The 65,991-nt window shown below is 44.5% G+C and overlaps 1 protein-coding gene across 1 annotated transcript; it reads left to right on the forward strand.

Annotated features, from left to right (window-relative positions):
• Window positions 1–22,845: 22,845 nt before the first annotated feature.
• On the forward strand, window positions 22,846–58,851 carry btbd17b (BTB (POZ) domain containing 17b). Its single transcript, XM_072242395.1, has 4 exons — window positions 22,846–22,896; window positions 27,268–27,331; window positions 52,171–52,453; window positions 57,771–58,851. Exons 1-4 carry the CDS (start codon window positions 22,846–22,848, stop codon window positions 58,849–58,851), a joined length of 1,479 nt encoding a protein of 492 aa, XP_072098496.1.
• Window positions 58,852–65,991: the final 7,140 nt, after the last annotated feature.

A 65,991-nucleotide genomic window follows, 5' to 3' on the forward strand; every position in this document is an offset into this window, starting at 1 on the left:
CTGTAAAAAACTTACCTTGCACGTTTTCTTTGAAGTTTCCCTTTCTCATCTTAAATGCATGTCCTCTGGTACTTTTTATACTCTTATTGTCTCCCCGTGATCAGAAAGACAGCAGGGACCAAGCGGGGTGCTAACCAGCTAGTCCTACAAACATCTGGCCTAGCACTATGTTTCTCAGTCGCTGAATATTGTCCACCCACCTGGGAGAGACGTGCTCACACTAACATCATCAGTACACAGCTCCATACTTCTATGAGAACAATCTCAGGAGTCCTAAAATCCAACCTGTCTAATGCCCCCCAACAATGAGTGGAATAGCAGCCCTGGAGATCTGTAGAAGAGCAGCTTCAGCAAAATTCTACATGCGTGTCCAAAAATGGCCAACGACGTTCCAGTTCGTAAACTCATCGAAAATAGTCTTCCAACTTCCCAACTCGAATCCCGAAAACCCTTCTACAACTTGAAAACCCTTGACTGCTATGACGAACACACTGTATAGTGCCGATACTGGCACACCGACGTGCCCCCCCCCAGCTGAGACCTGATCAACCCCACCTCACCGCTCCCGGGCTTTACGACGGCTACCAGAAAAAACGGGACAGCCACAAATAGACTCGGAAGTCGACAAGCCAAAACACCGCACACACTACACCAATGGGGCGCCTGAGAAACCCCAGCTTGCCCCCGTGGTGGTCCAACTCCGGAGGTCCTCCACCTGGTCTAAATATGCCCTCTCACCAAGATCCTAGACAGCTTTGCCACAGTTCATCGATGTGACCACAAGCTGGAGGAGTGGTTTGACAAGAAACATTTAGAAGTGTGAAGAGAAAAACACCTGCTATACGAAACGACAAAACAACTATTGTCTCCCCCGTCACCACTCCGGTTACCTTGAGCAGAATTATTACTTTGTAATCTATCCATTCTCATTGTAGCCTGTAGCTCAACACTCAATAACTGAACATGAATACTTACTGAATATTGAGGAGATTGGGAAATGCTTTGATTTAATTAATAAAGGCCACTAATTACTGAGTGAGCACGTAGCCAAGTGGTTAAGGTATTGGACTAGCTACCTGTGGTCGTGAGTTCGAGCCCCAGCCGAGGCAACGTGTTGTGTCCTTGAGCAAGGCACTTAGTCACACATTGCTCTGCGACGACACTGGTGCCAAGCTGTATGGGTCCTAATGCCCTTCCCTTGGACAACATCAGTGTCGTGGAGAGGGGAGACTCGCAGCATGGGCAACTGCTGGTCTTCCATACAACCTTGCCCAGGCCTGCGCCCTGGAGAGTGAAGACTTTCCAGGCACAGATCCATGGTCTCGCAAGACTAATGGATGCCTTAAATTACTGAATAGACTGTTCTAAAGCAAAAGGCAATTTCTTATATAATGAGGCTTTGAAATACCCTCAATAGAGCAGGGACACATATTTGGTAATCACAGAACTTTAACGACTTCCATGTATCTTCACTGTTCTGCAGCACCTTAGCAGATTAGAACCACAAGAAACGATAATAGCTTACAAAGCTCATCAGCCTATCAGATAAAAACAGATGCCTCTCCCTGCTGATTGGTTTAATGACACACACAGACATCTACAATGTTCTCTTGGAGATATTGGAGACTCCAGATGCTGGAATCTTGACCAAAAGACATGCTGCTGGGGGAGCTCAGCATGTCAGGCAGCATCTGTGGAGGTAAACTGGCAGTCAGGATTTTCTTTCGAGATCCTTCATCTGGACTGAGAAAAGTTGAATATGCACTTAATGCTCTGAGACCCATCAAGATTTTCTCCAATATTCCTGCATTTCCTCTACTTATAACACAGAATAAATCCTGACCTTGCTCTCAAGAAAATAACCTAACAGATCTCTCACAGGCCAAACAGGAAGTACACTCTCAACTCGTTTACAGGAACAGAAACTGGCAGTATGGAGATATGAGCCACTGTCGCCGATCTCGGTACATAAAGACCGAGAAAGGCACCACATTAATTGGGACACGGCGCAGGCAAACACAAAGCAGGCATGAGAGTTTTTAGAAGCATGGTTCTCTTCTAATAACTCTGTAAATAAACATATCAAAATGGACGCCATCTAACGGACCCCTAAGAGCCAAAGAAAAGCGAGCCAATAGAATTCAAAGGTCAGATGAAGGGGTAGCCAATCAAGACCAAGGCAAGTGAACTGGGGGAGGGGGGGTGTTATATAAATGCAAGCACTCGCAGAGAGAAACACAATGAACTGTGCACTGAGGATGTCGCCTCGACAGGTGATGAAACGTCTGCAAGCTAATTGCCGAGCTCAACGAACACCACAACATCAAGGGTCTCTCTCCTCCCTCAGTGCTTTGAGGTACCAGGAAAGATAAGCCTCGGTGTCAGCAGCAATATTGGTGGAAAGCTCTCCTGCAATTGAAACTGTGCCGATGTAACTCGGGAATAAATTAAAACATTGTTGAAGAACAAATTTAACTCTGTCACAAGAGGCGATCGGGTCAGTGCAAATGTAAAGGTTTGCATTTCATTCAAGTTTACTCATGACTTTGTCAGTAGCAACTGTTGCATGCATTTACTGAATAATTCAAAGATGCCTTTGCAATTGGAAGAAGTGAAGAGAAACCTCATTAATTCTGCATGCTCCCTTTGACTGATTGATACTGGCACTCCTTGTTACTTTCCTCAACATGATCCCTTGTTTGTGTTTTAGTTCGCTCTGCTCTTCGCCTCCTGCTCCTTCTCCTCTGGTCTGGAAAGAGATGCAGTGTCTTTGTTGAGGTGCAGCATAACACAGGACCCTGCACTTGACAGGCCGTGCCTGGGGGTGGGACGGGGGTACTAGTTTGAAGAGAGGACTCACTAAGACAAACTCTGAATGCTGCCACCTTGGAGAAGGATACACTTTGGTCTTCTGCTGGACTTCTAGCGCAAAGACTGAATGTGGTAGGCTGTAAGGGGTGCACTGAAACCTGTTGGAAAGACTATAATGAAAGGACACATTTAACATCCTGGAACCTGGGCATAGCCTGAGTATAAAGGGTGGGGTGGTCCCTTTAAAACTGAGATGAGGAGGAATCTCTTCCGTCAGGGGACACACACTTAGGGTTGTTAAACCATACACATATATACAGCTAAATGAAACAGCAAGATGCTAAACGGCACTTACAATCACACTCACCACATATGGTTATGATAGCACTTCACTACTTGTGGTTGTTATTTTCATTTGTTACTGTAAGCTACTCCAGTCTAACCTTGTAGATGAGATCCCACCATTCTAGTAAATCTTTTCACCCTCCTTGAGTCTTGGAAAGTGAGCATGAACTTTCAAGGACTCCACAATTTATGTTTTCAATATTATTTATTACCTATTTATTATAATTTGTTCTTTTTTTTGTGTTTGTGCAATTTTCCATATGTTGCACACTGGCTGTTTGTCCATTTTTGTGTTTAGTTTTTCATTGATTCCATTGTATCTACTTTGAATGCCTGCAAGAAAATGAATATCAGGGTGTACGTACATGGTGACATATACGGTACGTACCTTGATAATAAATTTGCTTTGAACTTTGAACTCTCTAGGACCTTCACATCCTTGTCAAAGTGAGAGGCCTAGATTTGAAATTAGATGTCATCTAATCAGTGTGTCGTAGCAGATTGGGATAACTTTCCTGTTTTAATGTAATTGGAGTGGAACTGCTAGAAATTCAAAATAGAGAATGGTGGAATTGCCCAGCAGGTTGGGCAGTGTCGGTGGGAGCAGGTGGTGGATGGTCGTATGAGTAGCTGACGCATATCGCAAGTCTCGGTTATGTGACCACAGGTGCTTGTCAGACAATCTCTGAAGAGTACTGATAATGGCTGGGGTCACCCGTGTTGTAAAGACACTGCCCAGAAGAAGGCAATGGCAAACCCCTTCTGTCGAGAATTTGCCAAGAACAATCATGGTCATGGGACCATGGTCATCTACGTCATACGACATGACACATAATGGATGAATGCATACAAAACTGAGGCATTGATCATGTGGATAGTCAGAGGCTTTTCCCCAGGGCTGAAATGGGTAACACGAGAGGGCACAGTTTTAAAGTGCTTGGATGTAGGTACAGAGGAGTTGTCAGGGGTAAATCTTTTACACAGAGAGTGGTGAGTGTGTGGAATGGGCTGCCGGCAACTGTGGTGGATGCGGATATGACAGGGTATTTTAAGAGACTCCCGGATAGGTACATGAAGCTTAGAAAAATAGAGGGCTATGGGTAACCCGAGGTAATTTCTAAAATAAGTACATGTTTGGCACAGCTTTGTGGGCTGAAGGTCCTGTATTGTGCTGTAGGCTTTCCATGTTTCTATGTTTCTAAAATTAAGAGAGGTGTAGATAGAGGAGATGCAAGCAGGCTTTTTCCACTGAGGTTGGATGAGAGCAGAATTAGGCTAAGGATGGATGGTGAAATGACTGAGGGGAACATGAGGGAGAACCTTTTCACTTAGAGGGCGGTGGGAGTGTGGAGCAAGCTGCAGTGAAAGTGGCGAATGCAAGTTCGATTTCAACTTTTAAGAAAAGTTTGGATAGTTACACGAATGGGCTACTGTTCGGGTGCAGGTGGATGGGACTAGGTGAAATAATAGTCTGCGGGGACTAGGTGGGAGTGTTGTGTTCTATGACTCTAAGTCTCCGTTTTAAGAAGGATGGGGCTGTGACCATGGTGCCTCTCGGAAGGCAAACAGAGGTCATGAATGTGCACAGACTGTAGCTGCCAGCTGATAGAAGCCAGGCTTCCTGTTATGCCTCTGTAAAGTAACCAGATTTGGTGTTACTGTTTGAATAAAGGATTTATCAGAGTAGTGCAACATTGTGATTGACACTGAGTACTGAGACCCTCCTTATCTTAAATCCCAAATTGACTTCAAGGTGACTGTGTAACCATAACGTTAATATAAACCATTAACATGATAAATTTACTTTGAAGTTTGAATAAAGATGGAGGCAGTTCAAATAAATCAGAGGAGAATGCACAAATTTTATCAAATCAATGAATTGTGAGGAGATTTTATGGGTTTTAAGCTTTGCTAAAAGTGGAGAATAAGACGTGGATGTTTAAGAGTCAAGCATGCTGGTGGGTCTGGAGTCAGGACATAGAACTTTGAACAGTACATAGAACATAGAACATTTGACCCACCATTTGCTGATCTTTTAACCCACTCCAACATCAATCTAATGCTTCCATCCAGCATAGCCCTCCATTTTCTAGCATCCATGTGCTTATCTTAAATGTCCCTAATGAATCTGCTTCTACCGCCACCCAACCACTGAGGTCAGACTAACTGGCCTATAGTTTCCTTTCTTCTGCCTCTCCCTTCTTGTAGAGTGGAGTGACTTTTGCAATTTTCTAGTCTTCCGGAACCATTCCAGAATCTAGTGATTCTTGAAAGATCATTATTAGTGTCTCCATAATCTCTTCAGCGACATCTTTCAGAACCCTGGGGTGTACACCATCTGGTCCAGGTGACCTATCTACCTTCAGGCCTTTCAGTTTCCCAAGAACCTTCTCTTTAGTTATGGTAACTTCACACACCTCATGCCCCATGACACCTGGAACTTCCACCATACTGCTAGTGGCTTCCACTGTGTGTGTAAGTATTGGAACCAGTGTGTGTAAGCAAATAGCAACTCCAGTGGTTTCTGTCCTTTGTGAAGACTTCAGGGTAACCTTTAACCCAGCTCTTACAGGTGAACAATACCCTCTGCCCTTCAGCGATGAGCTTTTTTGCAGGATTGGCTGGAGGACAGACGTTTATCAAGGTTGACTTGTGTCAAGCGTACTTATGTGTGGAACCAGGGTCACAGGAACTGTTGACCTTAGTGATTCACAAAAGAGTGTTCAGGTACCAAAGGCTTCTGTTTGTCATCACCTTGGCTCCTGTACTCTTTCAGCGAGCAATGGGCCAGACCCTGAGAGGGTTGACAGGGGTACAATGCTATTTGTATGACTTAACCATTTCTGGGAAAAATGAGAGTGAGCACGTACAAAACTTGGACGCTGCACTACTGATAGATCATCGTCCCTTGATGAGCTGTAGCACCTACTTAGCGCCAACCCCCGCACCCCCCTCCACCCGCGATCAGGGTCACGTGAAGCCACAGGGCAGGTGGTGGATGGTGGCATGAGCAGCTGGTGCAGGTCACAAATCCTGCCAGGCAGATAATCTCTGAAGAGTACTGACAATGGCTGGGGTCACTCGTCTTATAAAAAGGCACTGCCCAGAAGAAGGCAAAACACTTCTGTAGAAAAACTTTGCCAAGAGTAATCGTGGTCACGGAGACCACGATGGACTATGTCGTATGCCATGGCACATAATGATGATGATGATAATTTTAAAATTAAAGAAGTACTGTGATAAAGAGATCAAAAATAGTGAGGCGGTATTCATCCTTCATTGTCCATTCAGACAAAACATAGATATAGGCTCTTTGGCCCAGGATCTTGTTTTGAACTACAAACGTAATTAAACAGCTAACTAAAGTCGTCACTTTTACCTAGACAATGTCCTTGTCCCTCCATTCTCTTCATGATCCTCTTATGTGCCTCTATTATATGTGCCTCCAGCACACTCCTGGCATTCCAGATACCCACCACTCGTTCGTTATGTGCCACGTCGTATGACGTGGGCGATCATGGTCTTTCCAGGATCATTGTTCCGGCATTGGTTTGCCGTTGCCTCTTCTGGGTGGTGACTTTACAAGACGGATGACCCCAGCCATTATCAGTACTCTTCAGACGTTGTCTGCTTGGCGTCAGTGGTCGCATGTCCAGGACTTGTGATATACACCAGCTGCTTAAACGACCGTCCACCACCTGCTCCAATGGCTTCACGCGACCCTGATCAGGGGGCTAAGCAGGCGCTACACCTTGCCCAAGGGTGACCTGCCGGCTAGCGGAAGAAAAGTGTGCCTTACTCCTCCTTTGGTAGAGAAATAATCACTCCGCCACCTATGTTAAAAAAAACTTCCCTTGCTCATCTCCTTTGAACTAAACCCCTCTCACCTTTAATCTGTGATCTGTTAGGTACTTAGGCATTAAATATTATTATTAGTTATTAGGTACACCTGATAAACCGAAGTGTGATCTTCTGCTGCTGTAGCCCACCCACTTCAGGGTTCGACATGCTGAGCGTTCAGAGATGCTCTTCGGCACACCACTGTTGTAGCACATGGTTGTTTGAGTTGCTGTCACCTTCCTGTTAGCCTGAACCAGTCTGGCCTTTCCCCTCTGACCTCTCTCATTAACAAAGCACTTTTGCCCACAGAACAGCCACCCATTGGATGCTTTTTTTTTGTATTTCACACCATTCTCTGTAAACTCTAGAGACTGTTGTGCATGAAAATCCCAGGAGGTCAGTAGTTTCTGAGATACTCAAAGCACTCTGTCTGGCACCAACAATCATTCCATAGTCAAAGTCACGTGGATCACACTTCTTCCCCATTCTGATATTTGGTCTGAACAACAAACCTCTTGACGATGTCTGAATGCTTTTATGTACTGAGTTGCTGCCATATGATTGGCTGATTAGATATTTGCATTAACAATCTGGTGTACAAGTGTGCCCAATAAAAGGGTCACTGAGCATACTTCTTGCCTTTCTGAAGTGAAAGGCTCCTACTTTTAATAGTTCAGTGCAGAATTTTGAAGGTTAGGGCAGTGACCTTTAAGAGCGATTCCTCCATGGATTTGTGACGGCACGGTAGCATAGTGGTACGTGTAATACTTTACAGAGCCAGCGACCCAGGTTCAATTCCTGCCACTGTCTGTAAGGACTTTGTATGTTCTCCCTGTGACCGCGTGGGTTTCCTCCGGGTGCTCTGGTTTCCTCCCAAGTTCCAAAGACATATGGGTTAGTAAGTTAATTGGTCACATGGGTTTGTCGGGCTGGAAGGTCCTGTTACCATGCTCTTATCTCCCAAAAAAAGATAAAAACCAGGAAAATGTGATTCAGCAATCACATGGGATTGAAGAGAGGGAGATTAATGAGTCCGTACTTACCTCAGAAAGCAGCTCCGATTCCTTTCATTTGCCAGATCAAAACTTACCATCCCTGCTGCAGAGTCATAGATCATCAAAATTCGTTTCATTGACTAAACAGTTCCTAATTATTGGAGTATTGCTTTCATAATACAGTAATGCTTCACGTATTCTTAACTGACACAGAAGTGACTTTCAGATCTCATGATAAAAGCTTCCTCAAACCTGCTTTAGAGGATTCCATTTCCTAAGATTTGAATCGTCTACTGTGTAAAATATGAGACTTCTGTATTCACTTTGTCTATTTTATCTGTGAATTTCAAGTTTAGAGCTAACAGTGCTGGAAATAATTAGAGGTGGCTAAAATCTGCATGCAGCGCAAATATAAACTACACTGGTTTAAGACAGAGTGGTGCTTGCTCTTGCCCACAATTTCCATGTTGATGTATTAAACCAAACATCCCTCCCATCCCTTCATCTCCTCTCCTAGCGATAATAAAAGAGCCATAAATACAGAATTTAAAAACGCAAACACGAGGAATTCTGCAGATGCTGGAAATTCAAGCAACACACACAAAAAATGCTGGTGAACGCAGCAGGCAAGCAGCATAGGAAGAGTTACAGTCGACGTTTCAAGCCGAGACCCTTCATCAGGATACAGAATATTAGTTTAATTACTAGCTAAGTAGAGAGGTGACTGAAAGTACCCGGTATGTATAGTTCAAGATCAAGTTTATAGTCTCTATACATGCATACCACCAGATGAAACAACGTTCCTCCACACCAAGGTGCACAACAGAGTACATACAACTCACACTCAACACATAAAGTAATATTACCACAAATAAATTCACAAATAATAAAATATATTCCAGAAGATTGACGCTCAGCATCAGGTGCAGGTACAAAGAAAACAGGATAACTCTACTGGCACTTCATACGTGATGAGACCTGAGTGGTGGCAGGGAGCTCAGCAGTCATACGGCCTGGGGGAGGGAACTGTTTCCCATCCTAGCAGCCCTTGTCCTAATGCTACGGTACCTCCTACCTGATGGTTAGGGGACAAAGAGATAATTGGATGGCTGGCAGGGATCATTGATAATGCTAAGGTTCCTGCGTATGCAGTGCTCCTGATAAATATCTTGAAAGGGTGAAAGAGATTCCCTGATGATCTTCTCAGCAGTTCTCGCAATTCTTTGTTGCATCTTGCAGTCAGGTGCCTTGCAATTTCCATAGCAGATAGGGATGCAGCTGGTGAGGGGCTGTCAATGATTCTCTTGTAAAAATTGGTTAGAATGGGGGTGGGGGGTGGGGGGAGCCCCTTGCTTGCTTACTTACTGCTGGCATTTAGGGCAACAATGAAGGTCCTCCAACTCTGGTGGTGTTCCAATCTTCCTTCATCATGTCAGCAGCTTCCTCTCGGTTTTCACTACCGTCAGTCATGCAAGTCCTGAGTGGAGTCTCAGGAATACTGTCACACTCAGGTGTAGAATGATTCTTCATTGCTGTTTCCATAATAATTTTGGTTGACTAATCAGGGTTGTTATAGCCCTGAGCTGAACCCCTGAACCTGGAGGACCAGTGGACCATTTTTAGTCTAGCCTCTACCCTTTGACCTGTTTGGCTTGGTGACTCAACCAAGAGCCAAAGCATAAGGCCCTGACTCCGGCCAGCATAGCTCTCCAGGTCACTGAGGCACACAAGCCTCCGAACCCAGCAACAAGATTGTGGTCCTCTTGGGGGCAGTGGAGCCTCGCTTGCCTCAGCCTCCTCAGGAATTGGAGATGCTGTTGTGCTTTCCTGACTAAGGAAGTGGTGTTGAGGGACCAGGTGAGATCGAATTGTGAGGAGGGAGATCATGAAGCAGCAAGGCAGGGGCTAGGCATTGCATCCAGTTAAGGCTTAGATACCTGGAGCAACTTTGCAATGAGAGCGGAGAGAGGGAGCATGGATAACTGGGAAAATAAATGCTGTGGCAATTTTCTAATGAATATTAATCATTTAAGGAGTTCTTAAAATTCATATCCCTGTAGTATGCAATTTAATGTTTGCAGACTTTGCCAGTCAGATGCAGGGTGAAGATTTGTTATTATAGCAGATTTTTTTTGATTTCAAAATATACTTTATTCAAAAATAAATATATGCAATAAACCATTCAATAACTTTCCAAGCCTTACATACGTTTCCATTAAAGTCGGTACATATCCATATTTATGGCCACCCACGTGGCACTCCAGTTGTTCAGCTTACCACATCATTGTTGAGGGGTATGCTCCCTGCCACCCGACCCCTCCCACTCCCACGGGTGGAGAAACCTATACTGTGGTCCTTCCCCACCGGGCCCTTGCGGTGGCTGCACCGAGTTTCAGTGCGTCCCTCAGCACGTACTCCTGCAGCCGAGAATGTGCCAGTCGGCAGCATTCTCCCACAGACATCTCCATGTGCTGGTAGATCATCAAGTTTCGGGCTGACCAAAGAGCGTCTTTCACCGAGTTGATGATCTGCCAGCAGCACCGGATGTTGGTCTCCGTGTGTGTCCCCGGGAACAGCCCGTAGATCAGAGAGTCCTCTGTTACGCAGCTGCTAGGGATGAAACGTGACACTAGCCCGTCCATCCTCCTCCACACCCTTTTTGCGAACTGATAGTGTGCAAAGAGGTGGGTCACAGACTCCTCCTCACTGCAGTCCTCCCATGGGCAGTGGGGTGCGGAGGCGACGTTCCGGGCATACAGGAGGGCTCTGACTGGGAGGGCCCCTCTCACCGCCATTACACTGTTATTATAGCAGATTTTTTTTTAATTTCAAAATATACTTTATTCAAAAATAAATATATACAATAAACCATTCAATAACTTTTCCTCCTTTACATACGTTTCCATTATACTCAGTAAAATATCCGTATTAATAGCCACCCACGTGGCACTCCAGTAGTTCAGCTTACCACATCATTGTTGAGGGGTATACTCCCCGCCCACCGACCCCCCCCACTCCCACGGTTGGAGGAACCTATACTGTGGTCCTTCCCCACCGGGTCCTTGCGGTGGCTGCACCAAGTTTCAGTGCGTCCCTCAGCATGTACTCCTGCAGCCAAGAATGTGCCAGTCGGCAGCATTCTCCCATGGACATCTCCATGTGCTGGTAGATCATCAAGTTTCGGGCTGACCAAAGAGCGTCTTTCACCGAGTTGATGATCTGCCAGCAGCACCGGATGTTGGTCTCCGTGTGCGTCCCCGGGAACAGCCCGTAGATCAGAGAGTCCTCTGTTACGCAGCTGCTGGGGATAAAACGTGACACTAGCCCGTCCATCCTCCTCCACACCCTCTTTGCGAACTGGCAGTGTGCAAAGAGGTGGGTCACAGACTCCTCCTCACTGCGGTCCTCCCGTGGGCAGTGGGGTGCGGGGACGACATTCCGGGCGTACAGGAGGGCTCTGACTGGGAGGGCCCCTCTCACCGCCAGCCAGGCGAGGTCTTGGTGCCTGTTGGTGAGATCTGACGATGAGGCATTTTGCCAGATGCACTGGACAGTCTGCTCAGGGAACCACCCCACCGTGTCCATCATGTCCTTCTCCTGCAGTGCCTGCAGGACACTTCGTGCCGACCACTGCCTGATGGCCCTGTGGTCAAAGGCGTTCTCCTGGAAGAATTTTGCTACGTAGGACAGGTATGCTGGCAATGACCAGCTGACTGGGGCGTTGCGCAGGAGTGGGGCCAGACCCATCCTTCGTAGCCAGGGCGACAAGTAGAACCTGGGCACATAGTGGTACTTGGTGCCCACATACCTGGGCTCTACGCACAACCTGATGCAGCCACATACGAAGCTGGCCATCAGGGTGAGGGCGACATTGGGGACGTTCTTGCCCCCGTTGTCCAGGGACTTGTGCATGACGGTCCGTCTCACCGGCTCCATCTTGGATCCCCAGACGAATCTGAAGACAGCCCGGGTGATTTCCGAGCTGTAGGAGCGGGGGACGGGCCAGACCTGCGCCAAGTACAGCAGCCCTGAGAGCACCTCACACCTGATGACCAGGTTCTTGCCCGTTATCGACAGGGAGCGCCCTCCCCACAGTCCCAGTTTCTGTTTCACCTTGGCAGTCCGCTCCTGCCAGTTCTTGTTGCACGCCTCAGCCCCTCCGAACCAGATCCCCAACACCTTCACGTGGTCAGACCTGATGGTGAAGGGGACGCTGGATCGGTCGGGCCAGTTGCCGAAGAGCATGGCTTCGCTCTTCGTGCGGTTGACCCTGGCCCCCAACGCTAGCTCGAACTGTTCGGAGGTGCCAATCAACCTGCGAACTGACCTCGGATCAGAGCAGAAGACGGTGACGTCGTCCATGTACAGGGAGGTTTTCACTTGGGTCCCTCCACTGCCTGGCAGCGTCACCCCTCTTATGCCCTCATCCCTCCTGATGGCTTCCGCAAAGGGTTCTATGCAGCAGACAAACAAGACAGGGGAGAGGGGACAGCCCTGCCTGACTCCAGACCTGATGGGGAAGCTGTCTGTTTCCCACCCGTTGACCTGGACTGCACTACGGATGTCTGTGTAGAGCAGTCTGATCCAATTCCAGATTCCCTCCCCAAATCCCATTTTGGAGAGCACGTCCGCCATGTACGTGTGCGATATCCTGTCGAAGGCTTTCTCCTGGTCCAAGCTGACCAGGCAGGCGTCCACCCCCCTGTCCTGCACGTAGCCGATGGTGTCCCTCAGCAGCGCGAGGCTGTCTGAGATCTTCCTGCCCGGTACAGCACAGGTTTGGTCCGGGTGGATCACCTGTCCCAGAGCAGACTTGACCCTGTTGGCGATAGCCTTGGACAGGATCTTGTAGTCCACATTCAGGAGAGAGATGGATCTCCAATTTCTAATGTCCTCCCTTTCCCCCTTCTGCTTGTAGATGAGGATGATGATGCCCTTCCTCATGGACTCAGACATACTGCCGGCCAGAAGCAGCAGATATAACAGAAAGTGAGTAAACTGTGAAGGCTTTTGAGAGTAAACAGGGTGACATGGTAGTGTAGTGATTAGTGGAACACTATTACAGTACCAGCGACCCGGGTTCAATTCCACTGCCGTCTATAAGGAGTTTGTGCGCTCTCCTCATAACTGCATAGATTTCCTCCAGGTGTTCTGGTTTCCTCCCACAGTCCAAAGACATACAGGTTGGTATGTTAATTGGTCACTGTTACAAATGTGCTTCAAGAACGACAACTGAGTTGAATAATTAAATGTTTTATCAAGTCATGTTAGTAACCGTACATGCCGAGCAACTTATAGTGTGGGAGCAACAAACCGGGCCCACGAGACGAAAACACGCGCACTCGAAAGCCCGCGCCGAAAGAGAGAGCCCACTGCATGCAGGAGACCCAATCGATTCACCGCACTATCAAACAACCACAGGCGTACCTGCCCCATTCTCACAATTGATCCGATATGGTACAATCACGTGGGTGTAATTGGGTGGCGTGGGCTTGTTGGGTTGGAAAGGCTTTCTACCGTGCTGTGTCTCTAAATAAAATAAGTAATTATAAAAATGTTGAATAAGTTCTTAAACATTGCCACAGAATAAATGGACTGCCTGTGATTAAAAGGTCAAGTTTGCTTGTTCATGAACTTAGTTATTACATATTCTGGTTTAAGGGCAGTAGGCCACTATATTTTCTTCCTCTGCAAGCAGATAACATGTAATTGGCAAATACATTGTGTGTACACATTGTGAGCACATCTATACAAATCCTAGTGTGGCAGATCTGTGCACTTAAAGTATATTTGCTCTCTGCAATCTAAGTAGACCATCACTGATAAAGCCAGCCCATATGAAGCCTGTTCTCTACACAGAGGCTGTACTGTATCCAGTGAAGCACCATTAAAAATTGAAGCCTTGCTTCAAATCCAAGTTTAACTACTTGTGGTAAGTGCTGTTGTCAGCAGGTTCTGGAGTTGGTGTTCTGCAGGGGCAGGGAGAACGAGTTCCGATGGCTCCTGTGCTTGCAAGTCATTGAGTCTGGAGATCAAGGCCAACTGTTTGATGCCGAGGTTTGAGGCCCGAGGGTTAAGTCGGAAGTTCTGTCTGCAAACCTGTCCCTGGGTTAGAGGGGTGTGGGTGTGTGGGTGGGTGTGTGTGTGTGTGTGTGTGTGTGTGTGTGTGTGTGTGTGTGTGTGTGTGTGTCTGTGTGCTGTTTTTGTTTTGTTGCAAACAGCACATTTCACTGTTTTCTTTCTTTTCAAATCTTTTTATTATTATTATCCAAAATTTACAAGAGTACATCGAAGTAAACAACACTTACAATGTCTCAAGAAAAAAAAACATTATTATGAAGATCGAAAAAATTTTTGGTGATGAAAAAAAAGAGGGAAAAAAACCCCTACTGAGCAAGAAAAAGTGAGGGAAAAAACCCCATTAGGTGTTCAACCCCGGAGCCATGCGTCATACGAAAGCTTCTAAAGATAAACATCAAACCGCCAGTAAAAAAAATGTACCAAAAATTTACAATTAGATCGTGGAGGACATTTCACTGTCTTGACATATAAACTTGATGAATAAACTTCAGTTTTGAATCTTGCTTCTGTTTTGTAGAAGATCCGGTGGACACATAGGGCTTTACATCCTCGGGCAGTCCTTTACCAGCAGGAGTTTGAACAATCCAGGGTTTCTCTGTATGTGCAACACACATCGAAGTTGCTGGTGAACGCAGCAGGCCAGGCAGCATCTCTAGGAAGAGGTACAGTCGACGTTTCGGGCCGAGACCCTTCGTCAGGACTAACTGAAGGAAGAACTAGTAAGAGATTTGAAAGTGGGAGGGGGAGGGGGAGATCCAAAATGATAGGAGAAGACAGGAGGGGGAGGGATGGAGCCAAGAGCTGGACAGGTGATTGGCAAAGGGGATATGAGAGGATCATGGGACAGGAGGCCTAGAGAGAAAGACAAGGGGGGGGAACATAGGGGATGGGCAAGGGGTATAGTCAGAGGGACAGGGGGAGAAAAAGGAGAGTGAGAGAAAGAATGTGTGTGCCCTCCCCAGTTTACGATTCGCTTGTCTGACGTACAAGTGAGCGGGAGTTTGGGAGAGTGGGACTGTCGGCTGCTGCTGGGGCTGCAGACACCACCAGCTGTGGGGGTGGGGGGGGGGGGTTCAGCCAGCTTTCTGACAGAACTGTCCTGGTTACAAACAGCTCACGGGAACGGAATCCCGCCACAACCTGGGGACGGCTGGTACCGCAGGTCCTAACTCTCTCTGCAGATTGCCACCCATCTCCGCACTGCACTGCTCATTTATCCTGATTTCGGAGAGTCGCGCAACACTAAAACACGTCCTCTGACAACAACAAAGCACCCATTTACACCGTTCCGATTTCATTCTCCTCATATTCCCATCAAATCTCCCCAGATTCTACCACTCATCTACAGACTAGGGGGCAACTCACCGTGGCCAATTAACCCACCTATTGAATCATAGAGCAATACAGGATGGCACACACCTCAGACCAACCAGCTCATGCCTACCATGATGCCCACCCAGCTAGTCCCAATTCCTTGCAATCAACCCATACCCCTCTAAGCCTACTTCTTAAATTATACGAGTGAACCTGCCTCAGCCACTTCCTCTGGCAGCTCAGTCCATATATTCACCACCCCTTGTGAGAAAGTAAGACCATAAGACAAAGGAGCGGAATTAGGCCATTTGGCCCACTGGGGCTGCTCCACCATTTCATCATGGCTGATCCATTTCCATCGCAGTCCCAATCTCCTGCCTTCTCCCCGTATCCCTTCATGTCCTGACTAATCAAGGATCTGTCAACCTCTGCCTTAAATATACCCAATGACTTGGCCTCCACAGCCGTCTGTGGCAACGGATTCCACAGGTTCTCCACTCTCTGGCTGAAGAAATTCCTCTTCATCTCCGCTCTAAAATGACGCCTCTGTATTCTGAGGCTGTGTACTCTGGCCTTAGACTCCTCTTCAGGTCCCTTCTACTTCTTCTCCCGCTCACTCTGAACCTGTATCCTCCCCTACCCTGGGGAAAAGACTATTATCGTCAACGTTATCTCTGCCTCTCACAAAGCTATACATTTCTATTAGGTCACCTCTCCCCCCACCCTCATTCTCTTACCTTCCATGGAATAAAGACCCAATCTGGGAATGGATGACGTGACTTTGGGATGTGCGAGGGAACGTGGGGGAAACCCACCTTCAAGATTCAGGGTCGTTTCTGGTCATTCTTCAGCACACAAGTGTAAAGGAGAACAAAATGATGGTTACTCCAGATTTGATGCTGCACAAAAAACATAATAAACATTTAAAAAAACACAAAAATAAATATAAAAGCAATCCTATATAAACACAATGTACAAGTACCTGTTGAGGGGGGCCATACAGTGCATACATAAGATTAGCTTATATACATAGACTGATTGTATGTACATAAAGTGACACTAGATACAAGAGTATCTGTGCATAAGGTGACTGACAGGAAATGTTAAAGTGACAAAGCGACTCTTGGCAAGAGAAGCTTTTCTAGGTAGCAACGGGGCATCTGAAGGCACAGTGGGACAGTGACTGTGTCAGTATAGGTATGAGGTGTAAGCGTAAAGTGGCAGTGCATGAGGGATTGTGGAGAGGAGGGACTGATATGTATGTAGTGGTTTTGAGGGTGGTGGGATGGGTTAGTGGGCGGAGATGTTGATCAGCCTGATGGCTTGGGGTAAGTAAGTGTTTTCGAGTCTAGTGGTCCTGGCGTGGTTGCCTGGTAACCTCTTCCCTGACCTGCCACAGGAGGAATCTAAGTGGCAAACAGACAACACCAGAGAACAAGACTGAACCCAGATCACTGGAACTGCCCTGTCTATGCCTGTGTGACCAGCTGGAGGAAACCACAGCCCAAAAGCACTCACCTCTCTGCTATCACTCAAGGTTCAAAGAAATTTTATTATCAAAGTAAGTATATGCCACCATATACAATCCTAAGATCATGGGCATACTCAGTAAATCCATAATAGAATAATAACCATAACAGAATCATTGAAAGACTGCCCAACATGGGCATTCAACCAGAATGCAGAAGACAACAAACTGTGCAAATACAAAAAAAAGTAATAGTAATAATAATGAAATTAGCAATAAATGTTGAGAACATGAGATGAAGAGTGAGTCCATAGGTTGTGGGAACATTTCAATGACGGGGCAAAGCGTGGCCACTCAATGTAGCCAAACTGCCTTCCAAGCTCAGCAATCTTCTGAGTACCTATTATTGTTTTTTACCCATGGATAAAAAACAGGATGCGGTGGGAACACTCGACAGCTTAGGTAGCATCTGTGGAAAAAGTAAAAGAGTTAATGGACTTTGAAGCTTTGGACACTACCTCATTTTTTAATATACAGTATATCTATTTTTGCACATTTTTAATAATCTATTCAATATACGTAATTAATTTGTTTATTTATTATGTCTTATTTTATTTTTTTTTCTCTTTCTCTCTCTGCTAGGTTATGTATTGCATTGAACTGCTGCTGCTAAGTTAACAAATTTCACGTCCACATGCCGGTGATAATAAACCTGATTCTGATTTTGATCTCCAACCAAATGTTGCCAACACATTTCCACTTTTTGTCAGTTTTCCAGAAACTGTAACTTTCTAACTTTTATTTACCCTTGCACACACCAGTGTTTGAGCACATCCCCAGAAAATGCACATCTTAATCATCATAAATACTACAGCGCCAATGTCCTGGGTTCAATTCCCACTGCTGTCTGTAAGGAGTTTGTCTGCTCCCCCCGTGACCGTGTGGGTTTCCTCCGCCATCCCGAAGACGTACAGGTCAGTAGGTTAACTGGTCACATGGGTAACTGAGTGACGCAAGTCAGTTGGGCCGGAAGGGCCTGTTATCGTGAAATTAATAAAATAACATTTTCAAAGAAGTATGACCTATCTTTCTCTGACCCCAGCTAGAAACAAACTTTTTTTAAAATGTGCATAGTTAATCTTCTTTTACACATTGGTTGTTTGTCAGTTTTTTGTAACTTTTCATAAATTCTGTTGTATTTCTTTATTTTTCTCTATTTTTCTCGGCAGAGATGGTGCTCGGTGCTCGGTGTCGGAGGGCTGGTCGGAGGCTCGAAGTTTCGGACAGACTCAGAGTCGGACTGTGGTAGAGTGCTTCCAGGATGCCGCATCGGCAAGTTTGCGGTGCTGAAAGCTCATGGCAGGAAGAGTTTCTCCCTTCAACCATCTGCGTGAGATGATGGGACTTTCGAGAGACTTTGAGACTTTTTTTTACTGTGCCCATGGTCTGTTCTTCATCAAATTACGGTATTGCTTTGCACTGTTCTAACTATATGTTATAATTAAGTAGTTTTTTTCAGTTTTTTTAGTCTTGGTTTGTCTTGTGTTTCTGTGATATCATTCCGGAGGAATAAATTGTGTCATTTCTTAATGCATGCATTACTAAATGACAATGAAAGAGTCCTCATAATCTAATCTAAAAAATGCCTTCAACAAAATGAATTTCAAGGCCGTATCTGATGACATCTGCACAGTTTGATGATAATTTTACTTTGACTGACTCACACAGAGGAAGTCTTTTGTTGTACCGTGCACGTTAGTGAAAAAGCCTTTGCAGAATTACTTGTTTATTTTGCAGTAGTTGTAATCTGTTTATTGATGCAGGTTTGTCAGCAGTGTAATTGATTCCATGCGTGCTGGGTATCCAGGCGTCCAACCATGCCTCGACAGCAGGCTGGGACTTTGTTCTTGTAGCTTCTGAACAGGATTGTCAGTTTAATATCAGTCGCACTCTGTATTACGGACCATCTGTGCAGTGCATCATATCATTAAAGTCCAGGTTGAGATTATTCAGATGCTAAACAAACCCCAATGCTTCTGTATTAGATTAGAATCCAATTCTAGGAAATGAAGCTGTTCGGTCAATGCAGGAGTCTTCAATACCCCTCCTGCAGCCCAGCCACAAATAAACCAGAAATCCCCAACACAGGAAGGTCCAAAGTCTACTCCCTAATGATTCAATAATATAAATGTTCATTGTAAAACCTCCCTGGTGTTAGACCATAAGACCATAAGACAAAGGAGCAGAAGTTGGCCATTCGGCCCATCGAGTCTGCTCCGCCATTTTATCATGAGCTGATCCATTCTCCCATTTAGTCCCACTCCCCCGCCTTCTCACCATAACCCTTGATGCCCTGGCTGCTCAGATACCTATCAATCTCTGCCTTAGTTACACCCAATGACTTGGCCTCCACTGCCGCCTGTGGCAACAAATTCCATAGATTCACCACCCTCTGGCTAAAAAAATTTCTTCGCATCTCTGTTCTGAATGGGCGCCCTTCAATCCTTAAGTATTGCCCTCTCGTACTAGACTCCCCCACCATGGGAAACAATTTTCCTTAGAAAAGTTCTTAGAAACTATTATAAATTAAGTGCTTACTAGATCCTAAACATGAGAGATTCTACAGATGCTGGAAATCCAGAGTGACTGACACACACACACACACACACACACACACACACACACACAAAAAATGCTGGAGAAACTCAGCAGGTCAGGCAGCATCTATGGAGAGGAATAAAGAGTTGACGCTTCAGACTGAGATCCTTTATCTGATTACCATAGATTCCTACTGCAGGTCCCGATGAAGGGTCTTGGCCCGAAGCATCAACTCTTTATTCCTTTCCATAGATGCTGCCTGATCTGCTGAGCTCTTCCAGCATTTTGTTTGGCTCACTGGATCCTGGTGTTCTCTCATTCCCAGACACCTGCTCATCCCTAAATTGTATTGCCCCTTTATTGCAGGGGTTCCCAGCTTGGGGTCCACAAACTCCTCGGTCCATGGCATAAAAAAGGTTGAGAACCCCTGCTTCACTGGGAGTAGGCTATCACTTGCTGAGGACCCCAACCTTGCAATGCTCTTCAAAGCTCTTTCACTCCATCCAACTGAACAGATTTCTACATCGATACTTATATGGCTTCATCTGAAATGAAGTTTGATAATGTCCTCGCAAAGCATTTTGTGATGTACGTTCACTGTGGAGGAGCTGAAAGCTTCCTCCCGTGTTTTTTATAAATTGCTCTATACAGCAACCGCAAAACAACAAATTTCACGACCAGTGAGTAGTATTAAACCTGATTCTGATTCTGATTAAAAGTGATATTGAAGTGCAAATTGCTATTACTATTGGTCCATCACTTTAGCAGAGAGTTGGATCGAGTGTGTTCAGAAGCAAGCAGAAGGACTAAAACTTGTGCCCAGGTTCTCCCCAAGCGTAAACAAGAGAAAATCTGCAGATGCCGGAAATCCAAGCAACACACACAAAAATGCTGGGGGAACTCAGCAGGCCAGGCAGCATCTGTGGAAAAGGGTAAACAGTCGATGTTTCGGACCGAGACCCTCCTGTTTTTTCCAGTCCTGATGAAGGGTCTTGGCCCGAAACATCAGAACTGTGAACAAGGTAAAAACTGACTGAATATACTGTTCATGCTGAGCTTCCTCCCACACCTTGGCTATATATGCAATGTATATGTATAAGATGTTGGTGAGGCCAAATCTGCAGTGTTGTATACACTTCTGGTCATTTACCTATAGGAAAGACAATAATGAGCTTGGGGGAGTACAGAAAAAATTTACGAGGATGTGTAGGTTTTCGCAAATAAAACAATGTGAGGAGTTTTATGTTTAAGAACTCTCTGATTGTACTCCAATACTGAACACCAAAAGCGTGGTAACAGAAGCTCAGGTAACACGTCACCATGTCAGACCAGCCTCTGAAAGTGAACCCCAACTCAATGTCGGCAGCTGTGAATTTTGTAGGCTTCCACCACTCAGGCCCCCGCAGAATTCACTAAACCGGCATTGCAAGCCTGCCTGGAGCTCGGACGAGCTACCCGGCTCGGGTCCTATGTTCCAATGGTGGCAGAACAGCAGGTGCCTCTGGCTCGTCCAGAGGTTCATTGACACGCTCACGGTCATGTCGTGATGGCTGGGGCATGGTAGTGGAATCCTTCAAATCCTGGAGGGCCGATTTAAGGCGATCTACCGAAATACATTTGGGTTTACCCCTCTTATCTACGATAAAAGCCTTTCCTCTATGTCCCAAACTGTGGGACAGGCCATCATAAGGGGGCTAAAGGGGATGCTGGTGTGCGCCATGTTGGACAAAAACAAACGAGGCAGGATGTAGGTCAACAGGAACCCAAGAGTCTTGCACGCCATGATGGGAGTTTGGAATAGGTGCAAAGGAATTGAATTTATGGAGGAGGGTGGAACGCTGTTGAGCGACGAACCAGGCAGTAGAGGCATCAGGAATAAGATCACCGGTAACGGCTGCCCGTATAGCAACTCAGCCGCAGAGGGCCGCAAGTCCTCCTTCAGAGATGTTCTGTGTCCCAGCAGGACCCAAGGGAGAAGATCATGCCAACAGTCATCCTTCAGGGAAGACCTCGGAGCAGCCTTTAAGGAGTGGTGAAACTGCTTGGATCGGCCTTTGGACTGCAGGTGATATTTCGTGGCGTGATGTACCCCGACTCTGAGATTTTGGGCCATCGCAGTCCAGAGGCCTGAAATGAATTGGGGACCACGGTCAGAGGAAATGGCAGATGGGGCAGCAAGCCGGGCATCCCGGTCGCTGATGAACGACCGAACCACGTCTACGGCCATTGTCGGTGCTAGAGGGATGACCTCTAGCCTCCTGGCGGTACGGTCCACCATGGTACGAATGTGCATGAAGCCGTGGGAGGGGGGAAGACATCATTGACATCATCAGCCGTTGTTCAGGGACCTCAAAAGGTGCCAATGGCGCCCCGAACATGATGGTTAATTTTTGCCCACTGGCACTCCATATTGGCTGCAGTCCAATCACGCATGACCTTTCTAGAGCGTGCCGCTCAAACTTTAGTGCAACCAGTTTCTGTGAGGCCTTCCAGCCCGGATACGAAAGGCCACGTAGGGAGTCAGAAACAGTCTGCCTCCAGTTTGCGGGCACTGTGAGGTGAGGGCGACTGGCTGAGACATCGTGCAGGAGAGGAACACCAGCTTCCCCGAACTTAATGTCATCCTGGATGCTGTTCGGTTAGCCTGGACCCCCAGGTCAGTAACTTGGTCGCTGCCTTGCCGGCAGAGTCAACCCCTATGTGTACGGCCTCAATTCTGATATGTAGGCCAGCTGGCGTTGCTGCTGGACAAACCAAGGCTCTGATACTTCGGCCATTGCGTGCACAGAGGCCCTATGGTCAATGAACGCCATGAGATGGTGACCCTCTAGAAGGAAACACAAGCGGCAGACAGCCAGATAGAGGCTGAGAAGCTCACGGTCCTTTTGGGGGGGATGGAGCTGCCGGCTCCAAAAAGCGAGCAGCTGCCATGCGCCTCTGACCAACTGTTTGTGCACAGCACCCACCGCGGAGCATGAACCGTTAGTAGTAATGGCTATGGGTGCTTAGGGGAGCAGGTGTGCCAGGACGGTCATGCTGGAAAGAGCTTGTCTGGTGCCATCAAATGCCCTGGTCACGTCCACTGACCAGTCAAACACACAATTAGGGGTGTTGCCTTTAAGCTTACTACACAGGGGGGAAGCATAAGTTCAGCAGCTCAAGGAAAGAACTGGTGATAGAAATTCACCATGCCTAAAAACTCTTGTAGCTTTTTTGTAGTGCGGGGCGGTGGGAAATCCATAATATCGGCTACCTCCGATGGGAGGGGATTCGCACCTTCTGTGGAGATGTGGTGGCTGAGGAAGTCAGTGGTTGACAACACAAACTGGTACCATATCTAGCAGAGTTAATAATCAACCCGGGTCGGCTTAACTGCTCAAAAAGTGTGCGAAGATGAGATACGTGCTCGGATTTGGATGCATCGGCAACGAGTACCTCATCCAGGTAAACAAGAAGAAAATCGATGTCTTTTAACACAGAGTTCATTAGCTGCTGGAAAGTCTGTGCTGCATTTTTCAGCCCAAACGGCATACACCACAAACTCAACATTGCCAAATAGGATTTTCACAGCCCTGTTGGGAATGTCCTCCGAGCACACAGGTACCTGATAATAGCCTCTAACTAAGTCGACTTTTGAAAAAAATTAACTTTCCGGCCAAACGTGCGGACTAGTCTTGGCTGTGTGGGGCCGTGGGTGGTGGGCTCATTAAGGCATTGGTAATCACCACATGGGTGACAACTACCCATAGCGACCATACAGAGGGGTGAAGCCCAAGGGCTATTTGACCGGTGTACAATGCCGAGTCTTTCCATGTTGGCAAACTCAGCCTTCACGGCTGCCAATTCTTCTGGGTCCAGTCTATGCGCGCGGGCATGGAATGGCGGGCCAGTTGTGGGAATATGGTGCTCAACCCCATGTTTTCCGACTGTGGTGGAGAATGTGGGCTCGGTTTGGGAATTCACCCAGCAGTTGAGTAAATTCACATGTGGTGGCGCATGGGCTTGACAGAGTCGTTGTGGGGAACTCACTGGGGGAACAAGGTAATGACCCAAAGTCCTTGACATCCACAAGCCGGCAGTTCATAAAATCGACTAACAGTCCTTGGGCACACAGGAAATCTGCACCGAGCAGAGGTCTAGCACTTCAGCCAGGATGAAGTCCCAGGTGTAACATCACCCACTGAAGCAGAGCGTCAGCCATCGTGTCCCATAAGTCTGGGTCTTGCTGCCATTGATGGCCTCCAATGGGGTTTCATCGTACTTTGCCTTCTCATCAATAGACGATGTTGGTAGCACACTCACCTGGTCACACCGGACCCACAGTCTGTGTGAAAGCACACACCACATTCCGAACTTGACCCAAAACGTCAACTGAGTTCCTCCAGCATTTTGTGTGTGTTGCTTTGGATTTCCAGCATCTGCAGAATTTCTTGTGTTTATAGTATGTTTCAGCAAGATTCTTGAATTCCAACAACAATCCTAAACACCTTCTGTACTTGTCTCTTACACAACGACATCGAATGGTTTTCATTTTTATCTATTGTAAATCACACAAAATGCTGGAGGAACTGGGCAGGTCAGGCAGCATCTATGGAGCTGAATAAACAGTCGCTGTTTCAGGCCAAAATGCTTCATCAAGACTGGAAAGGAAGGGGACAGAAGAAGGTGAGAGGAGGGAGAGGAGTACAAGCTGGTAGGTGATAGGTGAGGGGGAAGGTGGGTGAACGGGGATAAAGTGAGAAGCTGAGAGGTGATAGGTGGGAAAAAAGCAAAGGGCTGAAGAAAGGAATCTGCTAGGATAGGGGAGTGAATCATGAGAGAAGGGAAGAAGGAGGTGCTCTAGAACGAGATGATGGGCAGATGAGGAAGAAAGAAGAGGTAAGGGGGAGCCAGAAAAGGAAATGAGAAAGTAGAGAAGCGGGGTGGAGAAGTTAGAGAAATTTACATTCATGCCGTCAGGTTGGGGGCTACCCAAATGGAATAAGTGCTGTCGCTCCCCTAATCTGAGGGTGGCTATGGACCAACATGTCGGAATGGAAATTGGGAATTCAATTAAAATGGTTGGGCACTGTTATTCACCATAATTCTGGACACTCTGTTTTTTTTTAATGATCAGTCTCTCTCGGCCTTGAAGGACAAGTGTAGTTGCTGCATTGGACCACCTCTCCAATTCATGAACCACCTGTTCCTCCATCACTCAGTCTCAACCCTGGAGCTCCCTACCCCACCAGCAGTACATTCTCAAGGGAAATTTGGGGATGCAGGCTTTAAATAATTCCTGATTTGTATGCAGGTGAAAATGCGTCAAGAAATAGATCAGATAAACTTTATTTCTCACATGTGCATCAAAACCAACAGTGGAGTGCACCGGGGATATTCTGGGGAAGACTGCAAGTGCCACCACGCTTCCAGTGCCAACACTGCATGCCCACAGCTTGCTAATCATAAATGTTCACAATTGGAAAGTGGCAGGAAAATGGAGCACCCATTGGAAACCCACACGGTCACAGGGAGAAGGTGCATTCTCCTTACTGACAGCAGCGGGAATTGAAACCAATCCTACAGGTCCGTTGTAAGGCATTGCTTTGATCGCTACGCTGCTGTGCTGAGGTGGATGTAAATCTAAACTTGGCCTGCAGGATAGAATCAGATCAGTAATTTGCATCAAGTGTGTATGCAACATTCCCATTGAAAGGACACCAGGGACTGAGGACTGATTTCAACAGCCAATAAGACCTAGAAGCTATATGTGGCATCTTTCATAATCTTTGGCTGTCTCTTAGTAGTTATTCTTTTTTTTGTGATCTAAGTCACTGACAAGCCAGCATTTATTGTTCCCCCTCAACTGTCCCTGAGAAGGTGATGTCGAGTTGCCTCCTAGAAAAGACTATGGTCCTTCTGGTGGTCCTCAGGAGGGAGTTCAGAGATTTTGACCTTGCAGCAATATATATTGTGTGTTTCTCGGACCATGTGCAGTTTGGCAGGGAACCACAGGGGGCAGTGTTTACCTGCATCTGAAGCCCTTGTCCTACTTACACTGGAAATGACAGGTTTGGAAGGAGCTACTAAGAGTAGTCTGAATGGGTAACGACAGTGTGTTTTGCAGGTGGAGGAGGGATTGAGTTTTTAGCGTAATGGGAGAGCATCAGTGAAGCAGGCTGAATGGTGCTGAGATTCTTTAGTGTAATTGGAGTTATCCAGGCATGCAATTGGAAAGATCAGAAGAGTCAGGCATAGGCTGAATTGAGGCAGTGGGCTCCAGGCCCCAGAATATATTGAAGTGACAGACCCAAAACTTGGACGACAATCTCCTAAACCTATTTCTCCAAATCTTAAGGCTAAGTCGTCAACTTGGCCTTGATTGTCTAGACTGAGTTATTTGCTCTTTTAGATATTACTTATGTAACTGTCCAGCTGAGTTTCTTTTTAATGAAGACTCCAGGATGTTTGCAGTGGGAATCTTAGTGATGGTATTGATTCTGAAACTCAAGTGTGGGTGGTTCAATTCTCTTTGAGTTTCAAGGCAATTCAGTAATTTTGGGAAGTAACCATTGTCGTAACATAAGAAAAAAAATCACTGCAATGTATAATATTATCATTTATTTCAACAACTATTGCTGAATGTGTCACAATATCAGATCAGACAGCCAATGAAAATAACACTGAATTTAAAATGTCCCCAGCAGCTTAAAACTGGTCAAAAGGATCTAAACAAAGAATTTTTAAAAATAGTTTTACTTCTGGAAGTAACTTGGAAAATGTGTAGCTATGGGTGCTCGATGGTAGGGTTGAGTTGCTCTCTGATCTTGGCAATCCACTTGCAAACATCTTAACACCATCCAAGGAGACATCATCAGCTGATCGTTCACTTGTGGTGTGTCTTCGGAATGCTTGGCCTATACAGCATTTTAATAGGCATCCGTTAGTCTCATGAGACCATGGATTTGCACCTTGGAAGGTTTCTAGGGCGCAGGCCTGGGCAAGGTTGTATGGAAGACTGGCCATTGCCCATGCCACAAGTCTCCCCTCTCCACACCACTGATGTTGTCCAAGGGAAGGGCACTGGGGCCGATACAGCTTGACACCGGTGTCGTTGCAGAGCAATGTGTGGTTAAGTGCCTTGCTCAAGGACACAACACGCTGCCTCAGCCAAGGCTCGAACTAGCGACCTTCAGATCACTAGACAACGCCTTAACCACTTGGCCACGCGCCAACACCCTATACAGTATACAGAATACTTATCAATCAACCGATAGGTCATCATTACGGAATCTCAGTTGTGATGTAGGGAGGGGTTCTCATCACTGACTGGTTGCGTATAAACAGACATGTCAACCTCGATCCGATTTATAAGCCAATGTGGGCAAAATTCCAGAAAACACACAGAGTTCGCCGTGTGACTCCTCGTAGGGAGATGAAACATTTGCAAGTGGATTGCCAAGATTGGAGAACAACTCAATCCAACCATAGTTTTGCTTTAGTTTGATACTTTCAATTATTTTAAGTGATTTTAATTTAAAATGAATTTAGACTATAAGACCAAAATACACAGGAGCAGAATTAAGGCATGTGGCTCATTGACTCTGCATCATCATTCTTTTTGTCTTCATTCTTCATTCCTCATCTGTTAGGGCATAATGGTGTGGTGAGAATGGTTCCGGGGCAGTGTTTTGTACTGTGTGTGAGATGTGGGAAGTCTGGGAGACCTCCAGTCTTCCGGATAAACACATCTGCACCAGGTGCATCGAGCTGCAACTCCTCGGAGAGCATATTGAGGAGCTGGAGCTGCAGCTTGATGACCTTCGACTCATACAGGAGAATGAGGAGCTGAAAGACAAGAGCTACAGGGAGGTAGTTACCCCTAGCTTGCAGGAGACAGGTGAGGTCTTTAAAAATACTTCTGTAGCATTTTCCAGCTTCATGCACCTCTACAATTCATGCTCTGAAAGTTATTTTGATCAAGGCATGGTGCACATAAACAGATCTTTCTTGAGAAGAGCAAGCTCCATCAGTAATCAGACTTCGTGTATCTGTTTTATATATAGAGCAAGGCATCTCTCTAACCCACACCTCCAATCTTATCTCATTGATTGGAATACCTGACTCCAAATAGCTTTTGTAGAAGGCATTACCCCAGTGGTTCACGTACTGTTTTGAACCTAGACTGTGATTGTTTAAGTGGTGTACTCAGTACTGATGAGAAGAAGTACAATTGTCTGTGTGTTATTAGTTTAGGCAGATTGTGTTTGTCTATTATTGTGACTTAGATGAAGATCAGACCACATTCTGTCAGTAATTAACACAGAAAACCAGGTAATTGCAAAAGGTTCACAAACTTCTTCTTGAAACTGTATATGCAAACCCCCACACAGTGGTAAGAAATGTGGTCTACAAATTACAATGGGAGATAAAAAAAATGCATGCCTAGAGGGCAATGTTACAATAGTCATGGGGGATTTCACTATGTAGGTACATTGGGAAAATCAGGTTGGTGCTGGATTCCAAGAGGGGGAACTTTAGAATGCCTATTTTTAGAGCAGCTCATAGTTGAGTCTACTAGGAGATCATCTATTCTGGATTAGGCGTTGTGCAATGAACTGGATTTAAGTAGAAAGCTTAAAGTAAAGGAACCCTTAGGGACAAGTCATCATTCTGTGATAAAATTCACCCCGTAATTTGAGAAGGAGAAGCTAAAGCAGCTGTATGAGTGTTACAGTGGAGTAAAGGGAATTACAGAGGCATAAAAGAGAAGCTGGCCAATATTGACTGGAAATAAACCCTGGCATAGATGATGGCAGAGCCGCAATGGCTGGAATTTCTGGAAGCAATTTGGAAGGTGCAGGATATATACGTCCCAAAGAGGAAGAAGTATCCTAAAAGCAAGATGACGCAATCATGGAAAAAAGAGAAGTCAAAGCTAATATAAAAGCCAAAAAGAGGACATACAATAAATCAAAAATTAGTGTGAAGTTAGAGGATTGGGAAGCTTTTAAAAATCGCCAGAAGACAACCAAAAATGTCATCAAGAAGGAAAAGATGGAATATGAAGGTAAGGTAGCTAATAATATTAAACAGGATACACAAGAATGACTATCAACCTATGGCTCTGACATCAATTGCTATGAAGTGCTTCAAGAGATTGGTTATGGCACACATCAACCACAGCCTACTGGTCAACCTCGATGCTTTGCAATTGGCCTACCGGAGCAACAGGTCAACGGCAGATGCCATCTCTCTGGCCCTACATTCCTCCTTAGAACACCTGGAGAATAAAGACACATACGTAAGGCTCCTTTTCATTGACTACAGCTCGCCTTTAATACCATCATTCCAAATAAACTGATACCTAAGCTCCGGAACCTGTGCCTTAGCACTCAGATCTGCAGCTGGATCTTCAACTTCCTCACAGACAGGACCCAGGCTGTAAAAATAGGGGACAAGCTCTCTTTTACAATCACTCTGAGCACCGGTGACCCACAAGGCTGTGTACTCAGCCCCTTGCTGTACTCACTGCACACCCATGATTGGGTAGCGAAGTTTCCATCAAACTCAATATATAAGTTTGCTGATGACACAACAATTGTAGGCCGTATCTCGGGTAATGATGAGTTTGAGTACAGAGAGGAAATGAAGAACCTGGTGGCATGGTGCGAAGACAATAACCTATCCCTCAATGTCAGCAAGATGAAGGAATTGGTTCTTGACTTCAGAAGGAGTAGCGGACTGCACGACCCAATTTACATCGGTGCTGCGCAAGTGGAACACGTCAAAAGCTTTAAGTTCCTCGGGGTCAATATCACAAATGACCTAACTTGGTCCAACCAAGCAGAGTCCACTGCCAAGAAGGCCCACCAGCGCCTTTACTTCCTGAGAAAGGTAAAGAAATTTGGCCTGTCCCCTAAAACCGGCACTAATTTTTATAGATGCACCGTAGAAAGCATCCTTCTAGGGTGCATCACAACCTGGTATGGAAGTTGTCCTGTTCAAGACTGGAAGAAGCTGCAGAAGATCATGAACACAGCACAGCACATCACACAAACCAATCTTCCGTCCTTGGACTCACTTTACACCGCACGCTGTTGGAGCAGTGCTGCCAGGATAATCAAGGACACGATCCACCCAGTCAACACACTTTTCGTCCCTCTTCCCTCCGGGAGAAGGCTCAGGAGATTGAAGACTCGTATGGCCAGATTTGGGAAGAACTTCTTTCCAACTGTGATAAGACTGCTGAACGGATCCTGACCTGGATCTGGGCCGTACCATCCAAATACCCGAATCTGCCTCTCGGTTTTTTTTTGCACTACCTTACTTTCTCTTTTCTATTTTCTATTTATGATTTATAATTTAAATTTTTAATATTTACTATCGATTTGTCATCTAGGGAGCGCGAAGCGCAGAATCAAATATGGCTGTGATGATTGTACGCTCTAGTATCAATTGTTTGGCGACAATAAAGTAAAGTTTCTTCAGAGACATAAAGTCTTAAAGAGAGGTAAGAGTGTATATCGGACCACTGAAAAATAATGCTGGAGAGGTAGTAACGGGGGACAAGGAAATGACAGACCAACTGAATAAGCATTTTGCATCAGTCTTCACTGTTGAAGACACTAGCAGTATACCAGAAATTCAAGAGTGTCAGGGGACAGAGGTGTCTGAAGTTACCATTACTAGGGAGAAGGTTCTTGGGAAACTGCAAGGTCTGATGGTAGATAAGTCACTAGGACCAGATGGTATACTCTCCGGGATTCTGAAAGAGGTGGCTGAAGAGATTGCGGAGCATTAGTAATTAATAAGGACTAGAATATAAAAGCAAGGATGTAATGCTGAAGCTTTATAAGGCACTGATGTGGCCTCACTTGGAGCATTGTGGGCAGTTTTGGGTCCCTTATCTAAATAAGGATATACTGACATTGGAGAGGGTAAAAGCAGTTTCATGTCAATGATTCGGGATTGAAAGCCTTGTCATATAGTATGAGGAGCATTTAATGGCTCTGGGCCTGTACTCACAGGAATTCAGAAGAACAAGGGGTGACGTTATTGAAACCTATCAAATATTGACAGGCCTCAATAGAGAGATGTGGAGAGGATATTTCCTGAGGTGTGGGGAATTTAACAACAGAGGACATAGCTCACAATAGAGGAGCTTCATTTCTGAATGGAGATGAGGAGGAATTTTTTTAGCCAGAGAGTGGTGAATCTGTGGAATTTGTTGCCACAGGCAGCAGTGGAGGCCAAGACATTATGTTTATCTAAAGCAGAGGTTGATAGATTCCTGATCAGTCAGGGCATGATGGATATGGGGAGAAGGCAGGAGATTGGGGCTGAGAGGGGAAATGGATCAGCCATGATGAAATGGCAGGGCACTTTGGATGGGCCAAGTGGCCTAATTGTGCTCTTATATCTTATAGTATTATAGCCTTATTCCATCATGGCTGATTTATTGTCCCTTTCAGCCCCATTTTTCTGCCTTCTCCCTGTAACCTTTGACACCATTACTAATCAAGAACCTATCAATCTCTGTTCTAAATATACCTAATGACTTGGCCTCCACAGGCAACTTTGGCAACAAATTCCACAGATCCACCACCCTGTGGCTAAAGAAATTCCTCCTCATCTCCGTTCTAAAGGAATTGTATTCTGAGTCTGTGCCCTCAGGTCCTAGACTCCCCCACCATAGGAAACTTCTTTTCCATATCCACTCTACATATGTCTTTCAATATTCATTAGGTTTCAATGAGATCACCCTTCATTGTTCTAAACTCTGGCGAGTACAGGCCCAGAGCCATCAAACACTCCTCATACAGTACATTAACCCTTTTATTCCCAGGATTACCTTCATGAACTTCCTTTGGACTCTTTTCAATGCCAGCACATCGTTTCTTAGGTAAGGGGCCCAAAGTTGTTCGCAATACTCCAATAATATAGCAACAGGGATGATTATAGTTGCAGAAAATTGAACTCAGACAAACTCTGGAAGTGACGGCATATCTGAGCTGGGACAAATGTGCCTTGAGAGGAGTGAAATCAATCTGCAAGTAACTTTTGGGTGTAACTTGTAATCTTCATTGTTCACTTACAGAAAACAAGAAGCACAACACGCTGGGATGGTGTAACCAAAAGGAATGACTCACTCTGTCGGGTTTTTTAGATTCAGTGCATCATCAGAAAGAGAACGCCACACTAAAAATAGTAGATGACCTCTACAATGTACTGAAGTGAAAACAGAACTAGCGAGCAACTTAACAAGATTGGATGTCTTAACCCACCTATCTGCTGGTCAAGGATTCCTGATTTCACTGTTGCTGGTGTGTCAAATCTGGAATCCCCAAACCAACAGACAGGTGATTTAAGATATCCTATCTTGATAATTTGCTAATTCATTTTGTTTTCACTTTAGTAAATAGTAGAAGCCTCATGCTCTCTCTTCCTGGCACCAATCAAAACCTAGTTCTCAGTTTAATCTGATTAAAGAATGTTTCTGCATTTCTTATAGACAATGTTTCAAAACTGAATACTTATTATTCATGCTCAGATGCCAGGAAGTGCTTGTGCAAAGTCCAGGTGGCTGTTCTACAGTTTAATTACTGTTTTCTTAACCACCCACATCTTATTAGTTAGTTAGTTACTGCCTGTTACACTGCTGGCATTTAGGCAGCAATGAAGTTCCTCCATCTTTATCTGTCCTTGGCCATCTTCTCCATTGTGCTCAGGCGTGGTTCACGGACCTCATTCCTGCCTCAGTGGTACGGTGCCAAGATGTCTTTGGTCTCCCACGTTTCCTCTGCCCTTCAGGGGTTCAATGAAGTCTTGATGTTGGAGCTAGCCTCTCTTCTCATCATGTGCCCAATCCATCTCCAACGCTTCTTCATGATGATTGTGGTCATGTCCTCTTGACACTAAAGGAGTGGAGTGTGGTTGGAGATCTACTTTGTCTGACACTTATAAAGTATCAGATGGGGGTTCAGGCAGTGTGACAAAACTCGCCTAGAATCATAAACAGAGAGCAGTGAAAGACACAATTCTGACCATATCTAGTAACATTATGAGAAGGAATCACAGACAGGGAGGAAACACATTGAACCCATAACCTATCCCCTTACTTTACAGATGGGCAGTCAGAAATAAAAAAAATGCTGCTGGGGAAGTATGTCGCCAGAGCAGCTTTAAAGATGGAAGTTTTGCAACCCCCATTGACACTTCAGCTGACTGGAAACGTTGCTGAAAACTGGAAAAGATTTAAAGTGTTTTGATATTTATTTATCGGCAATCAGAGTAGATAATAAAATGGAAAAAACCAAAGCTGCAATTCTACGTCACGTAATAGGGAATGATGCAATTGAGGTATATAACCACTTTACTTTTGAAAATGGAGATAATTTGAATCTAAAAGTGATAGCCGACAAGTTTGAAGCATTTTGCGTACCGAAGCACAATGTGACGTATCAAAGATGTAAATTCTTTACATACAAGCAGAAATCTGGTCAAATAATTGATCAATTTGTTACCTAATTAAGAAACCACAGTAAAACATGCGAGTTTGCAGAGCTGACTGACTCTCTCATTAAAGACAGAATCGTTTGCGGCATTTTGGATAATGCTCTGAAAGAAAGAATCTTAAGAGAACCAGACATAAATTTGGAAAAAGCTTTGATTCTTTGCAAAGTTTCAGAGACCGTGATGTCACAGGCTAAAGAGCTTTTTATTGAGAGCTGCGTAGGCGCTGTGGAAAAGCATGGACATGTTAGAAAAAATAATAAAACAGCAACGAAACCAACAGAGAGCAAGACGTCATCTGAAAGAAAAAAACTTTGTGATCGCTGTGGGCGGGAGCACCAACCTAAAAAGTGTCCAGCTTATGGGAAAATATGTACCGCCTGCGGTAAGAGTAATCATTTTTCATGCTGTTGCAGAAGTAGAAAGGAAATAAAACACGTAAATGCAGTGCTTGAAAATGAACGTGAGGAATTTTATATAGATATGCTTTGTGAAAACAAACAAAGTGAGAATGACTGGACTATGCCATTGCAAGTGAACCAAAACATTATTCTGTTTAAATTGGATACTGGGGCACAAGTAAATGTTCTTGCAGAACCTGAGTTTAATGCAATAAAGCCAAGACCAAAGTTACACCAGACAAATATAAAAGTGACTGGGTATTCAGGTGCAGACATTCCAGTTAAAGGAACATGTGTGTCGAAAGTATCACACAAAAATAGTGTGCACACACTTTCATTTGTGGTCGTGCCAAAAAATGTACAGTCAATACTTGGTTTATCTGCCTGTGAGAGACTGAATTTGGTGAAAAGAGTCTTGGTCCTGGACAGTGACCCGGAGTCAGAATACAGCGACTTGATGAAAGAGCGAGAGAGAAGAGAATTTGTTCTAACGCGGCAAAGGTAAAAGAAGTCATAAAGAAAGATCCCAGACCCATTCCTTTATTATCAAATTTGCCGGTACAGTACAATACGGATCTGAAGCCAAAGAGTGGCAAGAATCGGGATCCAATTGAAGAAGTGAAAGCACAAGTGAAGAAATTGAGAAGTTTTAATGAAGTGATGAAAAGAGATTACGCAGCTAATGAATGAATTGTGATTTCTTCTCAAAGACCTCAAGAAAGAGTCAACTTCAGAGTTTCCATTAACTGATGCAGACCAGACAAACATGAAAATAACAATGAAACACAGGAACGGTGTGAACCTCATGTTAGATTATGCACTTGTTTTGATTAATGTTGCTAATTGTTGTTCTTTTTAAGGAAAGGAAGATGTGGTGATGTCACGTGTAAGAACGTCATTGGACAGAGTTCGAAGCATGCGCAGAACTGACAGAATGATCTAGAAACTTGTATGGTTTAAACGTGGTTGCTGTTTGCTGTTAAATAAAAGTTCTAGTTATATTCTTCCAGAATACGGTTTATTCTTAGTAACCCACGGTACGTATAAAGAACACAACACTCTGTGAGTGACTAGTATTGTGTACAGTGCTGCTCACCCACTTGTAGAAAAGATATTAATAAGACTGAAAGAACTTACGAAGATATTGCCGGGATTTGAGGACCTGAGTTATAGGGAAAGGTTAGGAAGTTATTCCCTGGAGCATAGGAGAATGAGGAAAGATTAGACAGAGGGATACAAAATTATGAGGAGTATAGACTGGGTAAATGCTAGAGGATTTTCCCACTAAGGTTGGGTGAGACTACAACAAGAGGTTATGGGTTATGGTGAAATATTTAAGGGGAACCTGAGGGGAACTTATTCACTCAGAGGGTGGCAAGAGAATGGAACAAGCTGCCAGTGCAAGTGGTGGGTGTGGGTTTGATTGCAACATTTAAGAGAGATTTGGATAGGTGCATGAATGGGAGGGGTATGCTCCAGGTGTACGTTGACAGGACTTGGCAGAATAATAGTTTGGCATGGAGTAGATAGGACAAAGGGCCTGTTTCTGTGTTGTAGTGTCCTGTGACTCTATGTAAAACAAATGGGATCAATGCTGTTTAGGTGTGTGCGTGGGTGATAGTTGGCATGGATTCAGTGTTTCCACACTGTATCCCCATAACTCTGGAGCTCTAAGGAAAGGTTTGTGTTAATCACAGCTCATCAAAGGGACTCTGCAGCCCAGTGGCCTCAACTGTCACAGGTACGATTCTTGTGGTGCCACCAAGCTTGGCGACTTGTAAGAAAACTACAGACAGCCACAAACATCCTGTTTTACTATATTCTGAGCGGAAGGAGGTATAGAAGCCTGAAGGCGCACACTCAGCGATTCAGGAACAGCTTCTTTCCCTCTGCCATCTGATTTCTAAATGGACATTGAACCCATGAACACTACCTCACAAAATTTTTTATTCCTATTTTTTGCTCTACTTATTTAACTATTTTATATATATGTATACGCATACAGTTGCCTCTCTATTATCATGTATTGCATTGTACTGCTGCGGCAAAGTTAGTGAATTTCCTGACTCATGTCAGTGATATTAAACCTGATTCTGACTCAAACTAAACAGTAATAGTTGATGTGAGGATACAACACTCAACAATTATAAAGAGTAAAATATTATTTAAAAATACTTTAGAGGTTAAAGTATGGATACAGAATAAAATGTGTATAAATGCATCGATACGAGCTTGCTGAGTGTTGTGGATGTGCTTTCTTGGTGCCAGAACACGCGGGCTGCACCCAACACACCCTTGGGAGTGTTGGTTGTAAATGTAAATATCCCATTTCAGTGTATGTTTCAAAGTACACATGATAAACAAACTTGAATCTTGACCTACAGTTTCAAGGAAGACTGCTTGCAGCTGTGAAAATATTCTGACCTCAGAAACTTCCCCAGAATTTTTTTCAAATTCATAGCTGGAGGCAGCATAATAATTTAGACAAGTAATTATAACTTATGACCTATCAAATACAATTTCTTTAGAAGTACCCTAGTGTAACGATCCAGTGAGTTTTTTTAATGTTCTATGTCAGCTGACTGCACCAGCCAATATAATCACCTTAAGCCCTGCAACAATGTGCTCGCAGTCTCTATAAGATCCTTTTCTACATTTCTGACTTTGTGATCATTTCTGAATGTAGCTCAGCTACCAGCTGCAGTTCCTCCCTTACCACCATTCAGGGCCCCAAACAGTCCTTCCAGGTGAGGCAACACTTCACCTGTGAGTCGACTGGGGTGATATACTGCGTCCGGTGCTCCCGATGTGGCCTTTTATATATTGGCGAGACCCGACGCAGACTGGAAGACCGCTTTGCTGAACATCTACGCTCTGTCCGCCAGAGAAAGCAGGATCTCCCAGTGGCCACACATTTTAATTCCACATCCCATTCCCATTCTGACATGTCTATCCACGGCCTCCTCTACTGTAAAGATGAAGCCACACTCAGGTTGGAGGAACAACACCTTATATTCCGTCTGGGTAGCCTCCAACCTGATGGCATGAACATCGACTTCTCTAACTTCCGCTAAGGCCCCACCTCCCCTTCGTACCCCATCTGTTACTTATTTTTATGCACACATTCTTTCTCTCACTCTCCTTTTTCTCCCTCTGTCCCTCTGAATATACCTCTTGCCCATCCTCTGGGTCCCCCCCCCCCACCTCCTTGTCTTTCTTCCTGGACCTCCTGTCCCATGATCCTCTCGTATCCCCTTTTGCCTATCACCTGTCCAGCTCTTGGCTCTATCCCTCCCCCTCCTGTCTTCTCCTATCATTTTGGATCTCCCCCTCCCCCTCCAACTTTCAAATCCCTTACTAACTCTTCCTTCAGTTAGTCCTGACGAAGGGTCTTGGCCTGAAACGTCGACTGCACCTCTTCCTAGAGATGCTGCCTGGCCTGCTGCGTTCACCAGCAACTTTGATGTGTGTTGCTTGAATTTCCAGCATCTGCAGAATTCCTGTTGTTTGACCATAGCCAATGTCAATTTTCTCCAACAATATTCCTGTGGAGCACTTTACAATGGTTAATTTCACCAAATGTTCTTTACAAATGAACATTGTTATTTTAGTTATTTTCTTTTTAACTATAATAAAATAATGTTAACACTTCTTTCCTTTATATTGATTTACACCTGCCTTTTTCTTTTGATCTGCCTTCACTTATCTAATCATTACCAAAGTTACAAGAAAGAAAACAACACACGTTCTTGATTTTTTAAAAATGTAGCCACCTCTTTTTAACTCTCATTCTCATTGCTTTGTACAGATTCATCCAACACAGTGGAGCGATGAACAAAAATCCGAATTGAACTGGTTACTATGGCAGCGAAGGCCAGAATCCACCAATAAAAGGCGACTTTTCAGTGAGGAGCAGCTGAAAAGGAGCTGTGTCCTACATAAGTGTCCAGTAATCCAGATGTATTCTGAGTGAGGTTTAACACTATATGGGCTCCGTTGAGACAATGCTGTACGGAAATCGTCTGAGTGGTGCAAGATGTCTTCTTCCCTTTGCAACTTTGGTTTTATGGAGTGCCATCGCCAGAGGAGGTAGGGGAAGAGACTGTGGGGTCACTTTGCTTTCATTTGAATCTTTCATGCTTTGTGAAATTCTTTGAAGAGACTACACGTCAATCCTTGCTGTCGAGGCAGCATTCAATACATGTTACAATGAAAGACGAGACAAAATCAATATTTCATTACTTTGTGGGAGCACAGAATCATTGGCTTGTTTGAAATGTAAAAATGTCATGAGCGTAATGTCTGCAAAGTGGATTGCTTAAATCTAAATCCATTTTTTTCTCTATTTTCAAAAGTGTTAATGGATTAAATATCAATACAATAGTCATAGTCATAGTCATACTTTATTAATCCCGGGGGAAATTGGTTTTCCTTACAGTTGCTCCATAAATAATAATAGTAATAGAACCATAAATAGAAGAGTCTAGAAGATTACTCATAATCATTGTTTTCAATAACAATTATTAACTGAGAATGTTGTCTAAATTCAATAGGCCTAAAGTTTTAAAATATTATTTCAATCCCAACAAGCTGTTTCAATTTAAGTGTTACAAGATCAGAATCTACAGCTATAAAATAGTGACAGTGTACATAATGTTTTGAGAAAAGTAATGATCAATTTTCCACTGAGGTTGGGTGAGACTAGAACTAGAGATTAAAAGTTAAGAGTAAGAGGTGAAATATTTAAGGGGAATTTCTTTGCTCAGATGGTGCTGAGAGTGTGCAATGAGCTGCCAGCAGAAGTGGTGGATGCAGTTTTGATCTCAACATTTAAGAGCATTTTTAGATAAGTATATGGATGAGAGGGGTATGGAGGGCTATGGTCCAGGTGCGGATCAATTGGACGAAGCAGAAGAACAGTTCGGCACGGACTAGATGGGCCAAAGGGCCTGTTGCTGAGCTGTAGCGCTCTATGACCAAGGCGAAATGATAATAAGCAAAATTGAGGCTCAGGGAATTACAGAGTAATGACCAGCATGGATAGGAAGCCCATAACAAGACCACAAGACATAGGAGCAGAATTAGGCCATTCAGCCCATCGATGTTGGCCTAAAGTAGAAATTACGTAGCTGAGCAGTGAATATACAGTAGACAGTAGCGATCACCATGGTCATTCTGGAACCATTGTCTTTCCAATATGCCGATGATAGACCTGGACGTGCAAGGCAAAATTCCCCGAAACCAGAAACTGGCCATGCACCCAAAGAACATTGAATACTTGTCATCATGCAGCACTGATGGGAATTAATCAGTCATTAACCAGTCATTTCCTCAGGGTTTTTGAATTGTCACAACCTTTTCCTTTATTCATTCCGCGATGCGATGTGATCTCTATTTTGAACACAGTTCGATTTGAATCTGGAGACACCTAGACCATACTGGTTAGAGTGTCAGGGCTTTCTATCCAATAGGACATTAATGAACCTACTGAATTTTTAAAACATTCCTGTTGTCATAAGACCAGCTTCTTTTGTTAAAATCAGATTTTTAAGAATTTAATTCCTTGAAATCAAATTTGGTTTGAACATTGGGGTGTTATGAATGAATCACAAACATGAGAAAACCTGCAGAAGCTGGAAATCTAAAGCAACACACACAAAGTGCCGGAGGAACTCAGCGAGTCAGGCAGCATCTATGGAAAAAAGTAAACAGTCGACGTTTCAGGCCAAGACCCTTCATCAAGACGAGAAAGGAAGGGGGAAAGGAGTCAGACGAAGAAGTTGGGGGGGAAGGGGGAAGAAGTACAAGGTGGATACATGGTTGCGGTAGTGGGCTTTTGTGTGATTGACTACTCCACTACAAAGTCTCTTCCAGGGAGGCCTACTCAGATGAAGTTTAAATCTTCCCTTCAACAGGAACTTAGTGAAACTCTCTTTTACTTCTCCCCCTCTGGCATCTCTGCTACCCTCCGACTCTTCAACCATGTGCTCACCCAGACCCAGCACCACAGCCACGTATCCACCTTGTACCTCTTCCTTTCTACCCCCCAACCTCTGAGTCTGACTCCTTCCCCCTTTCTTTCCAGTCCTGATGAAGGGTCTCGGCCCACAACGTCAACTGCTTATTCTTTTCTATAGCTATTGCTTGACAATAGACAATAGGCAATAGGTGCAGGAGCAGGCCATTCGGCCCTTTGAGCCAGCACCACCATTCACTGTGATCATGGCTGATCATCCACAATCAGTACCCCATTCCTGCCTTCTCCCCATATCCCTTGACTCCGCTATCTTTAAGAGCTCTATCTAACTCTTTCTTGAAAGAATCCAGAGAATTGGCCTCCATTGCCTTCTGAGGCAGAACATTCCACAGATCCACAACCCTCTGTGTGAAAAAGTTTTTCCTCAACTCCATTCTAAATTGTCTACCACTTTTTATTAAACTGTGGCCTCTGGTTCTGGACTCCCCCAACATCGGGAACATGTTTCCTGCCTCTAGTGTGTCCAATCCCTTAATAATTTTATATGTTTCAATCAGATCCCCTCTTATCCTTCTAAATTCCAGTGTATACAAGCCCAGTCGCTCCAGTCTTTCAACATACGACATTCCCGCCATCCCTGGAGTTAACCCAGTGAACCTACGCTGCACTCCCTCCATAGCAAGAATGTCCTTCCTCAAATTTGGAGACCAAAACTGCACACAGTACTCCAGGTGAGGTCTCACCATGGCCTTGTACAACTGCAGAAGGACCTCCTTGCTCTATCTTCCACCTCTTGCACATGCTCTTTGACCTGCTAAGTTCTTCCAGCATTCTGTGTGTGTTGCGGGTGGTGTTGTGAATAGTGTAAACGGTTATCTCAGGTTACAAGAGGACACTGATAGGATGCAGAGCTAGGCTGAGAAGTGACAGACAGATCTCCATCCAGAAAAGGTCAAATTTGAAGGCGGAGTATAGGGTTAATGCAGAATTCTTAGCAGTGTGGAGGAAGAGGGGGATCTTGGGGTCCATGTCCACAGATCCCTCAAAGTTGATGGGATGTTTAAGAAGGCGTATGGTGTGTTAGCCTTCATTTTTTGGAATGTGGAAGCTTTACAGAGGGTGCAGAGGAGATTCTCCAGGATGCTTCCTGGAACAGGCAGAACGTCTTACGAGGAAAGGGTGATGAGCCAGAGCTAGAGCTTTTCTCTTTGGAGTGAAGGAGGATGAGGGGTGACTTGATAGAGTGTATGAGATGATAAGAAGGGTAGATAGAGTGGACAGCCAACGACTTTTTCCCAGGGCGAAAATGACGAATACAACAGGGCATAATTTTATGGTGACTGGAGGAATGTATAGGGGAGGGGTGGTCAGAAGTATTTTTTTCACAAAGAGAGTGGTGAGTGTATGGGATGTGCTGCCAGAGGTAGTGGGAAAGGCAGTTACATTAGGAAATTCTAAGAGACTCTTAGACAGGCACATGGATGAAATAAAAATGGAAGGTTATAAGATCATAAGATCTAGGAGCAGAATTAGGCCATTTCATTTAGAAATTTGCATTGCCATTTCATCATGGCCAATACTTTTTTACCCCTCTCGGCCCCAGTCTCCTGCCTTCTCCCTGTATCTCTTCATGCCCTGACTAATCAATAATCTATCAACCTCTGCCTTAAATATACCTAATGATTTGGTCTCCACAGCCGCCTGCGGCAACAAATTCCACGGATTCACCACTCTCTGGCTAAAGAAATTCCTCCTTATCTCTGTTCTAAAAGGATGCCCCTCTATTCTGAGGCTGTGCCCTCTGGTCTTAGACTTCCCCAGCATGGAAATGCAAGATGGAAGGGCTAGGTTGATCTTGGAGTAGTTAAAAGGTCAGCATTTCATCATGGGCCAAAGACCCTGTACCGCACTATCAACAGGAATTCTGCAGATGCTGGAAATTCAAGCAACACACATCAAAGTTGCTGGTGAACGCAGCAGGCCAGGCAGCATCTCTAGGAAGAGGTACAGTCGACGTTTAAGACTGAGACACTTCATCAGGACTAACTGAAGGAAGAGTCAAATCTCTTACTAACTCTTCCTTCAGTTAGTCCTGACGAAGGGTCTCGGCCCGAAACGTCGACTGTACCTCTTCCTAGAGATGCTGCCTGGCCTGCTGCGTTCACCAGCAACTTTGGTGTGTACTGCACTATACTGTTCAATGTTTTATGTAAGTCCCAGGGAAATACAGGGGAGCTATATGTTTCAGTAACAGTCTTTGCACATCTCAAGGCACAGCATAACCACACAGCAAAATGCTGTGAATGCTGGAAATTTAAGATATAGATTTGAGAGGGATGTAGGGTTAATGGGGATGGGAGATTCAGAAACGGTAAAATGTTAAGTATTAAGTACCTCACATGCAATGCCAACACATTTATCTTGTACTATATTTGCCTCATGATTGTAAAAACAGAGGAAGTGGCAGAGAAGACCTCCCCAGCACTGAGCAGCATCCACCATCAAGGAGCCCCATCATTCAGACTATGTTCTCTTCTCACTACTGTCATCGGACCGGAAACTCAGGAGCCTTGGGTCCCACAGCACCAGGTTCAGGAGCATTTACTACCTGTCAACCATCAAGCTCCTGAACCAGCGTGGGTAACTTCATTTCTCTTAACTCTGAATTGATTCTATCATCTACAGACTAACTTTCGAGGACTGTACAACTCATGTTCTCAGTATTTATGTATTATCATTATTTTTGCACAGTTTGTTTTCTTTTGCACTTTGGTTGCTTGACAGTCTTTGCGTGTAGGTTCTTTAATTCTATTGTATTTCTACATTCTACTGTGAATGTCTACTAGAAAATGAACCTCAAGGTAGTATATGGTGACAATTATGTACTCGGATAATGAATTTACTTCAAACTTTGAATTTATTCAAGTTTATTGCATCTGCACAAATACACGTAGGCACTGGCACAATGGAAACCTTACTTGCAGCAGCATCACAGGAACATATCATATAAGCAGTATTTACAAAAAAAAAGATAAACAAAAATTATGTACAATCTTTACAAGAAAGAACGCAATTCATTCAGCCTTTCAGTTCCATGCTAGCTCCCAGGGGAACAATACTGATTGTCTAAGATCATAAGACATAAGAACAGAATTAGACCATTTGACCCATTAAATGTGCTCCACCATTCCATCATGGCTGACTTACGATCCTGCTCAACCCCACTCATCCAGAACGAGGGGTCACAGTTTGAGGATAAGGGGGAAGCCTTTTAGGACTGAGATTAGGAAAAACTTCTTCACACAGAGAGTGGTGAATCTGTGGAATTCTCTGCCACAGAAAACAGTTGAGGCCAGTTCATTGGCTATATTTAAGAGGGAGTTAGATATGGCCCTTGTGGCTACGGGGATCAGGGGGTAAGGAGGGAAGGCTGGTGCAGGGTTCTGAGTTGGATGATCAGCCATGATCATAATAAATGGCGGTGCAGGCTCGAAGGGCCGAATGGCCTACTCCTGCACCTATTTTCTATGTTTCTATGTTTCTGCCTTCTCCACATAACCTTTGGTGCTTTTACTAATCAAGAACCTACCAACTCCCATTTTAAATGTGTGCAATGACTTGGCTTCCACAGCCATTTGTGGCAATGAATTCCACATTCTCTCCTACATGTTCCCATGAACTCCATTTTTCTTTGCAATTGACCTACATGGGATGGTCATTTACAGCAGATTGTTAGAATTCCGAGTGTGGAGAGAGTACTACCAGGTCTCAGGATTGCTCTTTGGCCTGTCCACTACAGGTGTCTTAACCCAGGTCAAATCCACAAAAGCTAAACGAGAATGGATATAATTACTGCCGCTGAATAAAATTATCATCCTTCCTTACTTTTCACAAAAAACACCAATGTTAATAAAGATTATTCAAGAAAATCATGAATCAGTTTGGAGTTTCCGCTCAAAACAAAGGTTTTTAAAAAAATGTTTTAGGACATGAGTGCCACAGGAAGACAAACTTTTCTTATCCATTGCCAACTGCCCATCTAAAGGCAATTAATTCTTGAACCTCTTAATGAAAGTATTCACAAGGTACTATTGGGCAGAGTGTACCTGGAATTAGGCTCAGCAATGACAAAGGAATGGGATATATTTCCATACCAGAATGGTTAAAGAGGTTGTAGCACCATTGAGTATGAAACAACTAACCTTATCCACGTCAACCATCAACACCCATCTACACTTGTCCCATTTTATCCTTTGCACCCCTATCGACTCCTGCCCTACCCTACTGATCATCTTGCCACTTACATGGGGGAGTGTGTCAATTTATAGCAGATAGTTAATTTACCAACCATCGTATCTTTGGCATTTGGGAAGAATTCAGGTCACCTGTGAAAGATCCAGAGGAAGGACGTGTAAAACTCCACACAGGTGTGTGACTTGACAGGAGAACCTGCAGTTGCTGGTGTTCCCATATATTGGAAGCTTTCCTTTTTCCTGCTGGTAGAGATCAAGAGTTTGAGAACTAATTTTTCAAAGTTCAAATTAAATTTATCATCAAAGTACATATACGTCACCATATACAAACCTGAGATTCATTTTCTTGCAGACATACACAGCAAATCCAGGAAACACAGTGAAAGACCAGACCTAATGGGACTGACAAACAAACAACCAATGAGCAAAAGACAACAAATTATGCCAATACAAAAGAGAAAAAATAATATAAGAAATAAATAAACAATTCATATTGAGAACATGAGATGAAGAGTCCTTGAAGGCGAGTTCATAGGTTGTGGGAACAGTTCAGTGATTGGGTGAATGAAGTTGGGTGTAGTTATCATCTTTGGTTCAGGAGCCTGATGGTTGAAGGGTAATAACTGTTCCTGAACCTGGTGGTGTGAGTCCTGAGCTCCTGTTCTTTTGGAGTAGCCTAGGCAACTGCATTTGTAGATTTCATCAGGACAACTGGTAATGGGGCTGGATGGGGTCTCAATCAAATAGATTTCTTTCTACTTAGTGAGAGAAAACATAAAGTAGCAGTGGAAAGGTGCTTTTCTGATTGGAAGCCTGTTACAATTAGCGTATCCTAGAGAGTATTGGCTGTGTCTCTTGTTCTTTTGGATATGCATTAACAACTTGAGTTTGAATGCTGGAGGTATGATTAGTAAGTTAGCGAGGACACTAAAATTGGTGGTGTCCTGGATAGCAAGGAACGTTGTTTAAGGCTACGAGACACAGATCAGATGGAAAGTTGGGCAAAGCATTCACAAATGGAAATTAGACCAGATGACCATAAGACATAGGAGCAGAATTATGTCATTTAGCCCATTGAGTCTTCGCTGTCATTCGATCATGGGACACCTGGAGTATTGTGTGCAGTTTCAGTCCCCTAATCTGAGGAAAGACATTCTTGCCATAGAGGGAGTACAAAGAAGGTTCACCAGATTGGTTCCTGGGATGGCAGGACTTTCATATGATGAAAGACTGGATGAACTAAGCTTATACTCGCTGGAATTTAGAAGATTGAGGGGGGATCTGATTGAAACGTATAAAATCCCAAAGGGATTGGACAGGCTAGATGCAGGAAGATTCTTCCCGGTGTTGGGCAAGTCCAGAACGAGGGGTCACAGTTTGAGGATAAAGTGGAAGCCTTTTAGGACCGAGATGAGGAAAAACTTCTTCACACAGAGAGTGGTGAATCTGTGGAATTCTCTGCCACAGGAAACTGTTGAGGCCAGTTCATTGGCTATATTTAAGAGGGAGTTAGATATGGCCCTTGTGGCTAAAGGAATCAGGGAGTATGGAGAGAAGGCAGGTACAGGGTTCTGAGTTGGATTATCAGCCATGATCATACTGAATGGCGATGCAGGCTCGAAGGGCTGAATGGTCTACTCCTGCACCTATTTTCTATGTTTCTATGTTTCTATGATTTATTATCCCTCTCAACCCCATTCTCCTGCCTTTTCCCAAAACCTTTAATGCTGTTACTAAACAAGAAGCAATCAATCTCCGCTTTAAATATACCCAATAACCTGGCTTCCACAGCACGTCAGTGAAGGATGAGGGATTGTGAATGGAAATGAATAACGTTCAATCATCAGTGACATCCCCACTTTTGACCTTACCATGGAACGTTGCTACTGAAGCAACGGAAAATGGTTACGCCTTGGGCAAGAGTTACAGGAGCCTTAGGCCTCACACCATCATGTTCAGGAACAGTTATTACCCTACACGGTCCTGAAGCAGTATGGGTAACTTCACTCTGAACTGATTCTAGAACCTATGGAGTCGCTTTTAGAGACTTCTTACAACTCACGTTCTCAGTATTTTGTTTATTTGCACCGTTTGTCACCTTTTGCACATTGGTTGTTTGTGAAGTTTTGCCTGTTTCTGTATAGTGTGTTTTTTTTTTGCTGGTTCTGATCCAAGAGCTTAGCTCTGCCTGTTGTACGGTGTTTTGGCTGTGTAGTGTGAATATGGTTCTGCGCTGCGGCTTTTGCAAGCTGGAATCTGTTTCCAAAGGACCTTGTGAAAACCGATGCTGTTTTACTGAAGTTCCCATGGCTGTGACTTTGGATTTCAGCTGGAGTAGCCCTAAACGGGAATATCGATGGTTCCTGTCGGAGCTAAACACAAAGAATCACCACTTTCCAGCGCCATCTTGGGAGTACAGTAGTTATACCTGGTGTTGCAAGCTTTTCTCCACTCCTCATTAGAGCAGGAGTGAACCCCTGACATGGATGTAGACTGCTCCAGTTGTCCGGTTGTGTGCATTTCCATTGTTGCTGATGGTCCCCAGTGCCTCAGGTATAGCCAGCTTTTAGCTGTCAGATGCAGAAGTATTTATTGCATGAACCTTGAAACGTGCAGTGAGGTGTGTCATTTGCCTTGACAACCAACACACCTGAGGGTGAGCTAGGGGCAGCCCGCAAGTGTCACCCTACATTCTGGCACCAGCATAGCAAGCCCACCACGTTCGGCAGACCAACACGGAACACAACAAGTAACAAGTCCACAGCAAAACAAACCCCATTCCAACTCTCCCATCCACCCACGTACACGGAGAGTCCTCCAACCCCAGCATCGGGTTTCGACCTTTGGACTTCCAATCAATCTGAGAGATCCAATTTTTGTTGTCAAGCCCTGGAATAGCCGCTGACACGACCAGAACTCCCAGCTCGAACTCCAGACACACTGACTGGCCACCCCTTACGCTTCCTCCTGCCTCCTGCTCGCATGGACATCCGATCCCAGGGACCTAGGACAGCCTCACATTCACACACACTGGCCTCTGAACACAAAGCCAGGTCCTAACTTCTAACACCCCCACATCACCGTCCCTAAACACTAACCTGACCCCAAACTTCTCTCTCTAATCCCGAAACAACTAAGACTGGATCATGACCTCGATGGAGACCGCAGCTCAGGTTCAGTTAAAGTTTCTGATTCAGGATTCAGTTTCAGATGTATTTATCACATGTACTTGCAGTGAAATCTGTCATTTGCACTAACAATCAACATGTCCAAGGATTGCTTGGGGCAGCCCGCAAGTGTCAACACACATTTCCAGCGCCAGCGTAGCCCACTCACAATATTCAGCAGAACAACACAAGCAACAACAATGATAGAACAAAAGAAGACAACAGCAAATCAAGCCTCTTTCCCACCCTCCCCCATCTGCCCCCCCCCTCTCTCTCTCTCTCTCTCTCTCACACACACACACACACACGCCTTTCTGGCCCTTTTGTTCTTGGCCACGGACTTTCAGACATCAGGTCTCCAACATGGACTTGCAGACTTGACCTTCAGATCTCTACCTCTGAACTTGCTGACTTTGGTTTTCAACTTTTATGTATTGTACTGTACTGCTGCTGCAAAATAACAAATTTCATGGCAAGTGTCAGTGATATTAAACCCGATTCTGATTCTGAACCACTAAGCGGTGATTGGCAAAGATGTGAGAAGCAGATCACTTGAAAGTCAGTTCTGCAAGCCCGTCTAAAGTTGAATAGATTTGTTGTTTCTTCTCTTGCAGTTGAAGTATTTATTTTGAAAAGTGTACAAAAGAAATCTCAAGAGGCATGTTGTTTTATGTAAATGAAACCTCTCCGCTAAATGTGGGCTGATGTATAATCAGTTTCCAATGCAAATGAGTTTGAACCCATTCAAGTCTATAGTGCGTGTCTTTTAGATATTCAAATGAGTTCACATTTCTGCTACAACTTCACTGTGACAGAGCCAGTACAAATGATGGTCAGGCTCACTAAAGTAATCCAAAAGCTACTGGTAGAGCCAAAATAATAACTATTCAAATTTCAATGTGCTCAGACATGTATGCTTTAAACAATTTCCTCAATCTATATATTAATGGAACTTAATGTAGTGACTTCTGAATCTATTTTATTCAACTACTGTCTGAACATTCCATTGTTAATTTCCCCTCTAGTGAGTGCCAACTAAAAAGTAGTGGTAATGACCCAGTCAAACACAGTTAAAGCCCTCTTAACCATTGAGCACATCTACATGAAACGCTCCTGCAGGAAAGCTGCATCCACCATCAGGGACCCCATCACCCAGGACATGCTGTCTTCTCACTGCTACCATCAGCAAAGGTTGTGCAGACATCAGAATGGGAAAGAAATATAATCTAAGTGATTTTGACCCTGGGTACTAGATGAGGTAGTACGACCATCTCAGAAACTGCTGATCTCCTGGGATTTTCATGCACAACAGTCTCTAGAGTTTACAGAGAAAACAAAAAGAAACATTCAGTGAGTGGCAGTTCTGTGGACAAAAGTGCCTTGTTAATGAGAGAGGTCAGAGGAGAATGGCCAGACTGGTTCAAGCTGACAGTAACTCAAGTAATCATTCCGGTGTGCAGAAGAGCATCTCTGAGCGCACGGCACGTTCAACCTTGAGATGGATGGACTACTGCAGCAAACGACCATGAACATGCAGGAGGTACTTAATAAAGTGGCCACTGAGGGCATTTTATGACACCGTGTCTGTTGAAACCTGCAGATTTGCATTTGATCTCATACTTTATACTTCATTCTTTATTGTCGCCAAACAATTGATACTAGAACGTACAATCATCACAGTGATATTTGATTCTGCACTTCCCTCTCCCTGGATTACAAATGTTAAATATTAAAAATAGTAAAAATTAGTAAATATTAAACATTTAAATTATAAATCATAAATAGAAAATAGAAAAATGGAAAGTAAGGTAGCGCAAAAAAACCTAGAGGTAGGTCCAGATATTTGGAGGGTACGGCCCAGATCCGGGTCAGGATCTGTTCAGCAGTCTTATCACAAATGGAAAGAAGCTGTTCCCAAATCTGGCCGTGCGGGTCTTCAAGCTCCTGAGCCTTCTCCCGGAGGGAAGAGGGACGAAAAGTGTGTTGGCTGGGTGGGTCGTGTCCTTGATTATCCTGGCAGCACTGCTTCGACAGTGTGCGGCGTAAAGTGAGTCCACGGACAGAAGATTGGTTTGTGTGATGTGCTGCGCTGTGTTCATGATCTTCTGCAGCTTCTTCCGGTCTTGGACAGGACAACTTCCATACCAGGTTGTGATGCACCCCAGAAGGATGCTTTCTACGGTGCATCTATAAAAATTAGTGAGGGTTTTAGGGGACAGGCCAAATTTCTGTAGTTTTCTCAGGAAGTAAAGGCGCTGGTGGGCCTTCTTGGCAGTGAACTCTGCTTGGTTGGACCAAGTCAGGCCATTTGTGATATTGACCCCGAGGAACTTAAAGCTTTTGACCTGTTCCACTTGCGCACCACCGATGTAAACTGGGTCATGCAGTCCGCTACTCCTTCTGAAGTCAACAACCAATTCCTTCGTCTTGCTGACATTGAGGGATAGGTTATTGTCTTCGCACCATGCCACCAGGTTCTTAATTTCCTCTCTGTACTCAAACTCATCATTATCATGCAGAATGTTATATTACACGTCAACATTGTTGTCAGTCTTGTTCACAAGGGATAGGAGCACAGAATTCTTATGGAAAACAAACAAACCATGAAACCTCAAAAGCCATTGGCAATGACTCTTCCACTAAAATAACAACATGTAAGTCATTAGTATTGTGTGCAGTTCTGGTCACCTACCTATAGGGAAGGTAACAATAAGATTGAAAGGGTGCAGAGAAAATTTACAAGCATATTGCCGGGATTTGAGTTGTAGGGAAAGATTGTATAGGTTAGGACCTTATTCCCTGGATTGTGGGAGAATGAGAGGAGATTTGACAGAGGTATACAAAATTAGGAGGGGTATAGCCAGGGTAAATGCAAGCAGGCTTTTGCCACTGATCTTGGGTAAGACTACATCTAGAGGTCATGGATTAAGGGTGAAAGGTGAAATGCTTAAGGGGAACATGAGAGGGAGCTTCTTCACTCAGAGAGCAGTGTGAGTGTGAAACGAGTTGCGGTTGGGAGTGGTGGATGCAGGTTCTGTAGTGGTAGTTAATAATGGTAATCCTATGCCACTCAGTTACCCGCTTCCACATGGGAGGAGTTCACATACTGTACAGGTAGAGTTATCAGTGAAGTTGTGTGGAAGATCCTGCATGCTACCATGCTGGTGTGCCTTGCACCTGCCCCCCTCCCCCCATATCGAACACAACAGATTTGATTTCAACACACAAGAAAAGCTTGGATAAGTACATGGATGGAAGAGGTATGGAGAGCAGTGGGCCAGGTGAAGGTCAATGGGAATGGGCAGAGTAGTTTGGCTTGGAATAGATGGGCAAGCGGCCTGTTTCTGTGCTGTAGTGTTCTACTTCTTGTAGTGTGTTAGCTTGTGATATGCCTCCTCCCGCCCCTCCCTGGACCTCATGTCCAGCCACACTCACTGACTAACCTTGCACACAAGTTCCTGCCCTTTTGATACATTGGAACAAATCCAAAGAGTTGCTCGGGGCTAAATTTGCGGATGCGCAGATAATAAGCCAGTGAATAATGAGGGCAGTGTGTACAAGATCTTTGACTATAGGCAATTGATTTTTTGGGAGAACTTGCTACGTAGTAGATATGTTGAGTGGAAAATAAATGATTGATTGGGTGATGGAGGTCAGGTCAATATAAAAGGACAAGTAGCGGAGAAAATGAGTTATCGAGTCCAACAGCACGGAAATGAGCCACTCAGCCCATCGAGTCCATGCTTGCATTCTTGCCCTGTTTATACTAATCCCATCTACCTACATTAGGTCTGAAATACTCAGCAGGTCAGGCAGCACTGATAGAGAGTGAAACTGAGTTGCCTTAGGTTAATGATCTTTTATCAGACCATTTGCTGTTACTTTCTCCATACATCATACCTGATCTAGTAAGTATTTGCAGCACACTCTGTTTTATAAAAAGACTATCATACATTTTTTTTTGTTCCATGACAGCAGTGCCTTTATTTTGAAGGAATATCTTTGCTCTGAAATGTCCTGAAAAGGCTGCAGGAGACACTTGGCAAGAGCGCCACGGCAGCATAGCGGTTTAACACTATTCCAGCTCGGAGCTTTCTGGAATTCGGAATTCACTTCCGACGCTGTTCTGTTGGGAATCTCTATGCATCCTCCCTGTGGAATGCTTGGGTTTTCTCTGAGTCCGCCAGTTTCCTCCCACAATCCAAAGGCGCACCGGATAGGTTAATTGGTCATTCTAAATTGTCCCCTGATAAGGTTAGGGTTAATTGGGGGTTGCTGGGCACTATGACTCTAAGGGCTGGAAGGGCCCACGCCACACTGTATCATTATATAATATAAAATAAAAATAAAGTCTTCCCCCTATGTTTTCCTTTGTAGTGTTCTGTTCTCCCAATTCATATGTTTATTCTGCTTCAGACCTCATGATGGGCAGTTCAAACATACCTTCAATGCCAAGTGTGAAGAACGATATAAATAATCTAATGACGTCTTCATTAATTGTGTGATGCTCCAAATAAATCTAAACACAAAGCAACACACACAAAATGCTGGAGGAACTCAGCAGGTCAGGCAGCATCTGTGGAAATGAATAAACAGTTAATGTTTCAGGCCAAGACCCTTCTTCAGGACTGAGAAGGAAGGGGGAAGAATAAAAAGGTTGGGGGGGGGTGGAGAGGAAAGAGGCCAGCTGGAACATGATAGGTGAAGTTAGGTGAGTGGGAAAGGTCAAGGGCTGGAGAAGAAGGAATTTGATAGGAGATGAGACAGGACAAGAAGAAAAAGGGAAGGAGGAAGGGACCCAGGGTGAAGTAATAAGCAGGTGAGAAGAAGTAAAAGGACAGAGTAGGGAATAATGGAAGTGGGTGGGGGGGGGGTAATGATTTGTTTGTCAGAAGGAGGAATCAATTCTCATGCCATTACATTGGAGGGTTCCCAGACAGAATATAAAGTGTTGCTCCTCCACCCTGAGGGTGGCCTCATCATGGCACAACAGGAAGCCACAGACCAACATGTCAGAACAGAAATGGAAACTCAGAATTAAAATGTTTGGCCACCGGGAAGTCCTGCTTGTGGCAGATGGTGCAGAGGTGCTCATTAAAGCAGTCCTCCCAACATAGAGGAGGCTGTATCGGGAGCACCAGACACAATGGATGACCCCAGCGGATTCACAGGTGCAGTGTTGCCTCACCTGGAAGGGCTGTTTGGGGCCCTGGATGGAGGTGAGGGAGGAGGTGAATGGGCAGGTGTGGTACTCAGGCCACTATCTAAACACAGAATAAATGTTCAGCATGAGCCTGTTCGTGGTTTGGTTCTCTCTTTATTCAAGAATAGTATGTCATAACATTTGAGATCAAATCGATTATGAAGAACCTGTTAAATTTTTTTTTAAATGATTTATTTTTCTTTTGTTGTCTTTTTCTGTACAGCCCAGAAAATAGATCTAAACAATGAAAATGCCATTGCAACAATCAACCATTCTTCAATTCTTATTGATCACCTTCATGGTCTCCTGCACAATTCCAACTCGAGTGATATCACGCTGAAGGTCTACACAGGGAATTCGGATGAAGTCAAAGTGTTTCGCACTCACCACCTTCTCCTTGTCCTTCAGAGTGATGTCTTTGAGGACCTCTTGCTGAATCGAAGTGTTACCACACTCATTCTACATGAAACATCTGAATGTGCTGTCCTTTTTGAGAAATTACTCAGGTAAATGCAGTCAATATAGATAATAACTTTGTATAAGATTAGGTACAACCTCCTGTATTTGATGACGTGGCCACTGAGTGTATGTTCATGGTCTTCTGCTACTGCAGCCCATCCACTTCAAGGTTTGACGTATTGTATGTTCAAAGATGCTTTTCTGCACACCACTGTTGTAACTCTTGGTTATTTGAGTTACAGTCACCTTCTTGCTAGTCTGGCCATTCTCCTCTGACCTCTCTCATTAGCAAGACATTTTTGCCCACAGAATTGCTGCTCACTGTTTTTTTTTTGCACCATTCTCTGCAAACTCTAGAGATTGTTGTGCATGAAAATCCCAGGAGATCAGCATTTTCTGAGATACTCAAACCACCCGGTCTGGCACCAACAATCATTCCACGGTCAAAGTCACTGAGATCACATTTCTTCCCCATTCTGATGTTTGGCCTGAACAATAACTGGACATCTTGACTGTGTTTGCATGCTCTTACGCATCGCGCTGCTGCCATGATTGGCTAATTAGTTATTTGCATTAGCGAGCAGATGTACCTAATAAAGTGGCCACTGAGTGCATAACTATAATGAACAATACTTTTGAGGTACCTGATGGATGTAGAGCATAAAACAGTACAGGCCCTTCAGCCCGTGATGTTGTGCCAACCCTTTAACAAACTCCAAGATCACTCCAGCCCTACTGTCCCACGTAGCCCTCCACTTTTCCTTTCATCCATGTGCCCATCTAGAAGCCCCTTGAACATCCCTAATGTATCTGCCTCTCCCACCACCCCTGGCAGCGCATTCCATGCAGCTGTGTAAAAATGTTTTTGAAAAATGAACCTCTGACATCCCTCCTATACCTCAAATTTCTTAAAGTTATTCCTCGTTGTATTAACCATCTCTGCCCTGGGAAAAAGTCTCTGGCTGTCCACTCTACATATACCGCTGATGATCTTGTATGTCTCTAACACATCACTTCTCATCCTCCTTCTCTCCCTAGCTCTCTCAACCTATCCTGAGAAGACATGCTTTCTAACCCAGGCACATTCTGATCAAATCTCCTCTGCAGCCCCTCTAAAGCTTCCACATCCTTCCTATATGGAGGTGACCAGAACTCTGAGTGTGGAGTTAAACTGAGAAACATGTTAAAAAGCAGAGGCTTAAAAATTCAGCGGTGCGTCTTCAACATTCAGTTGCTTGCTAGCCAGCACGCTCATCCCTAAATCTACACTTGCCACTATGTTACAGAAGGAAAAGGAAGAAGGACGCAGATAGTGGAATTTTGAAATAAAAACAGAAATATGCTTTAAATTCTCTGCAGGTCAGTCAGGCAGCATCGGTGGAGAAACAAACAATCCAAAGCCTGATGGATTTTCATTAAGATGTCTCATAGAAACATGGAAAACCTACAGCACAATACAGGCCCTTCGGCCCACAAAGTTGTGCCGAACATGTCCCAACCTTAGAAATTACTGGGCTTGCCCATAGCCCTCTATTTTTCTAAGCTCCGTGTACCTATCCAAAAGTCTCTTAAAAGACCCTATCGTATATGCCTCCACCACCATTGCCGGCAGGCCATTCCACACACTCACCATTCTCTGAGTAAAAAACTTACCCCTGACATCTCCTCTGTGCCTATTCCCCAGCACCATAAACCTGTATCCTCTTGTGGCAACCATTTCAGCCCTGGGAAAAAGCCTCTGACTATCCACACGATCATCAGAAATTTATCAACCTGATTTTTTTGCCCATCTGTTTCTCACCAATGCTCTCTGACTTGCTCCATGTTTCCAGAAATTTCTGTTTTATGTTTGGAAGGGACCTTATTGGAATTTATTGTTATTGGTTCAGAGACTTAAGATGTTTTGATGAGAGAGGCCCACATAGATTTGTAAGGGTGTCTGTGTTTAGATCATAGTTGATGAACCAAACCGAATGTATTTTAAATATACGGTATAGATGCAAGAATAGGACACTAGCTGTGGTTCTACTTCCAGTTGATTAAGTGTACCCTGTAAAAGACTGCCAGCTAGTATTGAATCCTATTCTTTACCACAGACGGTGAAAGGCGCTCCCTCCCTCCACAAGCCTACAGGTCACCCTTGGGCAAGGTGTAGCACCTACTTAGCCACCACCCCCCCCCAACACATCAGGGTCACATGAAGCCATGGGAGCAGGTGGTCGACGGTCGTATGAGCAGCTGGTGCATATCACAAGTCCTGGTTATGCAACCACTGACGTCAGGCAGGCAATCTCTGAACAGTATTGATAATGGCTGGGGTCACCCATCTTGTAAAGACACTGCCCAGAAGAAGGCAACGGCAAACCCCTTCTGTAGAAAAATTTGCTTAGAACAATCATGGTCAATACCATGATCACCCATGTCATATGACACGGCACATAATGATGATGATGGTGATGGAATTTAAGGCAAATTATGGGCCTTGTTAAGAAACTGAAAGGAAGAGGAGAACACCAGTGGGCAGCATGGCGGTGCAGTGGGTAGTACTACTACCTCACTGTTGTAGCAGCCTAGGTTCAATCCCGACCTCCACTGTTGGCTGTGTGGAGTTGCAACCTGCTCCCCATAGTAGGTGGGTTTCCTTCTGCCGCTCCCGTTTTCTCCCGTTTCCTCCCATTTCCCAGGGACATGTTGGTTGGTTGGCTGATTAGACATCATTAGTTCTTCCCAGGGAAGGAGGGTGGTAGCAGACTTTGGGTGACATTAAAAGGTGCATATAGAAAAGATTATAGTCACAGTCATAGTCATAGTCATAGTCATACTTTATTGATCCCGGGGGAAATTGGTTTTCGTTACAGTTGCACCATAAATAATAAATAGTAATAGTAATATTACTATTAGTAAATAGTAAATAGTAATAGTCATAGAGATAATAAATAGTAATAGAATAGTAATAGAAAATAGTAATAAATAGTTAAATAGTAATATGTAAATTATGCCAGTAAATTATGAAATAAGTCCAGGACCAGCCTATTGGCTCAAGGTGTCTGACCCTCCAAGGGAGGAGTTGTAATGTTTGATGGCCACAGGCAGGAATGACTTCCTGTGACGCTCTGTGCTGTATCTCGGAGGAATGAGTCTCTGGCTGAATGTACTCCTGTGCCCAACCAATACATTATGTAGTGGATGAGAGACATTGACCAAGATGGCATGCAACTTAGACAGCATCCTCTTTTCAGACACCACCGTGAGAGAATCCAGTTCCATCTCCACAACATCACTGGCCTTACGAATGAGTTTGTTGATTCTGTTGGTGTCTGCTACCCTCAGCCTGCTGCCCCAGCACACAACAGCAAACATGATAGCACTGGCCACCACAGACTCATAGAACATCCTCAGCATCGTCCGGCAGATGTTAAAGGACCTCAGTCTCCTCAGGAAATAGAGATGGCTCTGACCCTTCTTGTAGACAGCCTCAGTGTTCTTAGACCAGTCCAGTTTATTGTGAATTCGTATCCCCAGGTATTCGTAATCCTCCACCATGTCCACACTGACCCCCTGGATGGAAACAGGGGTCACCGGTACCTTAGCTCTCCTCAGGTCTACCACCAGCTCCTTAGTCTTTTTCACATTAAACTGCAGAGAATTCTGCTCACACCATGTGACAAAGTTTCCTACCGTAGCCCTGTACTCAGCCTCATCTCCCTTGCTGATGCATCCAACTATGGCAGAGTCATCAGAAAACTTCTGAAGATGACAAGACTCTGTGAAGTAGTTGACGTCCGAGGTGTAAATGGTGAAGAGAAAGGGAGACAAGACAGTCCCCTGTGGAGCCCCAGTGCTGCTGATCACTCTGTCGGACACACAGTGTTGCAAGCACACGTACTGTGGTCTGCCAGTCAGGTAATCAAGGATCCATGACACCAGGAAAGCACCCACCTGCATCGCTGTCAGCTTCTCCCCCAGCAGAGCAGGGAACTAAGTGGGGGAGAGAGGATTACCAGCTTGGACTCATTAGGCCAAATAGTCTTATGCCGTAAGGAAAATAACTATTTATTGTATTTTGATATAATGGTACAATAACCCCCATGATAGAAGATTGAAGGGGATCTCATCGCAACTCTCTGAACATTGAAAGGCCTCGATCAGGGTTCATGGACCCCTCAGTTAATGGTAGGAATCCTTGACATAAAATGGGTTGGGAATCCCTGGACTAGATAGAGCAGACGTGTAGGGGGTGTTTCTAATAATGGGAGAGTCCAGGTCAGGAGGGCACAGCCTCGGAATACAGAGATGAGGAGGAATTTGTTCAGCCAGGGGGTGGTGAATCTGTGGAATTCGTTGACACAGATGGCTGTAGAGGCCAAGTCATTGGGTGTATTTAAAGCAGGGTTTGGTATGTTCTTGATTTGTAAGGGCGCCAAAGGTTACAGGCAAAAGACAAGAGAATAGGATTGAGAGGGAAAATAAATCAGACATGATCAGAACGGTGGAGGAGACTTTCTGGGCCAAATGGCCCAATTCTTCTCCTGGATCTTACAGTCTTAACACCAGTCCAGGCAGCATTGTAACCACTATGGCTGGAATCATTAAATTTCATAAGGAAATATTCATGCAAATGAAGAGGCCAAGTTGTAGAATTTTGGTATGGACAAATTGGACCTAAAAAGAAAGAACACCAGCTTGGGGATTAAATGGCACAACTAAGCTAATTTCAATCAAGGTCAAATATAAATGACGATAAGGATGTACCAGACATATCACAATTCACAGGCTTGCTATTTGGGATGTATTATGTATCTGGCACACTAATGCACAGAGATAACTGGATGTAGTACACACAAAAATGCCAGAGGAATTCATAAAATCTAGCAGCATCTATGGAAATTAATAAACAGTCGACACTTTAGGCCAAGACCCTTCATCGGCACTGGAAAGGAAGGGGGAAGAAGCCAGAATAAGAAGGTGCGGGGGGAGAGGAAGTAGTACAAGCTGGAAGGTGATTGGAGGTATAGACCTTGGGAGAAAGGGAAGGAGGAGGGCCACCAGAGGGAGGTGGTAGGCAGGTGAGGAGAAGAGAAGGAATAAAAGGGCAGCCAGAATAGGGAATGGAAAAAAAGAGAGAAAGAACAGGGGGGGAGAAATGACTGGAAGTTAGAGAAATCATGTTGTCAGATTGGAGGCTACCCAGATGGAATATGAGGTGTTACTCCTCCACCCTGATAACTGGATGTGTGCACTGCTATCAAAGAAACGGTGCGTGTTCACCAAGTATATTCATTGAGTTTTAATTGTGGAATTACCTTTGAATAAATAGATCAACTAATAGGTGTTTAACAGGAGACTTCTGCTTTGTTTTCACAGGTACTTGTACAGCGGTGAAATCACAGTCCTTTTGAATCAAGTTGTCCCACTGCATAAACTAGCCACCAAGTACCACATTACAGCCTTGCAGCATGGTATCCTTGAATACATGAGCCAACACCTTGCCAGTGCCTTGCCCCGAGGCCATGTGGTCAGTTGGTATCACTACTCACTCAGAATAGGTAACGAAGGCCTACAGGAGAGATGCAAGCGGTTTCTGGCTTGGAACATGTCCAGCGTCATTCACAGCCAGGAGTGGCAAACCATGAGTGACGACCTGATGGTCGCCCTGCTTCAACGCTCCGACCTGGTTGTGGAAAGTGAACTGGAGATTTATTATGGAGTTGAGGAGTGGATAAAGAAGAACCACCCCGACATCTCGGTAACAGAGACCGTCCTCAAGTCAATTCGTTATGCCATGATCAGCCCCCAGCACTTGTTCTACATTCAGAAGCAATCACCCATCATGAATGAGTTTTACAGTTTAGTCCACAACTTACTTTTTCTCACTTTCCAGTTTCATTCCACCACACCTCTTGTGTTTGCCAAATATTTTGATGTCAACTGTAGCCTCTTTATACCAAGGAATTATCTGTCTAGTTCCTGGGGTTCCCAGTGGGTGATCAATAACCCTGCCCGAGATGATCGTAGCACCAGCTTCCAAACCCAGCTGACACCCAGTAACTCTGACAGTGGCAGGAAAGTGACCTGGAATGCCCTCTTCTCACCGAGGTGGCTGCCCATCAGCTTCAGGCCCTCATACTCGTCGCCGGCGAATGGAGCAGTACAGGCTTACAGCCCCGAAGACAGGCGGCCGCGGATCATAATCAACCCAGCTACTAACAGCGTCAACTTCGCAGGAGTCAGCTTCCAGAAGACTATCTTGGTGAGGGTGAAGCAAGAAGGGAGGTCCTATGTGAAGCATGTGTATAACTTCCACCAAAGCACTGACGAAACCGGTGACTTCCTCATCCGGGCCGATCTCCAAAAGCGTTCCTCAGAATACTTGATTGACAATTCCCTTCACCTCCACATCATCATTAAACCCATTTACCAGCCACTGATTAAAGCAATAAAGTGATTTCATTCAGAGGATGACGTTCATCCAAAAAAGTCTCAGTAAATAAAGTCTAGTACATGCAGAAAATAGGAAACCCTAATTGCTTAATATACTGTGCCTATAAAAAGTATTCAACCCTTGCCCCCGACCAGAAGTTTTCACCTTTTGCAGCAATTACAGCCCAAGTCTGTGGATAGGTCTCTATCAGCTTTGTGCAATTTTTCTCCATTCTTCTTTACAAAGCTGCTCAAGCTCTGTTGGATTGCATGAGAATCATGAGTAAACAGCCTTTTTCAAGTCCAGCCACAAATTCTCAATTGGACTGAGGTCTGGACTCTGACTTAGCCACTCCAGGACATTAATTTTATTGTTTTTAAGCCATTCTTGGGGTCATTGTCTTGCTGGAAAACGAATCTTCTCCCAATTTACTGCTCCTTGCAGACTTCACCAGGTTTCCCTTCAGGATTTCCCTGTAATTTGCTGCATTTTACCCTCTAACTTCACAATCCTTCCAGAGCCTGCTGCAGTTAAGCAACCTGAAAGCGTGATGCAGCCACCACCATGCTTTATGGTAGGGATGGTATTTTTTTTTGATCTTGTACGGTGTTTGGCTTATGCCAAATGTGGCATTGAGTCTGATGGCCAAAAAGCTCAATTTTGGTTTCTACAGACCATAGAACTTTCTTCTAGTTGATGTCAGAGTTTCCGACATGCCTCCTGGAAAACTCTAGCCAAGATTTCATGTGAGTTTTTTTCAACAGTGGCTTTCACTTTGCCACTCTCCGATAAAGCTGCGACTGGTGAAGCACCCAAGCAACAGTTGTTGTACGCGCAGTCTCTCCCATCTCAGCCACTGAAGCTTGTAACTCCTCCAGAGTTGACATAGGTCTCATGGTGGCCTCCCTCACTAGTCCTTTCTTGCATGGTCACTCAGTTTTTGAGGATGACCTGCTCTAGGCAGATTTACACTTTTGCCATTTTCTTTCCATTTCTTGATGATTGACTTAACTGTATTCCAAGGGATATTCAGTGACTTGAAAATTTTATTTTATCCATCTCTGGACTTGTGCTTTTCAATAACCTTTTTCACAGAGTTGCTTGGAGTGTTCCTTTGTCTTCATGGTGTAGTTTTTGCCAGGATACTGACTCACCAGCAGTCAGACCTTCCAGATACAGGTGTATTTTTACTGCAATCAATTGAAACACCTTGACTGCATACAGGTCTCCGAAAACAGATCTCCATTTAACTAATTACGTGGCTTCTAAAACCAACTGGCTGCACCAGTGATGATTTGATTTGTCATATTAAAGGTGGTGAATATTCATGCAATCAATTATTTTGTGTTTTATATTTGTAATTAATTTAGATCACTTTGTAGAGATTTGTTTTCACATTGACACGAAAGAGTCTTTTCTGTTGATCAATGTCAAAAAAAATTAAATCAACTGTGATTCAATGTTGGAAAACGATAAAGCATGAAAACTTCTGAGGGGGTGAATACTTTTTATAGGCACTTTATACACTTTAGTATAAAGAACTCTGTCCCTCTTCGATGCTTGACTTTCCAAATATCCATAATTGATTGTACATTTTTAGTATTGACGTACAATCTCATCTACCTGTGCCCTACAACAAACCTATTAGTAGCTGAATCTCTAATACATAGATGGTTGCAGGCAAGTGAGAGTGAATGCATGAGCAAAATATTGAAGCGTTGATATACCCCTGTGAAATGCAAATTAAAGTTTTTTAATCCATTTCATTTATTAATAAGGTAATAAAAACCGAGGTCAATTGTGACCTTGTGTATTTGGTGACTATTTTCCTCCTCTTTCAAGGATCATATCATTGCCCAGGGCAGAAAACCAAGAGATTCCAGAATAACATACACAAGATGCTGGGGGGGGACTCAGCAGGGCAGGCAGCTTCAATGGAGAGGAACAAACAGTCGATGTTTCAGCCTGAGTTCCTTGACGGTGCCATAGTGGTTGTCACAACGCCTTACAGTTCAGGCAACCCGGATTCAATTTCTGTCACTGCCTGTGAGGGGTTTGTACGTTCTCCCCCTGACCGCGTGTGTTTCCTCCGGGTGCTCCGGTTTCCTCCCACAGTCCAAAGATGTACTGATTGGTAGATTAATTAGTCATGGTAAATTGTCCTATGACTAGGTTAGGATTAAATCAGGGGAGCGCTGGGTGGAGTGGCGCGAAGTAAAGGGCTGGGATGCTGATAGGTGGAAGAGAGGAAGGGCTGGAGAAGAGGGAACCTGATAGGAGAGGGTAGAAGACCATGGAGGAGGGAGGAGTACCAGAGGGAGGTGATGGGCAGGTAAGGAGATAAGGTGAGAGAGGGAAGTGGGAGTGGGAGTGGGAGTGGGAGTGGACAATTACTGGAAGTTCAAGAAATTTTATGTACTAAGTGTTTTGCCAAGCACCTACTACGTATTTTCAATTCAATTCACTCTGAATTTGTTGGACACAGTTCCTTGTATGTCTAGGACCCATGTAACTTTCATGATCATTTTTAATAGAAGCTTCTTGACTCACACTATTGGACCAAATTCAAATCTAGTACCATCAGAGAAGTGAAACAGCCACGCTTTGAAAACTTTGATTCACACAAGCAGGGAGCCAGAATGACAATGGACTGAACCAATTAGAGACAAATGACCTTTAACCCACTGACTCTAACAGCTACCTGGACTATAGTTTATGGTTTTATTACTATGATTTTGACTATGATATATACTATAGTTTTATTACTATTTAATTATTTATGGTGCAACTGTAACAAAAGCCAATTTCCCCCGGGAACAATAAAGTATGACTATGACTATGACTATATCTCTTCCCACCCTGTTACTTGTAAAAATGCCATCCCTTTCTCTCAATTCCTCCGGCTCTGCAGCATCTGCACTCAGGATGAGGCTTTTCATTTCAGAACTAAGGAGATGTCCTACTTCTACAAAGAAAGGGGCTTCCCTTCCTCCACCATCAATGCTGCCCTCAACTGCATCTCTTCCATTTTGCACACATCTGCCCTCACTCCATCCTCCTGCCACCCCACCAAGGATAGGATTCCTCTTGTCCTCACCTGCCACCCCACCAGCCTCTGCGTCCAACACATAATTCTCCATATCTTCCGCCATTTTTAACAGGATCTCACCACCAAGCACATCTTCCTCCTCCCCCCCACCAACTTTCTGCTTTCTGCAGGAATCGCCCCCAAACAACTCCCTTGCCCATTTGTTCCTCTCCACTGATCTCCCTCCCGGCACTTATCCTTGCAAGTGGAACAAATACTACACCTGTCCCTATACCTCCTCCCTCACTTCAAGGTCCCAAACAGTAATTCCAGGTGAGGCAACACTTCACCTGTGAGTCTGTTGGGGTCATTTACTGTGTTCGGTGCTCCCGATGTGGCTCCTGTATATTGGTGAGATCCGACGTAGATTAGGAGACCACTTCGGCGAGCACCTACGCTCCATCCACCAGAAAAAGTGGGATCTCCCAGTGGCCTCCCATTTGAATTCCACTTCCCGTTCCCATTCCGACATGTCAGTCAATGGCCTCCTCTACTGTCGCAATGAGGCTACAGTCAGGTTGGAGGAGCAACACCTTACATTCCATCTGGGTAGCCTCCAAGCGCATGGCTTGAAACTTCTAGTAATGCCCCACCCGTTCACCATTCCCCATTTCCATTTGCCTCTCTCACCTTATCTCCTTACCTGCCCATCACTCCCTATGGTGCTCCTCCCCCTTTCTTCCATTGCCTTCTGTCCACTCCTATCAGATACCCCCTCTCCAGCCCTTTACCTTTCACCAATCAACTTCCCAGCTCCTTACTTCACCCCTCCCGCCTCCCAGTTTCACCCATCACCCACTATCTGGTATTTCTTCCTCTCCTCCCCCCCCCCTCCCAACTACTGACTCACGCTTTATTGTTTTACTACATTGAATCACAGTTGATTTAATCTGGGTCTTTTTCACCAGTTCTGATGAAGGGACTCGGCCCAAAATGTCGACTGTACTCTTTTCTGTAGATGCTCCCTGGCCTGCTGAGTTCCTCCGGTATTTTGTGTGTGTTGCTTCGATTTCCAGCATCTGCAAATTTTTCTCTCGATTGTCATTGAAGTTGCTGTCAGCTTCATAAATGGTTTCGAAATTACGGCCCAAACAGAACAAATTTGATGATGAATCACTTTTCAATGAAGGAACTTCTCAGGACACCTATCATAAGACCTCTTTGGCAAGTTGTAAGAATATTTATTATCACCGTACATATATAGCACCAAAATCAACACTGAGATTTATTTTCTTGTGGGCATACTCAATAAATCCAAAATAAAATAACAACTATATTAGAATCAATGAAAGAGTGCACCAACTTGAGCATTCAATCAGTGTGCAAAAGACAAAAAACTGTGCAAATACAAAAAGAAAGAAATAATAATGACTAAATAAACAATAAATATTGAGAACATGAAATGAAGAGTCCTTGAAATTGAGTCCAGGGTCGTGGGAAAGTTTCAATGATGGGGCAGGTGAAGTTGAGTGAAGTTATCCACACTGGTTCAAAAGCCTGATGGTTGAGGGGTAGTAACTGTTCCTGAATCTGGTGGCGCGAGCCCTGAGGCTCTTGTACCTTGGGGGTCCCAGATGATAGTTGCTGTTTTCCTGCGACAATGCTTCATGTAGACATGCTCAATGGTGGGAAGGGATATAACCATGATGGACTGGGCCGTATCCCCTTTATTTTGTAGGATTTGCCATTCAAGAGCATTGGTGTGTCCATACCGTGTTCTGATGCAGCCAGTCAATATAGTCTCCACTACACATCTATAGAAATTTGTCAAGAAGTTTTAGATGTCATGCCAAATCTTTGCAAACTCCTAAGGAAGTAGAGGCATTGTTGTGCTTTCTTATAGAGGCATAGAAAAGTACAGCACAGAAACAGGCCCTTCAACCTGTCTAATCCATGCTGAAGCCAACTAAGCTGCCTACTCCCATTGATCTGCACTGGGACCATAGCCCTCCATATTCCTACCATCCATGTTCACACCCAAACATCTCTTAAACATTGAAATTGAGCTCACATGCACCACTTGTGCTGGCAGCTCATTCCACACTCTCACGATCCTCTGAGTGAAGACGTTTCCCCCCGGTATTTCCCTTAAACTTCTCACCTTTCACCCTGAACCTCTGGTTGTCATCCCACCCAACCTCAGAGGAAAAAGCCTACTTACATTTTCCCTATCTTTACCTCTCATAATTTTGTATACCTCTATCAAATCTCCTCTCAATCTTCTACGTTCTAAAGAATACAGTCCTAATCTTATTCAATCTTCCATTATAGCTTAGGTCCTCCAGACCCAGCAACCTCCTTGTGAATTTTCCCTGTAATATTTCAACCCTGTTTACATCTTTCCTGTAGGTAGGTGACAAAAACTGCACACAATACTCCAAATTAGGCCTCACCAACATCTTATACAATTTCAACATAACATTGCATCTCCTGTGCTCAGTACATTGATTTATGAAAGCTAATATGCCAAAAGCTTTCTTTATGACCCTACCTACCTATGATGCCACTTTCAACAAATTAAAGACCTGTATTCCGACATCCCTTCGTTCTACCACACACCTCAGTGCCCTACAGTAAACTGTGTAAGACCTACCCTGGTCGGTCCTACCAAAGTGCAAAACCTCGCACTTGTGTTCATTAAACTCCATCTGCCATTTTTCAGCCCATTTTTCCAGCTGATGCAGATCCCTCTGCAACCATGACTGCCTTCCTCACTGTCAACTACACCCCCAACCTTGGTGCTTTCTGCAAATTTGCAGAAGTTTACCACATTATCATTAGATCATTGATGTAGATGACAAACCACAAAGGACCAAGCACCAGTCCCTGTACACACCACTAGTCAGAGGTCTCCAGTCAGTGGGGCAATCCTCTACTACCACTGTCTGACTTGTCCCACAAAGCCAATGTCTAATCCAACTTACAGCCTTCTCCTGAATGTCAAGTGACAGAACCTTCATGACCAACCTCCCATACAGGACTTTATCAAATGCCTTGCTAAAGTCCATGTAGACAACATCTACTGCCTTGCCTTCATCAACTTTCCTGGCAACTTCCTGGAAAAAGTCTATAAAATTGGTCAGACCTGATCTACAAAGCCATGCTGACTATCCTTAATCCGTCCATATCTATCCAAATACTTATCTATCCAGTATCTTCCAATAACTTTCCACAAATGATGTCAGACTCACCAAACTATAATTCCCTGGTTTATGCTTAGAGCCTTTTTTAAACAGTGGAACCACACTGGCTATCCTCCAATCCTCTGATACCTCTCCTGTGACTAAGGTCTTTTAAAATATTTCTGCTAGGGGCCCTGGCAATTTTTGCACTTGCCTCCTGTAGAGTCCGAGGGAAAACATTGTCAGACCCTGGGAATTTATCCACCCTGATTTGCCTCAGGGTAGCAAACACCTCCTCCTCTGTGATCTGTACAGGATCCATGAAGTCAATGCCACTTTGCCTTAATTCTATAGACTCTGTATCTGTCTCCTGAGTACATACAGATGCAAAGAATTCATTCAAGATCTCCCCCACCTGGATTACCATTCTGGTCTTCCTCACCACTAATATTGTCCATTGTAATTCTTCATAATTGCACTTAGGAAGCCCGGGACAGATCATCTGAAATAATAACCCTCAGGAGGGGGAAGCTAGAGGTCCATGAGCTAGTCCTCATTGGAGGGACAGCAACAAACTGAAAACTGAGAATTCCCATTCCCGTTCCAACATGTCATAGACATAGTCATACTTTATTGACCCCGAGGGAAATTGGTTTCCCTTACAGTTGCACCATAAATAATTAAATAGTAATAAAATCATAAATAATTAAATAGTAATATGTAAATTATGCCAGGAAATAAGTCCAGGACCAGCCTATTGGCTCAGGGTGTCTGACCCTCCGAGGGAGGAGTTGTAAAGTTTGATGGCCACAGGCAGGAATGACTTCCTATGACGCTCAGCGTTGCATCTTGGTGGAATGAGTCTCTGGCTGAATGTACTCCTGTGCCCACCCAGTACATTATGTAGTGAATGGGAGACATTGTCCAAGATGGCATGCAACTTGGACAGCATCC

Source organism: Mobula birostris, chromosome 24 (genome assembly GCF_030028105.1).
Source record: "Mobula birostris isolate sMobBir1 chromosome 24, sMobBir1.hap1, whole genome shotgun sequence".
Lineage (NCBI taxonomy): Eukaryota > Metazoa > Chordata > Chondrichthyes > Myliobatiformes > Myliobatidae > Mobula > Mobula birostris.

Excerpts from the sequence above, each read along its gene's own strand:
- btbd17b (XM_072242395.1), top strand. The coding sequence starts at position 22,846 with ATGAGATACGTGCTCGGATTTGGATGCATCGGCAACGAGTACCTCATC. Across the intron at positions 27,332-52,170 it reads CCCTAGCTTGCAGGAGACAG|CCCAGAAAATAGATCTAAAC; the intron begins GTGAGGTCTTTA and ends TTTTCTGTACAG. Across the intron at positions 52,454-57,770 it reads CTTTTTGAGAAATTACTCAG|GTACTTGTACAGCGGTGAAA; the intron begins GTAAATGCAGTC and ends TTGTTTTCACAG.